The sequence below is a fragment of the Benincasa hispida genome, chromosome 4 (assembly GCF_027475165.1).
Source record: "Benincasa hispida cultivar pf3 chromosome 4, pf3_genome.v1.1, whole genome shotgun sequence".
In the NCBI taxonomy this organism is placed as follows: domain Eukaryota; kingdom Viridiplantae; phylum Streptophyta; class Magnoliopsida; order Cucurbitales; family Cucurbitaceae; genus Benincasa; species Benincasa hispida.
The window spans coordinates 51,826,776-51,898,864 of NC_143481.1; positions in this window are offsets into that span (position 1 = coordinate 51,826,776).

Consider the following 72,089-nt stretch of genomic DNA (forward strand, 5'->3'; position numbering starts at 1 on the left):
TAAAGAATGACACTTCAGATTGAAGATGTTCATCCCTATTGGGGGCAACACAATGAATTGATGATGTTCATCCCTTGTAAGGAGCCAGCACAGTAAATAAAAGGCACACACTTGAAATGTGCTTCGCTTCCTCTTTAAATCAAACTTAGATGCTCCTCCATCTTCAAGTTCAGAGGCTTCATCGATGCTCTTTAATATTCAAGTTTAGAGGCTTCATCGATGCTCTTCCATCTTCAAGTTTAGAGGCTTCATCGATGCTTCATCTTCATGCTCAAGTTTGGAGGTTTTTCAATGCCATCTTCACGCTCAAAGTCACGAAGTCGAGCTCAATGTGAAGATTCATCGATGTTTCATCAAACTCAAGTGCGAAGGATTCGCCAATGCTTCAAGCTTAAATGCGGAGGATTCAACGATTCTTCAAAGCTCAAGTGCAGAGGATTCAACGATTCTTCAAAGCTCAAGTGCAGAGGATTCAACGATTCTTCAAAGCTCAAGTGCAGAGGATTCAACGATTCTTCAAAGCTCAAGTGCAGAGGATTTGCCGATACTTCAAAGCTCAAGTGCAAAGGATTTGCCGATACTTCAAAGCTCAAGTGCAAAGGATTTGCCGATACTTCGTCAAACTCAAATGCGGAGGATTTGTCGATGCTTTGTCAAACTCAAATGTGAAGGTCTCGTCGATGCTTCTCCATCCAAAAGTTCAGAGACTCCATCGAAGTTGTTCCATCTTCAAGTTCAAGATTGGCGTGCATGGCCCCACTTTCATCTTCAAGTTCAAGGTCGGTATGTATGGCTTCGCTCTATCTTCAAGCTCAAGGTTGGTGTGCATGGTTCAGCTTCATCTTCAAGTTCATGGTCAATGTGCATGGCTTGGCTCCATCTTCAATGACTCGGTCTACAAAATCATGACGTAGCCTCACATCATCTCCAAAGTCTGGCGTGCTTCACTTCATCTCCAAAGTCTGGCGTGCTTCACTTCATCTCCAGAGTCTAACGTGGCTTCGCTTCATCTCCAGAGTCTGACGTGGCTTCGCTTCATCTCCAGAGTCTGACGTGGCTTCGCTTCATCTCCAGAGTCTGACGTGGCTTCGCTTCATCTCCAGAGTCTGACGTGGCTTCGCTTCATCTCCAGAGTCTGACGTGGCTTCGCTTCATCTCCAGAGTCTGACGTGGCTTCGCTTCATCTCCAGAGTCTGACGTGGCTTCGCTTCATCTCCAGAGTCTGACGTGGCTTCGCTTCATCTCCAGAGTCTGACGTGGCTTCGCATCTCCAAAGTCTAGCTTGGTTCGCTTCATCTCCAAAGTCTAGCTTGGTTCGAGTCTAGCTTGGTTCGCTTCATCTTCTAGCTTGGTTCGCTTCATCTCCAAAGTCTAGCTTGGTTCGCTTCATCTCCAAAGTCTAGCTTGGTTCGCTTCATCTCCAAAGTCTAGCTTGGTTCGCTTCATCTCAAAGTCTAGCTCCAAAGTCTAGCTTGGTTCGCTTCATCTCCAAAGTCTAGCTTGGTTCGCTTCATCTCCAAAGTCTAGCTTCATCTTGGTTCTTCTCTCCAAAGTCTAGCTTGGTTCGCTTCAAAGTCTAGCTTGGTTCGCTTCATCTCCAAAGTCTATCTTGGTTCGCTTCATCTCCCAAGTCTAGCTTGGTTCGCTTCATCTCCAAAGTCTAGCTTGGTTCGCTTCATCTCCAAAGTCTAGCTTGGTTCGCTTCATCTCCAAAGTCTAGCTTGGTTCGCTTCATCTCCAAAGTCTAGCTTGGTTCGCTTCATCTCCAAAGTCTAGCTTGGTTCGCTTCATCTCCAAAGTCTAGCTTGGTTCGCTTCATCTCCAAAGTCTAGCTTCGTTCGCTTCATCTCCAAAGCCTACCTTCATCTCCAAAGCCTAGACTTCCCTTCATCTCCAAAGCCTACGCAAAGCCTACGACTTCCCTTCATCTCCAAAGCCTACGACTTCCCTTCATCTCCAAAGCCTACGACTTCCCTTCATCTCCAAAGCCTACGACTTCCCTTCATCTCCAAAAGCCTACGACTTCCCATCTCCAAAGCCTAGACTTCCCTTCATCTCCAAAGCTACGACTTCCCTTCATCTCCAAAGCCTACGCGACATCTCCAAAGCCCGACTTCCCTTCATCTCCAAAGCCTACGACTTCCCTTCATCTCCAAAGCCTACGACTTCCCTTCATCTCCAAAGCCTACGACTTCCCTTCATCTCCAAAGCCTACGACTTCCCTTCATCTCCAAAGCCTACGACTTCCCTTCATCTCCAAAGCCTACGACTTCCCTTCATCTCCAAAGCCTACGACTTCCCTTCATCTCCAAAGCCTACGACTTCCCTTCATCTCCAAACTGATGACGCGACTTCACTCCATCTCCAAACTGATGACGCGACTTCACTCCATCTCCAAACTGATGACGCGACTTCACTCCATCTCCAAACTGATGACGTGACTTCACTCCATCTCCAAACTGATGACGTGACTTCACTCCATCTCCAAAGTCATGGTGCGGTTTCGTTTCCTCTCCACAATATTGGTACAACTTGTCCTCTTCTCCAAAATATTGGTGTAACTTCACTTCCTCTCCAAAAATGTTGGTGTGGTTCCACCTTATATGCGAGATGAAGTTTGGTTTGCCTAGTTCCACCTCATATGCGAGGACAACTCTGGTCCATCCGGCTCCACCTCATATGCGAGGACAACTCTGGTCCCTTATCTTCAAATTTTGATCAAGGAGTAACATAATAATGTAGACCTTTTCGGGATCCTCCCTAGGGTGACCGAATGGGAGAGTTGTAAGCCTTTGCGGGGCCCCTCTCGTGACGATCAGGATACACGAACAACGTAAAGCAGACATTTGAATCCTCGACGATCAGGATGCTACAAGGCAGACTTTCCCTAGTGTGATCGAATGGGAGAGTTGTAAGCCTTTGCGAGGCCCCCTCCCATGACGATCAGGATGCACAAGTACGAGAAGCGATAAAATAGTTCCAGGGTATCCCACGGTCATGTATCGAGGAATTGCCTACAAAAAAAATTAAAAAGAAAAAAATAAGAAGAAGAAAAAGAAACAAAACAAAAAAAAAAAAAAGAAAAAGAAAAGAGAAAATAAAAAAAATGTGAAAAAAAGGAAAGAAAAGAGGAAAAGAAGAAAAAAAAAAGAAAAAGAGAAGAAGAAAAAAATGAAAAAAGAATTTAGTAAAAAAATATAAGAATAATATGAAAAAAAATTTTAAAAAAATGCAAAACAAGAAAAAAAAGGTAAAAAAGTGTAAAAAGAAAATTCTGAATAAAAAAAAAAGAAAGGAAATTAAGAAGGAAAAATAATACAAAAATAATACAAAAAATTTTGGTTAAAAGATAAAACCATACCTTTATTAGAAAAAATCCTAAATCTTTCTTTTCTTCTACACATCCACCGCCCCCTAAAATTTCTCTCACTTCCCACTAAATCTCTCTTTAGTATGTCACTAAGCTCATGTCAGGCCCTATCCTTTTTTTAAGCGAATCCACACGAATCCACACCATCACCATCTGCAGCGGGTGGCTTCGATCTCCACGAAGCTAGACAATAATGACGTTGCAAAGAATGGTGGTATAAGAATTTGTAGGAAAAAAATGTTGAAAGTAAAGGAAAACAAGGAAGAAGAAAGAAAGATCAAGAAAAGAAAAAAGGTTTTCGTAAAAGGAAGAAACTAAAAAAGAAAAAAAAAAGAAGACTCTGTTCTCTTCCTCGCTCACACATTATCTTAACACCATGAGGAACAGGCGGTAAAAAATAATCTAATAGAAGCAAAAGCCGATGTTGTCGGTGATCACACATCAAGGCAACATAATGCTCATGGGTTCCAAAGGAGATGATCAACCACAAAATCCTTAAAAAATGTGAGGAAAAAGAAAGGTTGAAAGCATGCTAAAAAAATTAGAAAAGAAAAAAAAAAAAAAACAAGAGAAGATCGGTCACGAGAGAGTAGAAAAAAAAGATTAGTCACGAGAGAGTAAAAAAAAAAGAAAAAAAAAAGAAGATCGATCATGAAAGAGTGCTCTGTTTCCATCGACTTAGCGAAGCAAAACAAGAAGCATAAAAAAAATTGAAGAAATAATAAAAAGGTCTTGAAGAAGTTTTTAGAGATGCAATGGAGGTGATTCACTCAATGTGAATTCTATGAAGTTTCTGAGTTCAATTTATAGATAAATAATCAAAGGTGGTTAAGATTTAAAAGCCAAATTTGGAGAAGAAGTTTAGATTTTAGATTGACTAAACACATAGCATTTGAGGAGATCTAACAAATTTTGGGTTAAATAAATTTTTTTTTTTTTTTTTTTTGGATTTATCCAATTTAACAAAAAGAAAGTGGTTTTATTTTCAGCAAGTTTGAAGGCTCATATTCAACTTCACTAAAAAATAATAATAATAATAATTTAAGTCGGAGTAAGATTCGAATCCATATTTATCCAAATATCAAGTTCAAAGTCCTAGATTATCTAAGATTCAAGTCAAAATTAGTTTAAGATTATAATTCTATCCAAATCAAAATTTGGATTTCAATTTCGTTAAAATTAAAATTTGCGCATATTCCAAATTTTATTTCAATTTCATTTAGGTTCATATCCTTAGTTCCAAATCAAATTGTGGTAAGATTTAAAACTTCTCTCAAATTAAAATTTTGTCATATTCCAAATTTTATTCAAAATCAAATTTTTAATTTTGAGATTAAATTGTGGATAAAATCTCAAATTTGGGCATCTTTCCAATTTTATATCAAATTCATCCAAATTTAGGTTTTCTCATCCCTATTTTCAAATCAAATTGAGGGAAAGATCTAAAATTTATCCCATATTGAAATTTGGTCATATTCCAAATTTTATTTCAAATTCAAATTATTCAACCTTGAGTTTTTATGTTCAATCAAAATAAATTGTGGAAAAAAAAACTGCCTCAATTGGTCTCTTATTAAAATTTGGGCATATCCCAAATTTTTATTTCAAATCAAAATTAATTGAGATTCAATTTCACCCCAAATTCTATTGCAAATTCAAGCCAAGATTTGGGTACCAAAATATTTCATCCCAATGTCAAGACCTTGGCATAATCTAAGTGTTGTCTCAAATCAAAATATAGGCACACTCCAAGTATTCAACAAATCAAAGTTGAAAGAAAGAGAAAGACAAAATAAAAAATTCTACTTCAAATTCACATGAAGAATTAAGTATATTCTAAATCTAAAAAAAAATGATTGTTAGAATTTGGGATATTAAATTAAATTTGCAATTAAAGTGGAATATAAATTCTACTTTAGTTCAAATTAAAGTTTACTTTGGAGCAAGAAAGTCAAGGACTAAAATTCATCTTTTGTTTACTTGGCGAAAGTGTGTTAGACAAACAAAATTTCAAATCAAAATTTTGAGCTAAATTTTCATATTTTGATCATGATAATGCATTAAATTAAAAGAGTCAAAATCATACTTTGATTCCAAATTATTTTTTCGAGATTCACACATCGTAAGACGTGCATAAATCTCGAAAAGGGGCATTTGTTGAAGGAGAAATTTCGGCGAATCACGAGTCGCCACATCATCAATGAAAGCCCGAGTCTATTGGAAAAATTATAAGTTTGATTGGGTCGGTCGCTCGGGCCAACTCAATTCAAACCCGTAGTGAAATTTTGGGCTAAATTAAAGATTAAGCTCAAGCCTAGTATTTCGTCCCAACAACAAATGGGTCCAAGCTCAATTTTAGCTCAAACCCAATTTTGGTACAGTAAAGTAATTAGGCTCAAACCCATGTAAGGCCCATGAGAAACCTCTATAAATAAAGACATTATCTCTTCATTTGGGAGGAGGTTGGAAGAATTGAAGGCAAAAACTCTCTGAAGATCTAAAGTCTGAAGCTCCAAGGATCTGAAGAACATAACTCCTCCAAAGCTTTGAAAATCAGAACACTAAAGTTTTGAAGATCAGAAGACATATCAAAGCTTTGAAGATCAGAAGGCACTAAAGCTCTGAATATCAGAAGGCATATCAAAGTTCTGAAGACCGAAGTCCTTTGAAGATGCAAGCAATCTAACCACGCTTGAAGACTGAAGTCTTTTGAAGATACAACCATTCTCTCAAGACTCCTAAAGCTGCACTCTTAGAAGATAGAAGACCCTTAAAGACTAAAGTCCTTTGGAGATACAAGTATTCTTCCAAGACTTCAACTCCACGATCATCACGCGCTTCGCTTCCTCAAATTAATACACAGTACTAGAGATCGAACCACATCGCATCAAATCAACTTCAACATCAACACCAACTTAAGTTCAACTCCACGAAACAAGTTTCTCCGGAAGCCTTGTGCGAACATTAATCCTCCAAGAGGATCAACAAGCCCAAAGGCCGATCATCCAAGAAAATCAATAAGTTTAAAGACCAATCCTCCAAGAAGATCAATAAACCTAAAAGTTGATCATCCAAGAAGATCATTAAGCCCAAAGACCGATCATCTAAGAAGATCATCAAGCCCAAAGGCCGATCATCCAAGAAGATCAACAAGCCTAAAGGCCGATTACCCAATAAGATCAACAATCCCAAAGGCCGATCACCCAAGAAGATCAACAAGCCCAAAGACCAATCACCCAAGAAGATCAACAAGCCCAAAGGCTGATTATTCAAGAAGATCAACTAGCTCAAAGTTTATAGTTTATTTTGAAAGCATCAAAATACTGTGTATTAGAGATTGTACTCACTTTCCATAAAATTAATACAAATACAAAGTTTAAGTTACATGAAATAAATTTCTCTTGAAATCTCGTGTGAACAGTGTCGACTCTCTTAGCTAATATTATCTCTCAAACGACCAATTTTAAGAAGTCTATTTCATTCATGTCACACGTGAGTTGAATAAAACAACTTATACTTTGGCTCATCAAGGTTTTCGTACAATATCAATTATTTGGTTTGATATTCATTTGTCGAATAGATTGTCATAATTTGTAGCCATTTGAGTTTCTTTTGCTTTTTAATATAAACTTCCATCTTAAAAAAAATAAAAAATAAAAAAAGAAAAAGGAAAAAAAAAAAAAGAAGAAAAACAAGATGAAGAAGAAAAGGTCTTGATTTGATCACCATTAGCTGGATAAATGTTCTTAAATTAGATGTTTTCACTTTTATATGTTTTCTTTCCTAGAAAAAAAAAGGATCGAGAAAGGGAATGAAGTTTGGAGTTTCAAGAATTAGAATAAACTTTTTTGGATAATAAAACTATTTTGATAAAGGGTGGAGTATGGAGAATTAGAATAAAACTTTTTGGATAACAGTAAGAGAAATTATTTTAAATGGTAAAACTGTTGAACATATTTATAAGATGTAGTAAAATTTTAGATCTATCAATAATAGATATTGACAGACACTGATAGACTTCTATCAGTGTCTATCAATATCACTGAGAGACACTAATAGTCAGCATCTATATTTGATAGTTCTAAAATTTTGTTATATTTTGTAAATATTTTGGTTCATTTTTTTATATTTAAAAATAGTCCTAACCATAAACTATTTTAGATATTTAGAAGTGAAAGAGTCATTATATTGATGGGTAAACAAAATAATAGATTAAGTTATAAATTAAATTTGTCAAGATGAACATAGTTTAATTGACATAGTGCTTGTTATCAAAATTGAAGTTAGAGATTAGATTCCCTCATCTCACTTAAAAAAAAAAGTTATAAAATTAAATAATCATGAATATATATATATATATATATATATATATATATATATATATATATTTTTCCTTGTTTGGTTACTATTAAATTTTTGGTTTTTAATTTTTATAGTTTTTTAAAACTAAGCTTACAAACATCTATATTATCTTTTTTTAATGTTTGAAAACTAAACAAAAAAAAATTGAAAAACTTGTTTTTGTTTTTAGACTGAGAATTTAACTCTTTTACTCAAGAAAGATGGAAACTTTGGTAAGAAATTGAAGAAAAATAGGTTTAATTTTTAAAAACAAAAAACAAAAAACAAGATGATTATTAAACGAGACCTTAATTTTTGAATTGATTTTTTTTACTACTTATAATTTATAAAAAGTGACATTAATGTCCAACCATTTGAATTATATGTAAATGTTGGTTGTTATTATTATTAATTATATTACATTAGAAAATTAAACAATTCAATTAGTTGATGCACAAAGCTACTATGTAACTAAACGAAGCTAGACATCATATGAATATGTGGGCAATTTTTTTTTTCTATGTATTTTCTAATTCCAATAATTTTGATGATGGTGGTCGAAATCTCAATCACAATCTTTAAAATAATAATTAGTGTCTTATTTAAGATTGTGTTTAGATTTGACATACATGTTAGTAATTAATTATTATTTATTGGTGAACAAATAGAACATGAATAAATGCTTCCAATGTCATACTAACTTCTTTATGTCACACCAAATTTCGAACTTTCTTTTTTGAGGTAACAAAATTTCGAGTTTGAATTAGATTTTATTATAAATGTGACATGATTTAGAATATTTATGAGATATTTTATAATATGAATTGGACTATAATATAAAATATTAAAATGTAACAAAAGTCCAACCAACCACATGGTGATTACTTAATTGCAAACTTCACAGTGATTCCCAAAATTAAACGCTACTATTAATTAATAGCTTTTTTTAAAAAAAACAAAAATCACGTCATCATACACAATTATTTTACATAAAATTTTTATTCAATTAAATTATAAGTTTTAATATATTAGATGTTGAATTTTTTTTTTTAAAAAAGTAATCAATAGCTTTATGTATATTTGGATTCTAAAGTGAAAAAAAAAGGGAGAAATAAAGAAAGAAAGATAAATTTTAAAATTTTTAATTTTATGTTCCCGATTCCCAATAAACCTCTAAAATTTCAAATTTTTGATTAATTGAACATTGATCAATTTGACATTTTTAATTTTTAATCTGATATCTAATATATTATTTAACACTTAGAATTTTCGGCGACAGGGGTACCCCACGGCCCACCCATGCAGGCAGGTCGACCCCCCATATAGTGCATTCTAAACAATTTTTGGTCGCTTGCATATGTCAAATGACGAGTACATAAAATGGACAATTTGTAGACTTATTAGATATTTTAGGAGGTTTTTTTTTTTTTTTTAGTAAAAGAAAAGAAGATAGTCTAAGAGTTCATAAATCTTTTAGTCAAAAAATTTGAAAGTTAATAACTTTACTAGATGCTTTTTCAAGTTTAAAGATATTTAAGACACAAGTTTTTTGTTTTTTGTTTTTTTTTTTAACGTTAAAACATATATTAAAAAGGGGTTGAAAAATTATACATACGTACCAAATTCCATTAGCATAATTACTTTATATCTATATTGGATAGATAAACCATAGGATCATTCATGCCAAATTGTCAAAGAATATATACATACTAGGTTCCATTGACGAATTGATAATAACTCCAAATTGACTTTGAATTGATAATGGTTCTAAATGGCTAGTCTTCTGCACCCAAAACTCCGAATACCCTAAGTGGGATATTTCTCTAGATGGGATTAAAGAAAGATTGATTGCTTATTGTTTTGGTATGTTGGGGACCATAGCCTAAGGTCGTTTTATATACTAGTTCAATCAGGATTCTCATTAAACCCTAATTAACTAGGAATGAGCTTCTACCAATAAGTCTACACTCAATTAGCAATCTAGGGCCTTAATTAATTAGATCACATAATATAGTCCAATCTAATAAATTAACACAATGTGATAAATTATTAATCCTCATACATAGCCCATACTTTAATTAAACATATTATTATTTAAATATATCTAACAATCTTCTACTTGGGCTATGTCTGTGTGCCTGATATAATTAGATCACATAAACCTTAAGTTCACATAAAAAGGTTATTTCAATAATAGAATTCCCCTTTAGTTCAATCTGGTCCATTGGGTATTAGCACAGAATCAAGGTGGCTTTTGTCACTACCCTCGTAACTAAACCTTCCTTCATCACCAATTCCAATACATTCAATGACATAGATCAAGTATGAATGGATAATATAGAAACTACATACAAAGTGATTTAGATCATGCCTGTTTCCAATTGGTCCAAATTCCTTAATGAGATCATTCTTAAAATTTTATGCTAAACTGCATTTGCAAAACCACATGCATGATAAACAAGTTCAAATAATAAAACTTAAACCATAAACTTTATTCCATATAGAAAATAAACAAATTAAGGTCAAAGAACATCCTTAATAACAAACTCCCACTAAACCATGAAATCAGAATAGTGACTAACACCCATGTGAACAACATGCTCATGAAAAACTTTAGGTGATAAACCTTTTTGTCAATGGATCTACCACCATAGAGTTTGTTTCTATATGTTCTATTGAAATTTAACCATTCTGAACTCTTTCTTTAACAACCAGAAACTTTACATCTACATGCTTTGTCTTTGTATTGCTTCTATTGTTGTTGAAATATATTACTGCTGACTTATTGTCACAAAATAATTTTAGTGGTCTTTCTATGCCAACCATTATCCGTAGCCTAGTGATAAAATATCGCAACCATATTCCATGATTGGTTGCCTCATAACATGCTATAAACTCTGCAACCATGATATAAGAAGTCATAAGTGTTTGTTTAACACTTTTCCAAGATGAAGCTCCTCTAGCCAACATGAAGATATATCCTAAAGTGGATCGCAAAGTGTCTTGGTATCTTGCATAATCCAAATCAGAATACCCAATGATCTCCAAAACTTCTGATCTCTGATAAGTGAGCATATAATCTTTGGTTCTCTGTAAATACCACAAAACCCGTTTGGCTGCTTTCCAATGATCCATCCCCGGGTTGCTCAAATACTGCCTAACACTCCAACTATGAACGCAATATCTGAACGCATACACACTTGAGCGTACATTAGACTTCCAACAACCGATGCATAAGGAACCTTCTACATCTTCTTAGTCTCGAGTGTGGTCTTCAGGCATTGACCTAAATGAAATTTATCACTGTAGTGATCAGGGTATCTCCTGGTGCACAATCTTTTATGCGAAATCTACTCAAAATCTTTTCAATGTAGTACTTTTGTGACAATCTCAAAATATCTTGAGAACGATCTTGTAGTATTTCAATTCTTAGTACAAAATAAGCATCCGCAAGATCATTCATCTTAAAATTTCTTTTGAGAAATCTCTTAGTGTCATGCAATAAACCTACACCATTACTTGCTATGAGTATGTCATAAACATATAACACCAGAAAGATTGATTTACACCCATTGAACTTGTGATATACACAATCTTCCACTATATTCACCTCAAAACCATAGGAGGTTATGGCTTTATGGAATTTTTGATACCACTGACAAGAGGCTTGTTTGAAACCGTAGATAGATTTCTTCAATTTGCATACCATAGACTTTGAATTACCAGACACAAAGTTTTCTTGTTGCACCATATTCGTCTCCTCAATGTCCCAATTGAGAAATGCAGTTTTTACATCCATTTGGTATAACTCTTAATCAAAATGAGCTATCAGTTCCATGATTACCCTTAAAGAGTCTTTCGATGAAACCAGAGAGAAGGTCTCTTTGTAGTCAATGCCTTTCTTTTGAGTAAAACCCTTTGCAATAAGACGAGTCTTATATCCTTCAATGTTTCCATGCGAATCCCTTTTGGTTTTAAATATCTGTTTACAATCTATGAGTTTCACTCCTGATGGCAATTCAACATGTTCACACACGTTCATGGATTTTATTTCCACTTCCATAGCATTTATCTACTTTTGAGAGTTAGAACTTTGTAGAGCTTGTTGGAAGTTGATTGGATCATCTTCCATTATGCTCAGTCATCCTAATGTTCTTGAAGAAATACAATATAATCATCTGGAATTGCACTTCTTTTCTTTCTAGTAGATTTCCTCAGTGACACTTCTTGAAGTTGTTTAGTTTGAATCTTAGGTTCAACAATGGGGACTTCAATGTTTTCTTGATCTATCATTAGTTTAATAGTGATGTCAGGAATTGGAGCTTGAACATCATCTATAACCACATTAGGAAAAGAAACTAATTCCTCTTCAAAAACAACTTTCCTTATGTTATCTTCCCGCCCTAAACTTAACATCCTCAAGGAATCTAGCATTCCCTGTCTCAAATAATGATCTAGAAGTGGGATCATAAAACTTGAAACCCTGAAGGTTCTCAGAATACCCAACAAAATAGCAGCTAATAGTTCTTGAGTCCAATTTTCTGTCATTAGATCTATAAGGCCAAGCTTCAGTTGGACAACCCCATATGTGAAGATGCCTAATACTCGCTTCTTTCGTGTCCACGGTTCGTAAAGAGTTTTAACTATTGCTTTACTAGGTACCCTATTGAGGATATATGCTTTAGTCTTTAGTGCCTCACCCTAGAGAGATTTTGATAAAGAAGAATGGCTAATCATACTTCTTACCATATTCTTTAGTGTTCTAATTCCTCTTTCTACCACACCATTTCTGCTGGGTTTGCCCCACATAGTGTATTGTGGGATGATTCCATATTTCTCTAGGTATTTGGTAAAGGGTCTTGGACATTGTTCACCTGATCCATCATATTTATCGTAGTATTCACCACCACAATCATATTTGACAACCTTAATTTTCTTTCCAAGTTGAAGTTCAACTTCAGCTTTGAAAGATTTGAAAATGTCCAAAGATTGTTACCCATATTTTGGATAGTCGTCTATGAACGTAATAAAATATTGTTGTTCATTCCAAGAAGCTATAGGAAATAGACTACAAATGTCTGTATGTATTAGTTCCAAGATGTCTGAGCATCTGTTGGCACCTAAATTTATCTCGATATCAGATGTCTTTAATTTACCTACGAGATTGGAAAATTCCATAATATACTCCCTTATGTTCCCATTGCCCTTATACCTCATGGAAGTTACAGAAAGTAAAAACACTACTTGCTTCCCCTTTTTCATTTTTAGCAAAATATTTCTTAATTTGAGCTAGAAACTTATTGGCATTTTCACTTTCCGTGATAGAGCCTCGAAAAGACTCTAAAATGGAGTGCCTAATGATCATCAGACACATGCGATTTGACCATTCCCACTTCTCTATATGAGTCGTATTCGACTGTTCTTTAGTAAAAGTAGGTTTATCGGTCCTCAATGTAAGGTCCAAATCCATACACCCGAGAAGTATCTCTAGGCTTTCCTTTCAAATCTTGAAGTTCGATCCATTCAACTTAGGGACTGAACTCATATTTCCAAATATTTGAGTAAGACCAATTGAAACAATAAACAACAAAACATTTGCTCATAATTAAAATATAACAAAATAATTTCAGATATGTGGTGGGCCTCTTTAACAAGATACCTAGCACAACATTGATGTTTAGCCTTTGGACAAAACATGAACTGTAAATGGTACTCTCAACGTAGTAATCAAAGTATTGACAATAAACTCTGTAAAAAAAAAAATAGCCTTTCTTTGGACCGACTATTTTCCACATGAGCAATCCTTATAATTGCTGTATACTTATTGCCACATGCATACCCACAATTTGGCCAAATAATTATCTTTCTTTAGGCCGATAATTATCTGCATAAATTAATGAACATGCACATCTTATATTTCATAATTAAACCAATCTAGATAATAGAGGCTATTTTGGTAACATATTATTTTTGACCAATTCAATTTAAAATATAAGACATAATAACATAATAATATTGTTGTACAAAAATAAAGGAGGAAGAACACCAAATAGACTTTACCAAAATTCACTTAATAATTGCATACACATAATATAATTAAAACAATATAAACATGTCAATATCACCAAAACAATAAAATTGTAGATTTTAATTCACAAACTTATCAATCAAGAACTAAGAAACTTTTTCAAGAATTTCACCAAATTATTAATCAAGAAATCTTAGAAACGCAGACAAGAAATTCAATCAACAATTAATCCAAATAGTTGACAAATTCAATATTATCAAACTATTAAAAAATAAATTTACGAAATTCAATTAGTTTTCTTAAAACCTTAAAAAAAACCATTGAAGTCCAAAATTATCAATCACAATTGAGTTTTAGAAACTCATATTCATCAATAAAGTATTAATATAACTTTTCAGTTAAAAAAAAAACAGCGACAACATTAACTTTTCTATTATTAATCAAATTTAAAATCGAATTCATAAAGTCATCCGTTAAGAATTAAAGAATAAAAAAGAATTGATAATTAAAACTAACAACCGCCGACAAGACTTTAATCGGTAATTGACCGATACCTTTGTCCAACGACAACTTCAGTCGGTCATTGACCAAAATTCTTGATAGGCAAAACTTGTAGCGGTAAAAGATCCAACTCCTTCAATCGGTCTTTAACCTTTACTAGTGGATTTCATCACATTGGTGGACTTTTGTTAAGAATGTTGAACTGAACATCCTCAATTTTGACAATAATAGAACTAAGGTTTCCTTTTTCTTTTTCTTTTTCTTTTTCTTTTTTTTTCTTTTTTTTTTCTTTTTTTTTTTTTTTACTTTAGGAAACTACGTTCAATCAAAATAATCAACAAAATAAATCACTTTAATCCACCACGAGCACATCATTAATAATCCATGTACAAGAACACATATCGCCGACGAAAAAAAATGACTGTAGAGATTTCCAACCTACCGCCGGTGAGATTTACAACGTTGCTATAGTAAGCCGACCATTTTCTTTTTTAAATTCTTTACCGAAACCAAAATTAATCAACAATACCAATGAAAAATGCATAAAACTAACAATCCAACATGAAATTCATGCTCTGATACCACTTGTTAGCATAATTACTTTATATCTATATTAAATAGATAAACCCTACAATCATTCATGTCAAATTGTCAAGAATATATACGTATTAGATTTTATTGACAAATTGGTAATGATTCCAAATTGACTGCGAATTGATAATAGTTCTAAATGGCTATTGTTTTCCTCAACTAAAATTCTGAATGATCTAAGTGGGATCTTTCTCTAGGTGGGATTCAAGAAAGATTGAATGCTTATTGTTTCAGTATATTGGGGACCATAGCCTAAGGTCTCTTTATATACTAGTTCAATTAGATTTCTCATTAAACCCTAATTAACTAGGAATGAGCTTCTACCCATTAAGTCCATACTCAATTAGGAATCTAAGGCCTTAATTAATTAGATCACATAATATGACCCAATCTAATAAAATAACCCAATGTGATAAATTATATCCACATACATAGCCCATACTTTAATTAAACATATTATTATTTAAATATATCTAACAAATTCAAACTAGAAGACGTTTCACAAGTGAGATGCTAAGCAACATAAATACTTTACCTTGGGTAATAGGAGAACGAGACACTCCTCAATCTCACGCAAGCCTTCTAATTTCATTAATTACATTTGAAATCTCTATTAGACTAGTTAACAGGCTGTTTAGTAATGAAACAACTGTTACCAGTGAAAATTAGTTGAATCAAATATAGAATATACACAAGTCAAACACAATGTTGTATTAACACGAATGATATGAATGTAGATCGAATAATAAACAGAGATAGATAGACACAAAGATTGGTTGGTGCAATATCACTTATTATGGAGGGTAGTGTGCCTAATGAAATAAAGAAACTTTACTAATATAAGAGTCAAGCAATTACAATAAAGTACTTATCTGTTAAACTCCTTTTACAGTGACTTATGTACAACCCCTTTCTTAGTATTTAACTTAGACTCCTCCTAAGTTTGAGATCCTCTCTCTTCCTCTATAAAGCTTCTTCAAAGTCTTCTTGTTTGGAATATTTTCAAACAAACTCATATAGGCTCCCCTAACCATGTGATCCTCCTCAATATAAATGAGTTTAGGATCTCCTTAAATATAAAGAAGTTTCAAACTCACTCACTGAAAAATATAGTTGACTAAACATTCTTTAGCCTATTCTTAGTGACTCACGACAACAACCTCATGACAAGGTTCACATAGCTTTCTTTTTCAATAATGCTCCAGCACAAATAAATTCTCATATAAAAAGGGGTTAACCCTAAAAGAGAGAAAAAAAAATCTACTTAATATATATGAGTTGCTTCAAGAACAACTTCAAAACATAAAAGTGAAAGGAATCCAATTCTAGAGGAAGTATGTGATCACCTTACAATTTTAAAAAACGATTTTGTGAGAAACTAAAAGCAGTGAACTCATGGAAATATTCAAAGGATAAACATTGAAAAGCATATGAAAAGTACTTTAGTTGCCTTAAAATTTAGAGCTAGTATTGCTAGTTAATTTGATTTAATGTGGTTGATTGAGTTCAAATTCAGAAAACCGAATCATCAAGAAAAGTCAGGATTATTTGGATGAAAATTGGTACAAATATCTAAAAACAAAGGCTTCAGGACCATCCAATAGAAGGAGAAGTGAAAGAGCAAGTTGGCCAAATCATTAAGGAAGAAAAGCAGGGCAGCATCGCATATAGCGTTGCAACGCTGCCCCCCGATGCTGAAAACTCGAAAGCTAAAGAAAGAATACAGGGCAGCATCGCAATGCTGCTGATAGCATCGCGATGCTACAAACTAAATGAGACTATTACTTATGCCAGCATCGCAATGCTGCGAGGGCGTAGCGACGCTATAGGTGTTGCTTATAAAACATATCTTCTACCATCATTTGAAAGAGAGGCAAATTTGGTGAGATTTGTAGATCTAAATTGAGATAAGCTCTCTAGAGAACGAAGCTATCACTTAGATGAATCCAAAACTCAACCTGTGAAGGTTTAAGAGATTGAGATCCTAGCACAATGACGACCAAAGGAGATCGTGGTGCCTTTATATCTTTCTTCCTTGTTCTCTATGGCAAATTTTGATGTTAGATCTTTACTTTTTGTGAACATGAGAAGCTAAATCTCTCAATTCTAAGGTGTTGTCTTCATTACGGATTCAATTGGTTGGTTATTTGATGTTTGAATCGATTGTCTAATGGTTGAATTTTAATTTCTTTGCATGAATCTATTTGTTTGACTGGCTATTGAGAGAATATATTTTGGGTTGAATTTTCTACTTGAGAAAGAGAGGTTTGGTTGGAAATGAGCAATTAAGTTGTTATTTGATAATGCATGAGAATGATTAGAGGATAATAGTGGTTGAAAATGAAGGAACGATAATGTGACATCGTTGTAACATTGAGGAAGAAATTCAATTTGTTGTAATTATACTAGAATAGGTTGAGTTTGAAAAAGAATACCCTAATCATAGACTTCTAGGCTCATTCCATCTAAATAATTGATCCATATGTTAATAACTTATTTGAATTTCATAACGATGCAAAACTCTAGAAACATTATCTCATTGAATTGGTAGTCTTGTTTTCCTGTTTAATTAAGCTTCACCAACGAACTTATCTTTTCGAATGTCAAAATAAAATTGGCATGAGTTTAACGATATCTAACTAAAAATTCCTCAAACCCAATCCCCGAGGATGATTCCTTAGTTGGAATTTTATAACTTTGATATGTACGTTTGCGGGGTGCTGTCAAGTTTTTAGCGCCATTGGCAGGGATTGACAATATGATTTCTCGTTAACATTGTGAAAATGAAGCTAGTCTTAATTTGGATTGTATTTTATTTTATTTTCATTTTTTGTTTGAAATATTTTGTGTATGCGACAAAATTGTCGATTTGACATTTTGCCTTTGGATCTAGAAATCGAATGGATATTAAGAAGATTTGGGAAGGAATTTGGGGATTGAATTTGCAACAATGGGAGACCAAATTAATGCGAGGACCATTAGGGAATATTTCCAGCTGATTGTTCTTATGTCACAACCTAAAATCGCTGAAACTCTGACTAATGCAAACAAGTTTGAATTAAAGTGTGGTTTGATTAAAATGATGTGAGATGAAGCATTCAGAGGTGCACCAAATGAGGATCTGCATAAACACATTTGTGATTTTAAGAGATTTGGATCTCTAATGACATTATTCATTAAAGATTATTCCCATTTTATTTGCAGATAAGGCAAAAAATCGGTTGGAGTCTCTTGCACTAGGAAGCATAACTAATTGGGAAGAATTGGCTCAAGCTTTCCTCAACAAATTCTTTCCACCTTAAAAAACGAGCAGGTTGAGAATTGAAAATGGCACATTTAGGCAAAGAGATGATGAACAACTGTTCGAGGCTTGGGAGAGATATAAGGAGTTGTTGTGAACGTGTCCCCAACATGGATACACTGATTGGCTTCAAATCCAGTTATTTTGTAATGGTTTAACAAGTATGACAGAATCTATGTTGGACGCTGTAGTTGGTGGTTCAATCTTTTCTAAGACTACCGATGCTGCTTAATCACGGTTGGAGGATATGGCTGCAACAAGTTATAATTGGCCAACAGAATGGTCCACTTTCAGAGTGGAAAGGATTTATGAGCTTGATGAGGTAAATTCGTTAAAAACACAGTTGGCTTCCTTAACTAATGTAATCAATCATTTGTCTACAGGAAACCAACCATTGAATGCGATGATGGCGATGTGTAGTACGAATCCATCATGGGAGATGTTTGACCCTAAGCATGCTAGTTTTGTGCACAGAGCCAATCCATTTCAAGGATCACATTAGTTTTCATAGTTTCCCTGTAAGATGAATCAATCTACCCATTATCATCCCGGTGTGTGTAATCATGAGAACTTTTCGTATGCTAATACCAAAAATATTTTGCAGGCCCCCTAGGTTTTTCTGCTTCTCAATCACATGCTGAGAAGAAACAATCTATGGAGGATCTACTTGGGGAATTTATAAAGGAATCAAGGAGTAGGACAAATTTCTTGGAGAGCATTGTGACGAGTCACGGGAAGACCATCCAGAGTATAGAAGTTGAGCTTAGTTAGATAACTACTGGAATAAATACTTTGCAAAAGTACATTTTCCCTAGTGTACTGAGAAGAACCCCAGGGAGGAATGTAAAGCAATAATTTTGAGAAGTGGGAAGAATGTTGTGAGTCCAATGGTAGATGAGGAAGAAGACCAGGTTACTATAGAACCTGAGATAGATGAAAGAAAAGAAAAAGTTGGAAAAAACACTGGTAGGAAAGAGGGTGATGTGCCTATATCACTTAATTTAGGGAGTAGTTATGATCCTTCACCTACTATTCTTAATAAAATCTCTTATCCCCAATGCTTTAAGAAAAAGAAATTGAATGAGCAATTTTCTAAATTTTTAGAGAATTTAAAAAAATTTCACATTAATATTTTGTTTGTTGATGTTTTCGAACAGATGCCTAATTATGTGAAGTTCATGAAGGACATGTTGTCAAATGAGAAGAAATTTGAAAAATTTGAGATGGTGAGTTTGATAGAGGAGTGTAGTGCCATTTTGTAGAAGAAGCTACCTAAAAAATTGAAGGACCTTAGAAGTTTCATGATCCCTTGTACCATTGAAAATGTAACGGTAAGTAAAGCTCTGTGTGATATAGGAGATCCAATAAATCTAATGTATTATCTGTGTACAGGAAATTGGTTATAAGGGAGGTGCAACTGATAACTATATCACTTTAACTAGCAGATCATTCTCTTAATTACCCTCGAGGTATAATAACAGATGTGTTAGTTAAAGTTAATAAGCTCATTTTCCCAATGGACTTTGTTCTATTGGATATGGAGGAGGACACAGATGTTCGAACCATCTTGGGACAACCATTTTTTATCATAGGTAGGGTCTTGATAGATGTTCAAGAAGGTAAGCTCACATTAGGAGTAAATGATGACGAGGTAAAGTTTAGCATCTTCTAGTCTCTAAAATTTGTTGAGCCTGAGAATTCTTGTCGTAAGATAGATGGAGTGGATCGTGATTTAATGTTATAATAGGGCGTGAAAAATTAGAAGCAAATTTTGATAAGAAACATGCAAAGGAAAATATGGTCAGTCCTGAGATATTTTCCAAAGAAAGTACAATGAATTTTTTTGATTATAAAAGTGATGTTGAGTTAATTGATAAGGAGAAACCGAATTATTTATTTACTGGCGATTGTAATATGACTATTTTTTTTATGTATGAGGGCGAGAATTGTTGATTCCAAGTGCTTCAATGCAAGGAATAGTGAAGCCCCCTTAGAATCCTGTTTAACTTGGGAGCCCTGTCTAGCTGAAGGAGTTAAACTGAGTGCTTCTTGGGAGGCAACCCATGTGTTTTTAGTTTTCCTGCTTTTTTAGGATGGAGAATTATCTCATGTTTTCTTTTATGGTTCCCTAAATTGTGATGATTCCTAAGTACTTTCAAGATACTAGTCCACCATTTAGATTTGTGAATCCCTGCTTATGTCCATGCTTGTATCACTCATCTATTATGTAGTTTGTATTATTTTTCATGCATTGGGGACAATGCATAATTTTAATTTGAAAGTGGGGATTGTACTATGTACTTGGTACTTGTGCTATCTTTTTAACTTATATACATGTTAATTTAAGTTGAATGATTTATGCATGTTAAGTTGTTGATTTTGAAGTTGATTTTTTTTTTTGAAAATTAATTGATTTTGTTAAGGAAGAACAAGAAGGCTGAATAAATAGGGATTTTAGTTTGCATGTTCTAAAAATGACAGTTGATGAGTCACTCTTAATATGTGTCATGCTTTGAAATGAAAACTAGACAATATATTCATAACTTGAGTTCTCTTTGTTCTAAATCCCTCTTTGGATCCTCTGCTTATATTGGGCACGTTTTCACTTTAATTTAGAACTTTTACCTTAAAAAGGAGTTAATTTAAGTCAATTTGATTGTCACCTCGAAAGGCCTCATTGGTTTGAGAGTGCTTTGCATGATGAATAGTAATATTATACCGAGGAAGGAAAAAAAGATTGCATTTGCCTGAAAAATTTTGTGCACAGAAAAAAAGGATGAGCTTAGAAGAACATCATTTTGAAAAAAAAAAATTGAGGAAAAAAAACTTGTATGTGTATGCATAAATGGGGGTAAAAAGAGTTGTCTTTCCTATGATCAGTTAGGATGTTTGGGAATTGACTAGGAATGAGTCCCTATAGTGATTGTGTGAAAGCTAGTCCCCTAGGTAAAAGGATGCAAGTTTACGGATCCTTTTAGAGTGTGTATTGTAGGCGCCTTGGTAGATATATTACTATCTTGAGTGTGTCGATGCTTGATTATTGGTGCATGAGCTAGAGTAGGGGGAGAACTGATGAAACTTAATTAAATCTTAAGTCAGTTAATGAGTTCTGAATTAAAGGAGAGGTCACAACATACCAGAGGATAAAAAAGTTTTGGCTTTAGAAACTATCAATGTTTAGGATGTGTATGAATTTTTCTATGGATAGGTGTTGCATGTATTGAGAAGTTGATGAGGCTAGAGTGGGGGCATGCATATTTAGGATCTTGTTTATTCAGTATCTATGATATTCTTCTTTGCTATCTTTTCCTTTCTTTTTCCTTTGCTTGGGACTAGCAAAATTAAGTTTAGGGTGGTGAAAAGCACCTGAAAAGTACTTTAATTGCCTTAAAATTTAGAGTTATTATTGCTAGTCAATGTGATTTAGTGTAGTTGATTGAGTTAAATTTAAGAAAACTGAAACATCAGGGAAAACCAGGCTTATTTGGACGAAAATTGGTGCAAATTTCTAAAAATAAGGGCTTCAGGACCATCCTAGCAAGGAGAAGTGAAAGAGCAAGTTAGGAAAATCATTAAGGAAGAAAAAAAAGGTAGCGTCGTGCATAACGTTGCAACACTGCTCCGCAACACTGAAGACCTGAGAGGAAAAAAATACAGGGTAGCGTCACAACACTGTTGATATTGTTGCGACGCTATGAACTGAAGGTGGCTATTACTTATACAAGTGTCGCAACGTTGCGGAAGGCGTTACAACGCTATAGTTGCTGCTCATAAAACATATCTTCTATTGTCATTTGAAAGGGAGGTGAATTTGGTGAGATTTGAAGACTTAAATTGAGAAATACCCTTTAGAGAATGAAGCTATCACTGAGATCAATCAGAAACCCAACAATGAAAGTTCAAAAGATCGAGATCATGACATAACGATGGTGAAGGGAGATCGTGTTACCTTTCTATCTGTTTTCCTTGTTCTCTATGGCAATTTTTTGTATTAGATCTTTACTTTTTGTGAACATGAGTAGTTAAATCTATCAATTATAGGGTGTTGTATAGACTCAATTGGTTAGTTATTTGAGATTTGAATCGATTGTCTGATGGTTGAATTTTAATTTCTCCATATGAATCTTTTTGTTTGACTGGCCATTGAACGAATACATTTTGGGCTGAAGTTTTTGCTTGTGAAAGAGAGGTTCCATTGAAGCTAAGCAATTAAATTGTTATTTGATAATGCATGAGAATGATTAGAGGATAATAAGAGCTAAACATGAAGGAACGATAATGCGGCATCGTTTTAATATTGAGGAATAAATTCAATATGTTGTAATTAGGCTAGAATAGGTTAAGCATGAAAAAGAATATCCTAATCATAGACTTCTAGGCTCATTCGATCTAAACAATTGATTCGAATTTTATAGCGAAATAACACACTGGAAACATCATCTCACTGAATTGGTAGTCTTGTTTTCCTGTTTAATTAAGCTTCAACAAGGAACGTCTCTTTTCGAGGGTCCAAATAAAATAGGCTTGAGTTTAACAATAGCTAACTAAAAATTCGTCAAACCCAATCCTTGAGGACTATACCCCAGTTGGAATTTTATAACTTTGATACGTATGCTTGCATTCTGCTATCAAATATACAAAAGAACCTAAGCATTCTTCTAATGAAGAAGAAGGGAAGAAATGAACTCACCCTTGTAGATTCTTTTCTTTCTTCACATTTTCCCCTCTAAAAGTTACGAACAATCTCAAGCTTCTTAATGAATAAGAACACCACCACTAAGGCTACCTTGTTATTCTCTTGGAATAAAAAAAAAGGATTAAATGGAATTCGAAGCGTGTGATTACCCTTGTGGATTCTTTTCCTTTTTCACATTTCCCCTCCAATAGGCACGAACAATCTCGAGCTTCTCAAAGAATAAGAACACCACCTCTAAGGTTATTTTGTTATTTTCTTGGAATAAAAAAAGGGATTGGAAGTGTTAGCTCCAAGACCTTTTAGAGAGAAATTCTTTTTGGAGAAGAGAGATTAGAGAGGAAGGGTGGAGGCTAGGTCATTTTTAATAAAAACAAACCTTTGCCTTAAAAAGGGTTATGATAGCATATTTATAGGGAGAGAGGGTAACCACTTCTCCGAGCTTTTCTACTTTCCTTCTTTTAGCTTATTAATTAATTAACTATTATTTAATTAATTAACATACAAATTACAAATTAAATAACTATATATTAAATCAAATTTGATACAAAGTTAATTAGTTAGTTAGCATACAAATATCACATATTTATATGCATATATGTCTTTATGAATCCAATTTATTAATATTTAAGTCTCATTCAAATACATCTTTCTTATATTGAAGGAACCGTGAGGTCTATTGTGGAATCGCGGATCATTCCCAATTACCAATTCTCACAAAATACAAAATTACAGAGAAAAAATTATGCAATTCAAACTAATTTTACAGCATGCAAATGAAAATAATTAGGGCTAGAAATTACATACCCTTAAAGAACCGATTTTTCATGTATTTCCTCTCCAAATGGTCAGAAAATCTTCATAAACAAACACCCAAAGAACTATAGCAAACCAATTTTGATGCCATCACAAGAGAGCCTCCTATATTCTCTATAAGGGTTGAGAATTAACAGGAGTTGTGGGCTCTGTTAATCTTTTGGGAAAAAGGAGGAAATTTTGAAAGAAAGATTTGCGTAGGACAGTTCTTTTAAGAAAAATCACACCCACTTCTCTCTTCCACAATTGAAAATGAGAAAATAAAGAGGGAGGTCCCAATATTAAATTAAAAAATTAAATAATATATTAAATTATTTGATTTATATATATATATATATATATATATATATATATAATAACTACCTTATCATATATTATATATATAAGTTTATGTTATATCAAATATAACAAATAATCTATAGTTTTTATATTGTATAAAATACAATAACCTATAGTTTTTATATTGTATAAAATACAATAACCTATAGTTTTTAATTCTCTCAATTATTTGTGGTATTTAATATAAATCATATTTATACTAAATTTAATTATATGAATCTAATTCACATAATTAATATTTGAATCATATTTAAATATTTAAATCCTCTCAAAATAAACTTTATATTACAATGTATCAAATACATTATACTAATTATATCACATATAATTCCCTCCCTTTAATTTGAACAATTCAATTAATCAAAAAAGTAATTCTCAATAATTCCAGTTGAGCTACAGAGGGGACCTTATGGACCTGTAGATTGAAGCTCCAATGGTACTTGAATAATTAATTAAACTTCTTTAATTAAATTACTCAACATCCATTAATTGCTGGTCACTCCACTAAAGACCAATAATTACACTCTTTGCACTATAGATATATTTTTCTGTCCATTGGATATAACCAATCAACAACACGATGACCCTTCACAAATTACTCGTAAGTATAGCGTAGGCCAAATTTACTATTTTGCCCCTGTAGTTAAATTTGACTCCTTAAGTACCATGATCCCTTTAATGAACAGTAACTCATAATCCAACTATGACCAAACCCCTATTGGGCTAAGAGAGGGTGTGGTGCCACATTGTTCAAACCCCAAAATCAGCTTTTAAGGGAGTAATTTTTCTACTTACCCCGACATTAGGAAAGGAGCGAATTCCATTTTGTATAGCTATATTCCCAAATCCTTAATCAGACGAATCCCTAAAATGGTAGGCTTATTAAGTTGGCGATTTGGCCACTCTCACCCATACAAATCAAAGGACCACCTTCATAGGCAGGAGTTCACAACCCACTAAAGATTCAGGTCATGTCACTTATGGTCATCCTAGTGAAATGTAAGTCTCTGCTATTAACAACGTTATATAAATGAGACTATTCATTTCGTGGTCCAGTCTTATACAAACCCAATTGTATAGAACACCTCCACTCACATGTCTCCACAGGAATGATCAGGATCAGATCATTTGTAGCACTTTACAACAATTGTAACATCTACAAAGTGGGACGTATTCATAGTGTTACTAGGATAAAATATCCAGCCTTATCCATCTACTATAGACTATTTAGGTTATCACTTAAACATGATCCACATGTATGTCTCTACATACACGTTTAAGCTACATAAGATAACCTTGGATGTTGGTTTATTGGCTTTATGGGTTAATGCTACTAAATTTCGAATAAAAATATCTCATATTTTATTAGATAAATAAATCTTTTGTACATTACAATTACAAACTACAGAAACCACGAGATTTAAAGCATCAACCCTAAAAATCTCTCATTTGTCCTAAAGTTAGTGGGGTGTATATCATAAATTTCACACTAATATAAAAGTACACAAAATAGTAACTTGGGCATAATACACGCCCAATACAAAATCTCCCACTTGCCCTTGACTAGATATGGTATGTCCCATAGACCCATACTCTACAAGTGACCCTCAAACACCTTAATCATGAGGGTCTTTTTAAATGGATCAGCAACATTGTACTCCAAAGCTATTTGTGTGACAATCACGTCCCTTCGATGCACAATCTCCCGAATGAGATGATACTTCCACTCTATGTTTTCCCTCGCTTGTAACTCCTAGGCTCTTGGGAATTAGCCACAACACCACTATTATCACAATAAAGAGTGATGGGCCTAGACATGTCTGGAACCACTTCTAGATCAGTCAGGAACTTCTTGAGCCACACAAATTTCTTAGCAGTTTAACAAGCCGCTACGTACTCAGCCTCCATAGTGGAGTTAGCACTGCACCTTTGCTTGGTGCTCTTCCAGACTACTGCCCCTCCGTTAAGAGTGAACACTGATCCTGATGTGGATTTTTTAGAATCCTTATTAGTCTAGAAATCAGAGTTCATGTATCTTGTAAGGATCAAATCCTTAGAACCACATGCGAGCAGGTAGTCCCCCGTTCTTTGAAGATAGTTGAGGATATTCTTAATAGCGACCCTGTGATCAAATCCTAGATTGGACTGATATCTACTAATTATCTCCATTGCATAACAGATGTTAGGTCTAGTACATAATATTGCATACATCAAGTTACCAACAACTGATGCATAGGGGATCCATCTTATTTCCTCAATCTCTTAAGGTGTGTTAAGACACTGTTTCTTAGATAAAATAACTCCATGCCTGAAAGGGAGCAAACCCCTTTTGGAGCTCTACATCGAAAACATTATAAGCATCTTATCAATGTACGATGCTTGAGAAAGGGCTAGCATTTTGTTCTTTCGATCTCTAAAAATCTGAATGCCCAAAACAAACTACGTTTCTCTCAAATCTTTCATTTGGAATTAGGTTGCAAGCTAATTTTTACTTTTAGTCAGTAAACCTACATCATTCCCAATGAGTAGGTTATCACCTACATACAATACTAGAAAAGCTACTGAACTGTTGATGATTTTCTTGTAAACACAAGACTCATAAACATTCTGATCAAAACTATAAGATTTGATCGCAATATCAAATCTTATATTCCAAGATCAAGAAGCTTGCTTCAATCCATAAATGGACCAATTAAGCTTGCAAACCTTTTGCTTTTGACCTTGGGTTATGAGTCCCTCAGGCTGCTCCATATAAATGGTCTCCTCAAGATTGCCATTCAAAAAAGTAGTCTCAACATCCATTTGCCATATCTCATAGTCATAATATGAGGCAATGGATAGAAGTATCCAGATAGACTTCAACATGGCAATAGGAGAGAAAGTCTCCTCTTAATCGATTCCCTCAACTTGGGTATAATACTTTGCCATAAGTCTAGCCTTGAAGGTTTGCACCTTCCCATCAACGCCCTATTTTCTTTTGTAGATCCACTTGTATCCTATAGGTTTTACCCCATCAGGTTGGTCTACAAGATCCTAAACTGAATTGAAGTACATAGACTCTATTTTGAGGTCCATAGCTTTGATCCATTCATCTTTGTCAATATCCTCCATTACCTTCTTGTAAGATAATGGATCCTCAATATCTCCATCAGCTATGATAGTTAGGGTTTCTATTAAACCCATATAACGAATAGGCAGTTTCATAACCCTCTCGCTACGTCAAGGCTCCCTCAATGCTTGAGGTGGATGTGACCTACTAGATGAACCAACTTAAAAAACTTTTGTTGAGGTGATGGGCTCTTCAACAATTTTTGTTGAAAGTTCAGTAGTTTCATTGGAAAACTCATTCAACATGATCTTACTGCGAGGCTTATGCTCCCTTGTTGAAAGTTCAAATACCAAAATACCTTGAGTTAATTATTTTTTCCTTAAGTACCACTGTCCCTCTAATGAACAATTGATTTAGATCATAATCACTAAATCCATTCCCTCTCAGGCTAATGAGAGGATGAGGACCCTTGTTTAAGATCCAGGATCAGCCCTTAAGGAAATAACCTTTCTACTATCTCTAAAATGGGTAGGAGTGAATTCTATCTTGTAAATTCTATATCCCCAGCCATCTACCCAATCTTATCCTTGAAATGGAAGGCATATTTAGCAGCGACACTGGGCTTACCCTCACCTATGCAGATCAAGGGACAATCAAGAATAAACAGGAGTTCACACTGGGCTTACCCTCACCTATTTAGATCAGGTTATCTAGGTCATCAAGAAGTGAAATTAATGAATGTTAACAGTAAACAGTTTTAATACGTAACAGTGATTATTTCTTGGTATGTCTTACACAATCTCATCGTGTAGAACACCCCCGCTCACATGTCTCTACATGAACGAACTGATCACATCGTTTATGATACTTTATAACATTTGTAACAATCATAAAGCGGGCCGTATTCAATAGTATCTTTAGAAATAGGTACTAAAACTAATCCAAGTACTATAGACAATTTAGGCTATTTTACTCGAACCTGATCTCCACATAAAGTCTAAGTATTCATAACAATAGCCAAAAGTTCGTAGTTTATTGGATTGAGAGTTATTAAACAATCAACAACACCTGTTTGAATAAACTTCATATATGTTTACTGTTTACAAAACTACGAGTTTTAGGACATACAACCCAACAAACTCCCACTTGGACTAAAACTCCTAGTGGGTTACAACAAAGTTGAGTGTTGTGAGAGAAATGTAAATACAATAAACTAGGGCATCTCATACCCACATTTTCTCCCACTTGCCTTATTTATTCTACACATAGTCCTAAAGGCTTTAGGTGACCTTCAAAAATCTTAGCTAGAAGGGCCTTTGTAAACAAATCAGCAATATTGTCCTCATTCTTAACAGTAGTCAAATGTTCATAACCAGAATTGGACTAATACCGATTGACAGTCCCTATTGCAAAGAATATGTCTCATATCCTCAACTTGTTGAGGTGTCTTAGGACATTTTTCCTTTGACAAACGTATTCCATTCCTAAAATGTAAAAGACCTCTTTTGGAATCCTACATCTTAAACCTAGACAACACCTTGTCTATATAAGATGTTTGAGACATGGCTAGCATTTTGTTCTTTCGGTTTCAAACTATTTGAATCCCAAGAACATATTATGCCTCTCCCAAATCTTTCATCTGAAATTGGGTTGCTAGCCAATTTTTAATGTCAGTTAGGTATCCAACATTATTCCTAAAAGTAGGATATCATCTAAATATAAAACTAGAAATGCTACAGTGGAGTTGATGATGTTTTTGTATACACACGGTTGATCATCATTCTATTTAAAGCCATAAGATTTGACCGCAGCATCAAATCTTATATTCCAGGATCTGGATGCCTGTTTCAATCCATAAACAGATATTTTCAGTTTGCATGCCTTTTTCTTCTGACCCTGTTCAATGAACCCTTCTGGTTGGACCATATAAATACTCTCTTCAAGATCTCCATTTAGAAAGGCAGTCTTGACATCCATTTGCCAAATTTCATAATTATAAAAAGTGGCAATGGACAAGAGTATCTTGATTGATTTGATCATAGCAGCAGGTGAGAAGGTTTCTTCATAGTCCACCCCCACAACCTGGATATAACCCTTTGCTACTAACCGGGCTTTATAGGTCTGTAACTTCCCCGTATGGTCTCTTTTACACTTGTAGATCCACTTACGACCGATAGGACATACCTCATCAGGTTTATCTACAAGTTCCTAGACTGAACTAAAGTACATAGACTCTATTTCAAGGTCCATGGCTTTGATCCACTGATCTTGTGTCGGGCAACCCTAGATTTGGAAATGATCTATTTCAAGTATTTCAGTCCATCACATCCACTGATCTATTTCAAGGTCCATTGCTTGTTTATATGTTAATGGATCCTTTAAGCTATCATCAAGTATGTTGACTTCGGTTTCAGTTAAACCTATATAGCGGTCAGGCTGTCGTACAACCCTCCCATTAACTCAAGGCTTTCTCAACTCTTGAGTAGGATGTGATGGACTAGATGTCCTTGATCTATCTACAACTCTTGTTGATGAGCAAGGTTGATCAATAACTTTTGTTGATTCGTCTGTAGCATTATTTGAAATCTCTTTCATTACTAGTTTATTGCGGGATTTAGGATCTTGAATGTGGTCTTTCTCTAGGAATGTGGCATTTGTTGATACAATTACCTTATGATCCTAAGAATCATAAAATTAACCACCTCTTTTTCCTTTAGGGTAACCTACAAATAGGCATAATTTTGAACGGTGTTCAAATTTCTAAGGATTTTGCACCAACACGTGTGTCGGGCAACCCTAGATTTGGAAATGTTGTAAACTAGCTTTACGTCCTATCCATAACTCATAAGGTGTTTTTGAAACACTCTTAGAGGGAACGCTACTCAAAATGTAAGCTGCAGTCTCATAGGCAACCGAGCATAACTCATCATGGATCGAACCATGTCCAAAGAGGTATTGTTTCTCCGTTCTGTAGTCTCAGATACATCGTTCTGCTGAGGCATTCTCGGTGTAGAGAGTTGTGATTGAATCCCATGTTCTATCATATAGTCTTGGAATTTCAAGTCCAAATACTCCCCACCTCGATCTGATCGAAGTGTCTTAATAGATTTACCTAATTGGTTTTCAACCTCGGTCTTAAATTCCTTGAACTTTTCAAGAGCTTCAGACTTAAAATGAATTAGGTAAATGTAACTGTACCTTGAATAATCATTTATAAAGCTAATGAAATATTCATAACCTCCCCATGCTTTAACAGTCATCGGTCCACAGAGGTCCGAATGCACGAGCTCTAAGGTTTCTTTGGTTCGAAGACCTTTTCCAGAAAAAGATCTTTTTCTCATTTTTCCTTCAAGACATGACTCACATGGCGGTAAAGAGATATCTTCTAACTTGTTTAGAAGACCACTTTTAGCCACTCTCTTAATTCTGTTAAGATTAATGTGGCCAAGTCTCAAGTGCCAAAGATAGGTACTCTGAGAAATGCATTGCCTTTTTCTTTGAGTTTCATCTGTTTTAAACATTTTTGTGTTATATATAGCTTCAATTTTATATGATTTTAACTTATATAAGTTACTTTCTAGGTTCGCAAACCAGATTTGTATACCTCTTTTTGTAATGAACGCTTCATTAAGATAAAAATTTATTTTGTACAGATCTTCCAACAAATAGGAAATAGATATCAAATTTCTTTTACAAGAAGGTACATAAAGAACATTTTCTAAACACAGATATCTATTTCCAAAAGTTAACTTAACAACTCCCACTGCTTTAGCTGAGATGCGCTCCCCTGATCCAACCCGGAGAGTAATCTCATCTTTTTCAAGCTGCCTCCAAGAACTAATTTCCTGAGAAGAAAAACAAACATGATTAGTGGCCCTGAATCCAATATCCAAGTTCATTCTCCACTATACATGTTTCAATAACCAGTAAATCTAATTTACCTTGTCTTTCTTTTTAAGCTTTCTTCTCGGCTATATATTTAGGGCAATTTCTTTTCCAATGCCCATTTTCATTGCAGTGGAAACATTTTCCTTTGGCAACTTTCTTTTTGCCTTTCTGTGCAGCTGAAGCCTTCCCCTTCCCAGTTTCCTTCTTTTTCTTTTGAATACCTCTATTCTTGGAGAAAGAAGGGCCAAATTTACTCTCAGAAGTCGATTCTTTCTGGGGTTTCCTCTTTAAGGTGAAAGCAACATTTGGTTCTACCTTTGAACCTTTATTTTTCAATAAAGATTCGTAAATCTTGAGTTCGTTAAGAAGATTCGTCATGTTATACTCAATTTTATTCATCATTGCATTCGTTTTGAATTGAAAAAAGCTCTTCGGAAGAGACTGCATGATGAATCCAACTTTACTCTTCTCGTTCATGATGGCTCCATTCACTTTTGCAACATTAAAGTGACCCATCATGTTCAAAACATGTTCCCTTATGGAGGTTCCTTCCTTCATTCTGCAGTTGTAATCGAAATTAATTGTGTCATGCATGGTAGATGTGGACGGTTTTCCAAACAGGCCTGTAAAGAGTCCATGATCACTCTTGCAGTAGCTAACCTCTCATGTTTCTTAGACAGTACATCAGATATACTAGCTAAAATATAAACCCAAACCTTCTCATTAGCTTTGACCTATCTGTCATATGCATCTCGAACTGTTAGGTTTGCGTTGGGACTAGGGGATGGAGGACACTCCTCCATTAAAACGAATCGAAGATCATCTATTACTAGTACCATGTTAATATTCGATTTCCAAGTTCCATAATTATCGCCGTTAAGTTTTTCAGAAGCTAGCAGTTGTATAATGGATGTCGACATTGCTGAAAAAGTAAACAAATTATTAGAGAAATGATTTAACTCTTTTTAATCCAATTTATTTAGCAAAAATAATGTACCCATTCTCATTATTATTTTGCTACGATACTTCAGAGAGTCAGAATAGCCTCCACCGAAGGGCAATTGACTACTCCTTCACTGAGTCAAGACATTCTTGAGTAAATACTAATACCCGAATAACTCTTATCCTTATAGTACTTAGTTACAGTTTATTTGGTCACTAACACTTAGTAAGTCTTTGTATACCTGCCACTTTCAAAATATAGAGTTAGGAATCAAACAAGCAATCGAAGGAGAAACAATTGTTTGAAAATGGACCTAAGAAAGCCTATCCATTTCTCGAGTTCACGGTGTTTCAAATCCTATGTTACAACCCTCCGAAGGGATAGTCGTCGCTAAACGACTAGGAAAAGGTCGTATAAAGCCAATCAGTAGGCACAACATAGGAATCTCATGGTGTGATCTAATGGAAGAGACCGTAGGATGTGTTGACATACACACTTCACCCACTTACTATGAACTACTTCCTCTATTTACCTTGTTATTGACCCATGCAAACACTTTCCGAATGGAGCTTGCTGCTAATAGCAACTCGAAGCCAAGCATGGATCTCACGGTGTGAACTCTTGGGGACGTGAGAGCTAGAATTAATATATCTCATATACTATTAATCTCGACTGAAGTGTTTTATTTTATAAAAGATTGGGTATCTAATTGGTTATTAACCGACTAATATTTAACAACGTAAGTCTAGGTGATTTTTCCTAGTATAACTCTTATATTGGGATTAACCTATGATAGGTGATACACCAATTTTGTTACCTTATACCACTCATGCATGCTCATAAAACTAGAGTTATTGACTTAGACGCTAGTTTGATCTCCAAGTAGGAGGTGTTCCGTAAATCGTCAACTTAAGTACCCCCAACCTTAGACAAGATCTCCCCGGGTAAGTAAACAACTCTTGTTTTACAAGTAATCGACCTATTCTAACTCTTAAAAAGGCGATTGAATTGCATTTGTTAACCCTAGGTGAGCATGCATCTTATCTTTGTTGTAGATTTTAAAAGTCTAGGTTACTTTATAACAACTATAAAATAAATTATAACATTTATAACCCTAGAACATTCATCTATAACATGCTTCTTTAAACAAACATGCTTTAATATAACACATATATTAAAACCTAGCATGCATACTATACATTATAACACTTATAACATAGAACAAATGCATGCCACATGCTTATCCTATGGTGGGGTTTTTAAAAAAACTATATGGCATACTTTATGCACACATAATCAAACAATATTATACATCACATACATAATAAGTAAACAACCCTAAAGTGGACTGGTTTTGGCACTAAAAGCAAACAAACAATAAAATTATTACATAATTTAGCAAGCAGCTCCCTCGAACCAGCTTCAAACACTTTGAACCAACTCAAACCGGCCAAAAAACCACACGAACCGGCTTGGAAACACCAAAAACCAGGTTAAACTGGTCAAACCGGCTTAACCAGGTAAACTGGGCCGATCCAGACCATTTGGATCGGCTGGTCAACGTGTGCACACGAAGTCAACTCACAGGACACGTGGGTTGATGGGGCGTGAGCCAAATTGGGTCGACAAGGAAGCTGACACCCGCGGAGCTGCTAACGGACCCAGCTGGACGGGTCATGAGCGAATCAGATGTAGGGAGACAGCTGGTGCACACAGAGACTTCCACCAAGCCGGGTCGGATGGCCCTGTGGGTCGGGCCTTCAGTTCTGGATCGGGTCTGGGAGTAACTTCCGAGTCTGTGAGCTTTTCTTCACCAAAAAGAAGTTGTCCTCTTTCCCGAAATCAAACAATTACAGCCTAAAAATGACTCTAATGACTTTAACAAATTTACAGACCCTTTGCCACACATTAAAGCTCATATACATGTGAGCAATTACAAATTTCAACAAGAAATTAAATGAAAACTAATGCCAAAAATATATTCACTTTAGTCAACCAGACATTCATCACATGAATAACACCCACCAAAATGCAATAGAACGTTAAAAACGCATGCACAGCGAAAACGATCAAATCGACAACATTCGAATTTCATAAAAAATAAGAATAAGCATGCAAAGGGTTAGAGAATACAACCTTTGAAGACTCCACCGTAATCTTTCTCTCCTGAACTCGATCGAGACCACCAACGGTAAATCTCACTATTCTCCGGTTGAAGAACACGGGTGTGGGACCGTTATGTTAGTGGAAATAAGGGAATTTCACTATAGAAAGAAGAAGAGTAAAGAGAAAAGAGGTAAAAGATTTTAGGTCAAAAGTTGTGGAAGCACTAGTCTTGCAAAATTCAAAAACAAAGTCTTTTATAGAGAAAACACATGCAAAATCTCAATTTGCATGTCTTCCACCTCAAACTCCATTAGCATGTAATCTCTAGGTGTCAAGCTTGGGAAATGCCACTCTAAAGTCCACTTAGTTAATGGGAAAAGCCATGAATTGGATTTTTCCACTAAATAATTTTTTTAATAAAAAATGAAAAATAATTTTCAAATTTTAGAAAAATATTTAATTAAACAATTTCAATTAAATTAAATAAAAAAATAAATTTAATATCACATATTAAATTGTTTAAGACACCTAGCTTTGATTAATCACATTAATCACGTTTAAAAAAAAAATTGTCATGCTAATGATCAAGTATACTCTAAAAAATAATTAATTAATAAGTTATTATTTAATTGTAAATTATATCTCATATAAAATACAATTCTCCCTTAAGACCGAATTTGAACATTTCAAATTCTCACTTCACCTAGTTCTTCAATTTTTTCCGTATTAAGCTAGCAAGGAGACCCGTTGGACCTACAAATCATGGGCTCCAACGATCCGAGACTAACCGGTCAAACTCTTTAACCTAGTTAATCAACATTCATTAACTAGCAGGACTGTCCACTATAGCTTGTAGTTGCACTCCCCTCACTGTAGATATATTATGTGTCCATTTGATATAACCATCATCAATAAATTGATCCTTCACAGATTATTCGTAACCTCAGCTCGGTCAAATACCAAAATATCACTGAGTTACATCTTTTCTCCTTAAGTACCACTGTCCCTCTAATGAATAATTGATTTAGGATCATAATCACTAAATCCATTCTTTCTCAGGCCAACGAGAGGATGAGACTCCTTGTTCAAGACCCGGGATCAGCCATTAAGGGAACAACCTTTCTACTATCCCTAAAATGGGTAGGAGTGAATTCTATCTTGAAAATTCTATGTGCCCAGCCATCTACCCCGTTTTATCCCTAAAATGGGAGACATATTGCGCAGCGACGCTGGGCTTATCCTCACCCATGCAAATCAAGGGACAATCGCGAATACACAGGAGTTCATAGACAGCTCAGGATTCAGATCAAGTTATCTAGGTCATCAAGAAGTGAAATTAATCAGTGTTGATAGTAAACGGTGTTAATACATAATAGTGATTATTTCGTGCTCGTGGTCTGTCTTACACAATCTCATCATGTAGAACACCCTCACTCACATGTAGATGAACAAACTGATCACATCGTTTATGACACTTTACAACATTTGTAACAATCATAAACCAGACTGTATTCTATAGTATCTCCAGAAATTGGTACCCAACTTAATCCAAGTACTATAGACGGTTTAGGTTATTTTACTCGAACTTGATCAAGTTTATGTCTCCACATAAAGTCCAAGTATTCATAGAAATAGCCAAGGGTTCGTAGTTTATTGGATTTAGAGTTATTAAACAATCAATAACACATGTCTGAATAAACTTCATATATGTTTATTGTTTACAAAACTACGAGTTTTAGGACAGATAACCTAACAGTTTTAGGACATTGTTCCTTAGACAAATGAATTCCATGTCTAAAACGTAACATTCCTTTCTTAGAATTTTGCATTTTATATCTAGACAACATCTTGTCTATATAAGATGCCTGAGATAATGCTAAAGTTTTATTCTTGCAGTTCCAAACTATTTGGATCCCAATAACATACTATGCTTTTCCCAAATCTTTCATTTGGAATTGCGTAGCAAGCTATCTCTTGACGTCAACCATAAATTCTACTTCATTTCTTATGAGTAGAATATCATCAATATATAGTACCAAAAAAGTGACAATACTGTTACTATTAAGGACTTTCTTGTAAACACAAGGTTCGTCAACATTTTGTTCAAAGCCATAAGATTTGTTCGCAATGTCAAATCTTATATTCCAGGATCGAGATGCTTGTTTCAACCCATAAATGGATCGATTAAGTTTGCAAACTTTTTTCTTTTGACCCCGTTCTATAAACCCTGTTGGTTGAGATATATAGATACTATTCTCAAGATAGTCATTAAGAAAGGTTGTTTAGACATCCATTTGCTAGATTTCATAATCATAAAAGGTAGCTATGGACAAGAGTATTCTATAGACTTTACCATGGCAACCGGAGAGAATGTTTCTTCATAGTCTACCCCCTCTCTTTTGGGTAAATCCTTTTGCCACAAGCCTAGCCTTGTAGGTTTGTACCTTACTAGCTTGGTCTCATTTTCTATTGTAGATCCACTTGCAGCCTATGGGTTTTACCGCTTTTGGTTGATTTACAAGATCCCAGACTGAATTGAAGTACATTGACTCTATTTTAAGGTTCATGGCTTTAATCCATTGGTCTTTATCCACATTATCCATTACTTGTTTGACAGTTAATGGATCCTTTAGGCCATTATCTGGTATAATGACTTGAGCTTTAGTTAAACCTATGTACCAGTCAGGCTGTTGCACAACCTCCCACTACGCTGAGGCACTCTAAATTCTTGAGAAGAATATGAAGTACCAGTTTCATCAACAACTCTTGATGATGGACTTGCTCGATCAATAACTCTTGTTGATGCATTTGTCATTTCTCTATTTTCATCTATTACTAGCCTACTACGAGGTTGAGGATTTTTAATGTGGTCTTCCTTTAGGAAAGTTGCATTTGTCAATAAAAATATCTTATCTTCTTGAGGATCATAAAATAAACCACCTTTATCTCTTTAGGGTAATTTAAAAATTAGGCATACCTTTGAACGACATTCCAACTTCTTAGGATTTTTCACCAACACATGTGCTGGGCATCCCCAGATCCTGCAGTGATGTAAACTACCTTGACAACCTCCCCATAACTCGTAAGGTGTTTTAGAAACGCTTTTCGAGGGAACCATGTTAAAAATATATACTACAGTTTGAACTGCATAACCCCAAAAAGAACTTGATAATTGATCATCATAACTCATCATAGAACGAACCATGTCTAACAAGGTTCTATTTCTCCTTTATGCCACACCATTTTGTTGAGGTGTGTCAGGTGCTGTGAGTTGAGACTGAATTCCATGTTTTATCAAATAGTCCTGGAATTTTAAGTCCATGTATCCACCTCCTCGATTTGATTGAAGTGTTTTAAGCCTTTTACCTAATTGGTTCTCAACCCTAGCCTTATATTTCTTGAACTTTTCAAGTGTTTCAGACTTATGATGCACTAGGCAAATATGGCCATACCTTGAATAACCATCAATGAAGCCGATGAAATATTCATATCCTCCTCTAGCTTTGACATTCATTGGACCGCAAAGATCTGAATGTACCAGTTTTAAGAGTTATTTGGCTCTAAAACCTTTTTTAGAAAAAAGATCTTTTATTCATTTTACCTTCAAGACAAGATTCACATGGCGGTAATCAACTGTCTTCTAACTTATTTAGATGACCGTTCTTAACCAATCTCTCAATCCTGTTGAGATTGATGTGACCTCAAATGCAAAAGATAGACATTTGGAGAAGTTTTCCTTTTTCTTATTTTGAGTCCCAGCTGTTTTAAACATCTTTATTTTCAAAATGGCTTTTACCTCAGTTGGTTTTAACAAGTACAAGTTATTTTCTAGTTTTGCAGAACAAATTTTGATATCTTTCGAAGTAATGAATACTTCGTTATTTTAAAAAGAAACTTTGTAATTTTGTTCTAGTAAACATGAGCCAGATATTAAATTCCTTTTCATAGAAGGAATGGAATAAACATTTTCAAGTAAAATGTGCCTATCTTCTATAAATAACTTCATATCTTCCACTGCTTTAGTTGAAACAACCTTCCCCGTCCCTACCTTAAAGGTTACTTCGCCTTTAGTAAATTGTCTCCAGGAACTTGTTTCCTAAGAGAAAATACGAATATGATTACCAAAACCTGAATCTATTATCCAGGTCTTTTTATAGTTTTCCACTAAGCTTGTTTCGATGACAAGTAAATCGTATTTATTCTGTCGTTCGATTTTTGCATTTTCATCTATATAGTTCAAAACATTAGATGAGTTGGGAGATAGATGAATTCCTCTATTAAAACTTGTTTTGAATCATCATTTGCTATTAATTTTGATTTGCATGTTGAAATGTCATTACTGTTAACTAATGCGAAAGCGAGTATTCTAGAAGAATTCGACATGCTGAAATTTTAAACATATTCTTATCAGTGAATTGCAACTAAATCCAAATCAAAATTTAGCAAAAAGTAATAATTTACCCATAATAAATCTTGCAACTATACTAAAGAAAGTCAGAATAAGTGCTACCGAGGGGCAGTGAAATACTCCTTCGCTAAAGCAAGACATTCTTGACTAAATACTATTTCCAGAATAACTTTTATTCATATAGCCATTTATTTACCGTTTTCAGTAAGAAATTACTAATACTTAGTAATTCTATAAGTGTAACCCTTCATTTTTAGACTTTAGATGTCAGCCCTGACAATGCTACTAAATTGGAGAGTTAAAGTTGTGAATGTACCTAAGAAATCGTATCCATTTATGGAGTTTGAGTTGTTCTGAATACTATGTTACAACCCTCCGAGAGGATAGCTATCGTTAAACGACTAGCAAGGGTTGCCTAAAGCTAACCAGCAGGCGAAACATAGAAATCTCACGGTCTAAACCAATAGAAGAGACCATAGGACATGTTGACACATATCCTTCACCCACTTATTATGAATTACTTCCCTCATTCACCTTGATCTTGACCCATACAAATACTTTCCGAATGAAGCAGTCGAGGTATAATCGACACGAAGTGTTGCATGGATCTCACGGAGTGAACTTTCTAGGGACATGAGAGTTGAAATCAATATATCACATATTTGATTTTACAATGAACAACTACCCCTTATTCACCTTGATATTGACTAATGCAAGCACTTTTCGAATGGAGGTCACTCCCAGGATGATACAAAGTGTCGCATAAACCTCACGATGTGAACTCTTTAGAGATGCAAGAATTAAAATTAAAACATCATGTATTTGATTTTACTGTGAACAACTTCCCCCATTCACCTAGATCTGGATTCATGCAAACACTTTCCGAATGGAGCAGTCAAGGTATAATCAATACAAAGCGAAACATGAATCTCGATGTGAACTCTTAGGGATGCGAGAGCTAAAAATAACATATCGTATATGTTATTAATCTCCTACTGAAGAGTTCTAACAACATATCATATATGTTATTAAATTCCCACTGAAGCGTTCTAACAACATGTCATATATGTTATTAAACTCCCAGTGAAGTGTTCTATTTGATTGGGTATATTTATACTAGGTTTATTTCAGCTAATTAAACAACTCTAAGTCTATGTAATTTATCCAAGTATTACACTTATAAATGGATTTTAACCTACGATGTCTAGATGATAAATTGGTTTATTATCTCACACCGCTCACATACACTTGTAAAACCGGTTAACGCTCAATTATTTGGCCATAATGCCCAGGTAGGAGGTGTTCCATAAACCGTCAACTTAAAAACCTCTGGTTGAGTTTGTAACTGTGATTTGAAGATAACGACCTATTTTAACTATTAAAGCAAGTGTTTAACCTACGTGAGCATGCAACTTATTTTTTTATGGATTTTAATGTCTAATTTAATTTGATAACAACTTATAAAAATTAGACATGCTTTGCATCTATAACATTCAACAAAGGTATTCAACATTTAATATAACACTTATATTAAACAAAAGAAACGAGAAACATGCATACTATATATTATAACTCTTTATAACATATATCCAATGCATGTAACATGCTTTCTATGGTGGGATTTTAATTTACATGCCATACAATATGCACATACATGTTTTAATTTAAATATAACATACATCACATGTATAAATATTTAAACAACACTGATATGGTTCAACTTTGGCATCCTAAGCAAGCAATAATAACTAAATTATTGCAAAATAGGTAAAAAAAACTGCTTCAAAACTGTTATGAACCGCACAAACCGACTCGAACCGCTTGAACTGGACCTCCAGACCTTCAAAAGATGTTGAACCAATTGATGGAATGTATAATCATGTAACGAAAGCAATCAGAATCAGTAAGCACTCTAATTACATTTAATTTGAGTTATAAAAGTATGCAAAAACATATTTTACAGAAGAGGGTTTCAAAACCAACATACCTTTGAAGAATTCCTCCCATCCAAGCTGCTCTTCACGAAATTTCAGTTCCAAATCTATAGTGAACCACCAAGAGATCTTCTCTACTATTCTCAGCCTTGAATTTGAGTGATGGAACTCAAGATTGAAGTGAATTCTGAAGAGGAGATGGTGTATGTTTGAGAGAGGAAGAAAAATCTACAAAAATTCACAATTTCCATCAGCTAACCCCTCAATCTCTGAAATTTAGAGGTTGTATTCATCAAAGCCATGCAAAACCTTAAGAATTTGGTCAATGCCACCTCAAATTGAAGTTGCAAGTGGGCTAGGTGTTTGTTTTTGGTTAAACCACATTGAATTTTCCAAAATTGGAAAATTCCACTACCTAATTTCAATTAATTAAATTCAAATTCAAAAACTAATTTTTTGAATTTTGAATAAAATTGAAAATTAAATTTGATTTTCATTAATTTAATAAATTTAATAATTAAATAATAAGTTAATATCAAATATTAAATTAATCAAACACCTAATTTTAAACATGAATCCTATTCATGTAATTAATATTTGAATCAATATTTAAATATTATAAACTCTCAATTTTGTTTAATTTCGAAAAATTAAACGTTAATTATATCGAATATAATTATACAAACCCTAATTTGAAATTGAACAATCCAAATTCAAACCCTAATTTGCAATTTGAACACTTCAAATTGAAACCCAAAATTCAATTTAAACATTTCAAATTAAAATTCAATTTGAACACTCCAAATTAAAATGATTTCAAATTCATCCAATTCATTAATCTAAGGTGTTCATGTTTTATGAGCTAGTAGAGGGACCTTATGGACCTACAGATCATGAGCTCCAATGATTTGAGACTAATTAGCTAAATTGTAACCGAATTAATCAATATTCGTTAACTATCGAGTCAAACCACTATAGCTCAATAGTTGCACTCTCCTCACTGTAGATATATTTTTGTCCACTTGATTTAACCATAATTAGTAAGTTGACCCTTCAAAGGTTGTTCGTAATAACGGCTGGGTCAAATGTTGTTTTATGCCAGAAATTACATCTTGTTCCTTAAGTTCCACTAATCCTGTAGTGAACAATTGGTTTGTGATCTAATCATTAAACCGGATCCCTTTAAGGCCAATGAAAGGGAAGGACCCCTTGTTCAAGACCTGGATTCAACACTTAAAAGAATAACCTTCCTTTTGTTCCTAAATCAAGTAGGCGTGAATTCCATTTTGCACCCCTATGTCCCAGCTATTTACCCGATTATACCCTTGACATGAGAGTCTTATTGAGTCGGCACTGTTGAGCCAACTCTCACCTATTCAAATCTAAGGATAATCCCAAATAAACAGGAGTTCATAGTTAGCTCAGGATTAAGATTGAGTTACCTAGGTCATCTAAGCAAAATAGTAGTCTTAAATAGTAAACAACGTTATAAAGTAAGAGCAACTTCTTTCTTGGTCCAATCTTATGCAAACTTATTGCATAGGACGTCCCCACTCCTCATGTCATTACATGAACGAATCGGGATAACTTCGTTTGTAGCACCTTACAACAAATTGTAACAACTACAGAGTGGGCCACATCCAATAGTGTTACCAGAATAGACATCCAACCTTATTTGTATACTATAGACCGTTTTGGCTATTTACTCAAACTTGATCCATTTTTATGTCTACACATAAAGTTCAAGTATTCATATAATAGCCATGGATCTTAGCTTATTGGATTTAGTCTTTATAAGTGCAATTTACAAATTCAATAACAGCTTTATTGAATAAATGTTGAGTAACATCTTTATGGATAATAGAAAATGTTTAACTTAGGACATAAAACCCTATATATATATATATATATATATATGTATATATATGATGTGATATACCTCATCATATATTATATATTAAAGTATATGTTATATGAAATATAACACATAATGTGTAGTTTTTATATTGTATCAAATACAATATAACCTATAGTTTTTAATTCTCTCATTCATTTGTGGTATTTAGTATAAATTATATTTATACTAAATTTAGTTATATGAATCCAATTCACATAATTAATATTTGAATCATATTCCAATATTTAAATCCTCTAAAAATAAACTTTATATTATAATATATCAAATACATTATATTAATTATATCACGTATAATTAATTTAAGTTAATTATATCATATATAATTAATTTCCTCCATTAATTTGAACAATTCAAATTAATCCAAAAATTAATTCTCAATAATCCCAATTGAACTATAGAGAGGACTTTATGGACCTGTAGATTGAAGCTCCAATCGTACTTGAATAATCAATTGAACTCCTTTAATTAAATTACTCAACATTCATTAACTGTCGGTCACTCCATTAAAGATCGACAACTGCACTCTAAGTACTACAGATATATTTTTGTGTCCATTGGATATAACCAATCAACAGTGTGATGACCCTTCACAAATTTATCATAAGTACAATTTTTACTATTTTGCCCCTATAGTTACATGTAACTCCTTAAGTACCACTGACTCTAATGAATAATAAGTCATAGTCCAACTATGACCAAACTCTTTTTGGGCAAAGAGAGGGTGTGGGGCCACATTCTTCAAGCCCCAAAATCAGTCCTTAAGGGAACAATTTATCTACTTACCTTGACATTAAGGAAGAAGTGAATTCGTCTTGTGTAGTTATGTTCCCATCTCTTCAATTAGATGAATCCCCAAAATGGTAGGCTTATTGAGTCGACGATCTGGCCACTCTCAACCATACAAATTAAAGGACCACCTTCATAGTTCACAATTTACACAAGATTCAGGTCATGTCACCTATGGTCATCTTGGTGAAATGTAAGTCTCTGCTATTAACAACGTCATATAATGAGACTATTCCTTTCGTGGTCCGGTCTTATACAAACCCTTTTGTATAGAGCAATCCCACTCACATGTATTCACATGAATGATTAGGATCAAATCATTTGTCTCACTTTACAACAATTGTAACATCTACAAAGCGGGCCATTTTTGTATTGTTACTAGGATAAGATATCCAGTCTTATCCATCTACTACAGACCATTTGGCTTATCATTTAAAAATGATCCATGTGTATATCTCTATATACATATTTAAGCTACAGAAGATAACCTTGGATGTTTGTTTATTGGTTTTGTGGGTTAATGCTACTAAATTTCAAGTAAAAATATCTCATATGTTATTAAATGAATAAATCGTTTATACATTACAACTACAAACTACATGACTCAAGAAATTTAGGGCATCAACCCCAACAAGAAAATAGTTTGGATTAGATCGTATCTATCAGATTTCACTATACTTTATATTAATCATATTAATATTAAATTCCTTTAATTAATATAAACAATTCAAATCATTCCTTTTTACTATCCTTAGTGAGTTAACAATGGGACCATATGAACCTACAAATTGGAAGGTCCAATGATATGAGATTAATTTAATTAAACTTTTTTAATTAAATCAATCAACATTCATTAACTACCAATCACTCCATTAAAGATTGATAGCTGTACTTTTTGCACAGTAGATGTATTTCCATGTCTATGGATATAACCCCAATCGATAATGAGTCAACCCTTCACAAATTTCTCATAACTACGGCTGGGTCAAAATATCGTCTTACCTTGTAGTTACATCTAACTCCTTAAAGACCATTGATTCCTTTAATGAAAAAACAGTTTATAGTCCAACTATAAAATAACACCTCACAGGCTAGTGAGAGGTTGAGGCCTCATTGTTTAAGTCCCAAAATCAGTTTTTAAGGGAGCAATTTATCTACTTTTTCTATGATTCGGAAGGAGTGAATTTCTTCGTGTACAGATATGTTCCTAGCTCCTTACTCAGACAAATCCCCAAAATGGTAGACTTGTTGAGTCCACTAACATGACTACTCTAATCCATACAGATCAAAGATTTGTGCTCATAAATAGGAGTTTACAACTTACTCAGGATTAAGGTTAAGTCACCTATGGTCATCCTAGTGAAATATTAGTTTCTTCAAGTAAATGTGGTATAAAGAGAAATTAGTCATTTCGCTATCCGATCTTGTATAAACTCTTTATATAGGATACCCCCATTCACATGTCTCCACATGAACAATATGGCTCATATTGTCTGTAACATTCATAACTCATGTAACAATTACACAGTGATCAGTATCTACAGTGTTACTAAGATAAGGCACCCAATCTTATCCATTGACTACAGACCTTTTAGGTTATAACTTGAACATGAACCACTTACATGTCTACTACATACTATACAAATGATATCACATGATCTTGGATCTTAGTTTATTGGATTGAATTAATGCAGTCTGAATGTCAAATAAAATACCTCTTATTTTATTAAATAAATAATTTGTTCTTTTAAAATACAAAATACAAGATATTTGAGATTTAGGATACTAAATCTAACAATCTCCCACTTATCCTGAAGCGAGGGAGATGTGCAGTATCAAATACAATACAATAAACTAAGGCATACAATATACCTGATAAAATCTTCCACTTGCCCTAGATTAAATGACTTATATCACATAGACCTAGACTTTCCAGGCAACCTTAAGAAACTTTAACCGTGAGAGCCTTTGTAAATGGATCAACAACATTGTGCTATGAAGCAATCTTTGTGACGATCACATCTCCTCATTGCACAATCTCCCTAATTAGATGATATTTGTGCTCAATATGTTTTCCTCATTTTTGACTTTGAGACTCCTTTGAATTTGTACACCATTATTATCACAATAAATGGTGATGAGCAAGGTCATGTTTGAAACAATTTCCAAATCCGTCAAAAATTGTCTAAGCTAGATAGCTTCTTCAGCAGCTTTACAAACAAATACATATTCTGCCTCCAGAGTGGAATCCGTAATACATCCTTGGTTAATGCTACGCCATACTATAGATTCATAGGGGATCCGTCTCATTTCCTCAAGTTTTTTAGGGTCTTAGGATATTGTTTCTTAGGAAAAATAATTCCATGCCTAAAAGGTAATAAACCTTTCTTGAAATCTTGCATCGAATACCTGACAAGCATTTTCTCAATATACGATGCTTGAAACAAGGCTAGTGATTTGTTCTTATGATCCCTAATCATTTGGATCCCTAGATCAAATTTTTCTTCACCCAAATCTTCCATTTGGAACTGAACAATTAGCCATTTCTTAATTTTAGTCAAAAAATCTACATCATTCCCAATGAGTAGGATGTCATCCACATACACACTAAGAAAGCTATTAAACTATTAATGATCTTCTTGTAAGCACAAGGCTTATCAACATTTTGATCAAAGCCGTAAGATTTGATCTCAACGTCAGACCTAAAGATGCTTGTTTCGATCCATAAATGGATTGATTTAGCTTGAAAACCTTTTGCTCTTTTCCTTGTTCAATGAATCCTTCCGACTGAGACATGTAGATTATCTCATCAAGATTACCATTCAAAAATTCAGTCTTGACATCCATTTTCCATATTTCATAGTCATAATATCTGGCAATGTACAATAGAATTCAGATAGATTCTAGCATAGCAACAGGCGAGAGAGTTTCCTCATAGTCCATTCCCTTAACCTTGGTATAACCCTTTGCTACTAATCTCGCCTTAAAGGTTTGCACCTTTCCATCTACACCTCTTTTTCTCTTGTAGATCCACTTGCAACTTATAGATTTAACTCCATTAGGTTTACCTACAAGTTGCAAGACAAAATTGAAGTATATAGACTCCATCTCTAGATTAATGGCTTTAATCCACTCATCCTTGTCCACATCACCCATTGCCTGCTTGTAGGTAAATGGATCCTCAATGTCATCATCTTGTATGCCATCATGAGTTTCTGTTAAACCCAAATAGTGAGTAGGTTGCGTTACAATCCTCCCACTACGTCGTGGCTCCCTAAACTCTTGAGTAGGATGTGCTTGACTGGATGAAGCAATATCAACAACTCTTGTTGAAGTGTTTCGTTGTTCAACAACTCTTGTTGAAGTTTCAATAGTTTCTTTGATAAGTCCATGTAATATGATTTTACTTCTTGATCTATGTTCTCTAATGTGGTCTTCCTCTAAGAAAGTTGCATTTTTCTATACAAACACTTTATTCTCTTTTGGATCATAAAAATGACCACCTCTCATTTCTTTGGAGTAGCCTACAAAGAGGCATAATTTTGAATGTGGTTCCAATTTCTTTGAGTTTTCCACAAGCACATGTGTTAAACACCCCTAATTCCTGAGATGCTGTAAACTACTTTATGACCTCTCCACAATTCAAAAGGCATTTAAGAAACACTATTTGATGGAACTTGGTTCAAAATGTATGTTGCAGTCTCCACTTCATAAACCTAGAATGAGATAGGCAGAGAAGCATAAATCATCATGGATCGAATCATATCTAACAGGGTTATATTTTTCCGTTATGATACAACAATTTATTGAGGTGTACCTGGTACTAAGAGTTGAGATGTGTAACCATGTTCTATCATATAGTTTTGGGATCCTATATAGATGTGTAAACTAGTCTATATCAGTGTTTGTTTAATTATTTATGCATTTAATGTATGTTTTAGTTAAATTTAATCTTGTATGTGCATATTGTATGCCATGTAGATTTAAAATCCCACCATAGGAAAGCATGTTTCATGCATTAAAAGTATGTAATAAATAGTTATAATATAGCATGCATGAAATAGGGTTTCATAAGTTTAATATAATTGTTATATTAAAGTTTGGAATGCTTGATGTATGTTATAGCATGTCTACAGTTTTATAAAGAGTTATAAAATGGGTTAGACATTTAAAATTTATAATAAAGATAAGCAGCATGCTCAATTAGGGTTAACAAATAACAACTTGTTTTAATAGTTAAAATAGGTCGTTATCTTGTAAAACTTTGTTTACAAACTCAAATCGGTCTATAATCCTGTCTAAAGCTGGACGTACTTAAGTTGACGGTTTACGGAACACCTGCTACTTGGGGATTATAACCGAATTATTGAGCGTTGTTAACTCGGTTTTATGAGCATGGGTGAGCGGTATAAGGTAATAAAATGGTTTTATCACTTAGACATCGTAGCTTAAAATCCAAATATAATCGTTATACTTGGATAAACCACCTAGACTTAGAATTGTTTTTTAGCCGGAATATACCTAAGTAAAAGAATATACCCAAACAATTAGAATACTTTAGTGGGAGATTAATATATATATGATATATTATTTTTAGCTCTTACGTCCCTAAGAGTTCACACTGTGAGATCCATGCTCGGCTTCATGTCGCTTTTACCGCAACTTCATGTCGCTTTTAACAATTAGAAAAGTGTTTGCATGGGTCAGTAACAATGTGAATAGGGGAAGTTGTTCATAGTAAATGGGTGCAGAAAATATGTCAGCATATCCTATGGTCTCTTCCACTAGTTTGAACCGTGAAATTATATGTTGCGCCTGCTATCGTTTTTAGGTGGCATTAGCTAGTTGTTTTCTACAGCTATCCCCTCAAAGGATTGTAACATAGGATTCAGAACAACTCAAACTTCATAAATGAATACAATTTCTTAGTCTCGTTTTGAACATTGTCTTCCAATTCGGGAGCTTGTTCATACCGTTATATGAAACCTTAAAATGGAGGGTCACACTTACAAGAGGTACTAAGAGTTAGTAAGTTCTTGACCAAAAACGATAACTAAATAACTAATAAAATAAATAGTTATTCTGGAGGTAGTATTTAGTTAAAAATGTCTTGCTTTAGTGAAGGAGTATTTGACTACCCCTTGGTAGCATCTATTATGACTCACTTAAGTATCATTGCAAATAAATAAAGAAATATAGGTACTTTATTACTTTTGCTAAAATTGGATTTAAATGCATTGTTCTGATAGAATTTGTTTATGTTTTAGCATGTCAAACTCGATAATTCAACTCCTAGCTTCCGATAAGTTCAATGGTGATGGTTATTCGAATTGGAAATCAAACATAAATACGATACTAGTTGTTGATGACCTGAGATTCATTTTAATAGAGGAATGTCCTCCTTTTCATAGTTGAAATGCAAATCGAAGTGTTCGGGATGCTTATGATAGGTGGGTCAGGGCTAATGAAAAAGCCAAAGCCTACATTTTAGCAAGCATATCTAATGTTCTTACTAAAAAGCATGATCATTGCTAGAGATATCATGGAGTTGTTACAATGGATGTTTGGATAGCTGTCATCATCAATACGACACAATGCTATAAAATATGTTTATAATTCCCGCATGAAGGAAGGGACCTCTGTTAGAGAACACGTCTTGAACATGATGGTCCACTTTAATATTGTGGAAGCACAGGACACTATCATAGGCGAGAACAGTCAAGTTAGTATGATCATGGAATCTCTTTCGAAGAGCTTCTTATCTTTTCGCATTAACGCTGTAATGAATAAGATTGATTACAATTTGACAACTCTCTTTAATGAATTTCAGACTTATCGATCTTTAATGAAAAATAAAGAAGGGGAAGCAAATGTTACTCAAAAGAAATTTTTGAAGGGATTTACATCGGGTACAAAACCATAAGAAAATAAGTCTAGTCCTTCAAAGAATAAAAGTGTCTAAATGAAGAAGGGAAAAGGGAAAAAGAAGGCTTTTGCTAAAAAGAAAAGGACAAAAGTTGCAAAAGGAAAATATTTCCATTGTACGAAGATGGGCATTGGAAACGTAATTGCCTAAAATATCTTGCAGAAAAGAAAGTTGGGAAGAAAAACCAAGGTAAATCTAATTTACTTATAATAGAAACATGTTTAGTGGAAAGTTCTCATTTGACTTGGATATTTTCACTTTCATTCACGAAACTAGTTCCTGAAGGTAGCTGATAAAAAACGAGATGACTTTCAAGGTGGGAACAGGAGAAGTCATTTCGGCTGAAGCAGTGGGAGATACAAAGTTATTTCTTTTGGAGAATCTTACAGTTTGTTAGAAAATTTATATTATGTACCTAAGATTAGAGGAACTTTATCTCTGTCTCCTGTTTATTAGAACATATGTACAAAGTTACTTTCGATATAAATGAAGTGTTCATTAATTCAAGAGGTGATCAAATATGTTCTGCTAAACTTGAAAATAACTTGTATGTATTAAAACCAACTGAGGCAAAAGCTATTTTTAACATAAAAATGTTTAAAAAAACCAAAACTCAAAATAGCCTAACTCTTATCTTTGGAACTTAAGACTTTGACCCATAAATCTCAATAGGATTGAGAGATTAGTAAATAATGGACCTCTAAATCAGTTATAAGACAAATATTTACCTCCATGTGAATCATGTTCTGAGGGAAAAATGACTAAAAGATCTTTTTCAGCAAAAGGTTTTAGAGCCAAAGAACCTCTAGAACTAATACATTTAGATCTCTATGGTCCAATGAATGTTAAGTGGAAAATCTGAGTATTTCATCAGTTTTATTGATGATTACTCTAGATATGGCTATGTTTACCTAACACATCCTAAGTTCGAAACTCTTGAAAAATTCAAAGAGTATAAGACAGAAGTTGAAAATTTATTAGGTAAAAAGATTAAAACCCTTCGATCAGATCGAGATGGCGAGTATTTGGATTTACAATTCCAGAACTATTTAGTAGAACATGGAATTCAATCCCAACTCACTGCATCTGGTACATCACAACAAAACGGTGTAGCAGAAAGAAGAAATCAAACCTTGTTAGACATGGTTCGTTCAATGATAAGTTATGCCCAGTTACCTCAGTTCTTTTGAGGGTATGCAGTGCAAGCTTCCGTATATGTTTTGAACATGGTTCCCTCAAAAAGTGTTTCAGAAACACAATACAAGCTATGGAGAGGACGGTAAAGATAGTTTATATCACTTCAGAATCTGGGGATGCCTGACACAAATGTTGGTGCAAAATTCTAAGAAATTGGAACGACGTTCAAAAGTATGTCTATTTGTAGGATACCCTAAAGAAACAAAAGGTGGAATATTTTATGATCCTTAAGAAGACAAAGTATTTGTATAAAAAAAATGCTATATTCTTAAAGGAAGACCACATAAGAAATCATCAACCTTGCAGTAAACTAGTATTAAATGAGATGTTCGGAGAATTTACAGATAAATCAACAAAAGTTGTTGATCAAGCTGGTCCTTCAACAAAAGTTGTTAATGAAATTGGCCCATCATATCCTTCTTACGAATTGAGAATGTCTCAACGTAGTGGAAGGGTTACTCAACAGCCTGACTGATATATGGGTTTAACAGAAACTCAGGTCATCATACCTGATGATGGCTTAGAGGATCCATTGACCTTTAAATAGGCAATGGAAGATGTAGATAGAGACCAATGTATAAAAGTCATGGACCTTGAAATGGAGTCTATATACTTCAGTTCTGTTTGGGAACTTGTAGATCAACTAGATGGGTTAAAACCTATTTGTTGCGAGTGGATCTATAAGAGAAAACGATACCAAAATGGTAAGGTACAAACCTATAAAGCCAGACTCGTGGCAAAAGGTTTTACCCAAAGAGAGGGGGTAGACTATGAAGAAACCTTCTCTCATTTGCCATGATTAAATTTATTAGAATATTTTCATCCATTATTGCTTTTTATGATTATGAAATATGGAAAATGGATGTTAAGATAACCTTTTTGAATGTTCATTTTGATGAAAGTATTTATATGTCTCAACCAGAAAGGTTCATTGAACAAGGTCAAGAGCAAAAAGTTTGCAAACTTAAAAAATCCATTTATGGGTTAAAACAAGCATCTCGATCATGAAATATAAAATTTAACACTACGATCAAATCTTATGGCTTTGAATATAATGTTGATGAACCTTGTGTTTACAAGAAGATAGTCAACAAGGTTATCGCTTTCGTGGTACTTTATGTTGATGATATCCTACTCACTGGGAATGAGATAGGTTTCCTTACTGATGGCAAGGGATAGCCAGCATCACAATTTCAAATGAAAGATTTAGGAGATGAACAATATGTTCTTGGAATCTAAATAGTTTGAAATTGCAAGAACAAAACATCGAAATTATCTCAAACATCTTATATTGACAAAGCGTTGTTAAGATATAATATGAGAAATTCCAAAAGAGGTTTGTTGTCTTTTAGACGCAAAATTCATTTGTCTAAGGAACAATGTCCTAAGACACCTCAACAAGCTAAGGGAATGAAAAGAATTTCTTATGCATCAGCAGTTGGGAGTTTGATGTATGCTATGTTGTGCACACGCCTAGACATATGCTTTGTAGTCAGAATAGTCAGTAGGTTTCAGTCCAACCCAGGACATTATCATTGGACTACTGTTAAAAACATCCTTAAGTATATTCGAAGAACGAGGGACTATATGCTCATGTATGGCTCTAAGGATTTAATCCTTATAAGATACACTGATTCTATTTTTTAGATTGATGTAGATTCTAGGAAATCTACTTCGGGATAAGTATTCACTTTAAATAGATGAGCTATAGTACAGAGAAGCATCATGTATTGCTGACTTCACAATGGAAGCTGAATACGTTGCTGCATGTAAAACAACTAAAGAAGCAATATGACTAAAAAAATTCTTGACTGATTTGGAAGTGGTTCCAAATATGCATCTACCAATCACCTTGTATTGTGATAATAGTGGAGTAGTTGCCAACTCAAAGGAACCTAGAAGCCATAAATGCGAAAAACACATCGAGCGAAAGTACCATCTCATCAGGGAGACAGTACACCGAGGAGATGTGATAATCACAAAAATAAGCTCTAAATATAATCTTGCTGATCCATTTACGAAGGCCTTTACGACTAAAGTGTTCGAAGGTCACCTAGTAGGACTAGGACTACGAGCTTCATCGATCCAGGGCAAGTGGGAGAATGTCAAGGGTATTTAGATGCCCTAGTTTATTGTATTCTTTCCTCTCATAGTTAACATTATATATTTGTATATATTTGTAACCCACTATAGTTTTAGACCAAATAGGAGTTTGTTAGGAATGTCCTAAAACTCATAGTTTGTAAACATTAAACATATTCTATTCACAATAAAGGTATTATAGAAACTTCATTCAATAAAAGTGTTATTGAACTGCATTTATTATAAATCCAATAAATAAACTCATGGCTATAACATGAATACTTAAATTTTATGCAGAAACATAAAAGAAGATCAAGTTTTAGTATATAGTAAAAAAGATTTATAAAGTATATGGATGAGGTTGGGCACCTTATCCTCGGGACACTATGGATGCAACTTACTTTGTATTTATTGGAGTATATCAATAAGCAGCAGAAGCAACAAGGATCTTCTAATTCATTAATTTTGGCAGTAACTATAGCATGCTCATATTATAACAAGGGGGTTTCAAGCCATACCTTTGTGACTTCTTGAGATCTTGATTCTCAGCTGCAAACTTCTCCAAATCTTGTTGTAGACCACCTCAAGATATTTCCTACTATTCTCTTGGAACTTTAGATTGACTCGTGGGACTCCAAATAAGCTTGAATGAAGAGAACTTAGAGAAGAACTCACTGCTACAACCCACTTGAAGAACAACTTCTTCAACTCGAATTTTCCTGTAAAACTCTATATTTGCATGCCTCAATTTCACTCCAATCTTCTCAATATATTGTATCTTATCATGCAAAGAAGATGGCTGCATGAGATGCAACTCATGCTTGGAGTTATTCAAGCCAAACTTAGGCGGGTTTTGTGTGAGCTAGTTGAAGGTGATAATGGAAAATCCATAATTCCATTTTGTCGTTTTTCAATTTTTTTTTTAATTTTTCCAAATGATTTCAGAAATCAATTTGATATCAAAAATTGAAAAATTTATTAATTTTAAAAAATTAATTTAATAAACTAATTTTCTAATAAAAATAACAAATAATTATTTAAACAATTTAATTAACTCTAATTAATTTAATATCAAATAGTAAATTAAGTTTACACAAATGCACCTTCATATATTTAAATCATATTTAAATATTAATTCTCCTATTCTATTTAATTCTTAAAATTAAACGTGTAATTATATCTCACATAATTACTAATTCCTTTAATTCAAATTTGAACATATGAAATTAACTTATCATGTTACTCTAAAGCTAATCCATTAACGAGCTAGTAGGGCCTCGCGAGCTTATAGATCATGGGCTCCAACGATCCGAGATTAATTGGCTAAACTCATTACACCGAATTAACCCCCATTCGTTAACTAATGGGTCACTCCGTTAAAGCCCATAGTTGCACTCCCCTCACTGTAGATATATTATGTCTACATGATTTAACCATAATTAGTAAGTCGGCCCTTCACAGGTTATTCGTAATAATGGCTGGGTCAAATGTTTATTTTACAACCGAGATTACGTCTTGTTTCTTAAGTTCCTACTAATCTTCTAATGAACAACTGGTTTGTGATCCAGTTAGTAAACCAAAATTCTCTCAGCCTAGTAAGAGGGTGGGCCCCTTGTTCAAGACTTGGATTCAGTACTTAAGAGAACAACCTTTCTCCTATCCCTAAACCAGGTAGGCGTGAATTCTGTCTAGCACCCTATGTCCTCAGCTATCTATTCGGTCTTACCCCTGAAATGGGAGGCTTATTGAGCCGACGCTTTTGAGCCAACCGTCACATATGCAAATCTAAGGATAATTCCGAATAAACAGGAATTTGTAGTGAGCTCAGGAATAAGATCAAGTTACCTAGGTCATCTAAGTGAAATTTTCAGTCTTATACAGTTAATAGCGTTATAAAGTAAGAGTGACTTATTTCTTGGTCCGATCTTATTCAAACTCATTGCATAGAACACCCTCACTCCTCATGTCAAATACCTGAACGAATCTGGATGACTTTTTTTGTAGTAACTTTACAACAACTTGTAATAGCTACATAGTAGGTCGCTTTCAATAGTGTTACCAGAATAAGGTACCTAACTTTAATCATGTACTATAGATCGTTTTTGCTATTTACTCAAACTTGATCCATCTTTATGTCTCTACATAAAGTTCAAGTATTCATATAATAGCCATGGACCTTAGTTTATTGGATTTAGATTTTTATGTATGCAATTTATAAAATCAATAATAAGTTTATTGACTATACAATATGTTTATCTTTTTACAAACTGTGAGTTTTAGGACATAAAACCCAACAATACTCCCACTTGGACTAAAACTCTATTGGATCAATATATACAAATATATACAAATGTTAAGTTTTCACGTAGAAAACAAAACGTACAAATACAATAAACTAGGGCAGTTCAATACCCATCAATCTCCCACTTGCCCTAGGGATAAATGTCTTGTAGACCTAGTCCTACTAGGTGACCCTCAAACATTTGAGCCGAGAGGACCTTTGTAAATGGATCAGCTAAGTTGTATTGTGAAGCTATCTGCGTGACAATTACGTCTCTTCTGTGTACAATCTCCCTAATGAGATGGTACTTCCGCTCGATATGCTTTCCTCTTTTATGGCTTCGAGATTCCTTTGAATTTGCAACTGCTTCACTGTTGTCACAATAGAGAGTGACAGGCAGGTGCATATTAGGAACTACTTCTAGGTCAGTCAGGAACTTTCTGAGCCATACTACTTCTTTTACAGCTTCACTTGCAGCTACATAATCAACTTCCATTGTGGAGTCAGTAATACAACTCTACTTGATGCTTCTCCACACAACTGTTGTCACACCCTGTCCCAGACTACTCTAAGCCTAGGAAAGGACATGACTACAGTGGTTATCAACTCTTTTGTTGACATTTACTACCTAATAACTCTTGCGAAAATAACTCTGATACCAATGTGCAAACCCATATACAGTGGATGCCTCTTAGGCAAAGTTCATTAAGTTTAAAAAAAACACAACATATTTAGAGTGATTACATTACTAGTTTCACAAGTCTTGATGCCCAACACCTTAGTCCCTATATGAAAACTGTAACATGTGTACAATATTTACAGTAACCACCTAACAGACGGGTTACAATATCTTTGTCCTTTAGTGGCAGAGCTATCTCCTGAGGATTTGACCGCTACCTGGGGGAAAGGAAAACATTTGAAAACGGGGTGAGCTTGCTAGCCTAGTGAGTGACTTAAGAAAGAAAACTGATTCTCATGCAAAAGTCTCAATAAAGAGATTAAACTGAAATATAAATTTCTACAGTAACCTTATACTGCAGTATAAACATTTTCCAAGCATAAAGCATATAAAGCTGTTTTTATCAGAAAACATTAAAACTTTTCCTTAGTTGAGAATAACCCTGTCGTGGTTAAGTCCCAACGTCAACTGCTAGTCAAGAGAGAACCCTTTTGCTCAATCTCTGACTTTAACTACCTACGTGCACGTGGCCATACCGTCATACCTTAGGTACTTTTGCTCAGATACCTTCTCAAAACTTTTCCTTCAGTATCGAGCTGCTTGGATACCTTCTCAAATTTCCTTCGGTATCGAGTTGGTTGGATACCTTCTCAAATGTTCTAAATGTCCTTCAAGTAAAACTAGTCATAAAATGACTTTCTCTTTAAATCATGTAAAGCATGATGCATAGAAAACATGTCTTTAAAGATACTAACGCATGCTTGGTATATTTAAACACACATAAATAGTTTTTCAATAAACTTTCATACATTGCATGCGTTTAAAACATAACTCATGGTTTACTTGGAAATCACTTTGTAAAACTAGCGAGCATGAGAATAATCTTTCTTTAAAACATGGTTTCTTTAAAATATTGTAAATATTTAGTCAAAATTTAGTCAAATATTTAGTCACTCACCTTGGTTGTTTAGGAACCTTTCTCTCCAGAAGCTCCTTGGTTACCTCGAGCTCCCTTTTGAACCCTAAGATCCAGATTCAATTTAAAGCTCAGATTACACATAGTTCTATGGCTTATCTTGATATACTTCCTTATGTAAACATTCTCTACAATGTCTCAAGAAGCTTACCTTAAAATCTTAGCTCAGAAATCCTCGTGGTTTGGCCGGAATCTTCAAATCCTCAAGACTAGCTCAAGCTTACTCGACAGCTTGACCCTTCGGAATTTTCTTCACTTTCCAGCCCGATTCCTTGGAACTTCTTCTTCAGCAGCCCTACCATGAAAACTAGACTCATGGACTTTCAGGTAGCTTTGGAATCACTCCAAACTCACTAGTATGCTGGGAGATATCCTCGTCCCAAATTGATGCTATTTCCAGACTTCACTGTCCAACTGCGTCTCCTTTTGAAGCGTTATGACCGACACATGGTTTGCTACCAACACATGCGTTCTTTCATCAATGCATAGTTTCCTCACAATCAGCTTTCATACACTCTTCTTAATGTTCTTTGAAGAGAATTTTAGTTATGATCTGAAGTCCTTGGCCCTATTTATAGGCCTCCAAAATCTCTCTAAGGCTGACACCTCCTACTTGGCCGCATGTCTAAGTGTCTTTTCCCCACACTATCAACACAACCTTCATACCATCACAATCTAAGGTGTCCTTCTCTTCCTTAATCAACACATAATGCTTAAATTTGCATGTCTTCTTGTGCACCCACCTCATTGGCTTAAGGCCTAAGATTTCTCTTCAACAAGCCATATGTCCGGATGTGACCTTGAATGCGTCCATCCAAACTCATATGCGCCCATCCACCGCAATGCATCCATCTACCGCAAATGTGTTCATATGTGTCCATCTACAACAAATGCTCCATCCAACCTCATTTGCGTCCATCCAATTGTCACAACATACCTATGTTCGGACACCACCAGTTGGCACATGCGTCCATCCAACATCAAAATGCGTTCATTGAATTTTACCTTGTGCATCCAATTGACGCAACTTGGTCACATATGCTAGATGCTCGCAGGCTCATCATTGGCCGCATATTCTTTTCTTTTGCATGGCTTACCTTTGCCCTATGCGCTCAACTAGGATAATGACCAACACTCTTTCAACGCATACTATTAGCCTTGTCCTATGCGCCCACATGCCCTCGGATGTCTAACACATAGCACATTACCAACGCATAACAACATTATGTACTGCAAGCCTTAGCAACGCAAGATGTTTCACCATGCGTCCACCATTGCTTGTCTCATCGCATAGCTCATCGTCTAGTATTGCTGCTGCATAGCACCATCGCATAGCACCGCATAGCACCATTGCATAGCATTGTCGTATAGCACCAGTCTACCGTACAACTCTAAATCATCGTGTAGTGCTGACGCCCATCGTTTAGCGAAGCACGACTATCGTCTAGTACACACGCACAACGCATAACATTATCGCCCATCGCATAACGCTATCATTTAGCGCGACCCTCTACATCGTCTAGCATCACACTTTACCGCACGATCACATACCGCATCGCTTAGCTCCCCGCATTGCTACACGATCGTCCAACGCCCGCTTACATGATCACCTACCTCATCGTGTAGCACTGCTCACTTACTATATGATCGTCTACCTCATCGTGTAGTGCCACTCCTTCGCTACATGATCGTCCAGCGCCCATGCCCGCGCAAACTTGAGGTTGCCGCATGCTTTGCTAACCTCTCACGACATTGGCTGCCACATGCGTTTCTCTTGGCCACACTTTGGCTTCCTTCAATGCCCAAATAACCTCTAAAATGAGCAAGGCCAACACATAGAACAACACTTAGCCAATTTTCTAGCTTCCAACGCATGGGTTACACTCAGCAAATTTTTCAAGCTTTACCCGAGAGTCAAGCTTTCAAATTCACACTTTTCTTCTAATTTTTCACCCTTTTCTCTACAATTACATATTAATTTCCACATCAACCTACTCACCACACTGGTCTCGGTAGGGAACATACTCAAGTAGAGAAATTACATATTAATTTTTCACCCTTTAGAGTGAATACTGACCCCGAAGTTGATTTCCTATAATCAATATTGGTTTGGAAGTCATAATCAGTGTATCCAATAAGGATCATATCCTTGGCACCATACACAAGCTTATAATCTCTCGTTCTCCGAAGATACTTGAGAATGTTCTTAATAGCAACCCAATGATCAAATCTAGGATTGGACTGAAATCTACTGACTATTCCTACAACATAGCATATATGGGGACGAGTACACAACATTGCATACATTAAACTCCCTTTTGCTGATGCATATGGAATTCATTTCATGTTCTCAACCTCTTAATGTATCTTATGATTTTGTTCCTTAGACAGGTGTATTCCATGTCTGAAAGGTAACATTCCTTTTTTGGAATTTTGCATTAGACAACATCATGTCTATATAAGATGCTTGAGATAATGCTAATGTTTTGTTCTTGTGATTCCGAACTATTTGGATCCCAAGAACATACTGTGCTTCTCCCAAATCTTTCATTTCGAATTGCGAAGCCAACTATCTCTTAACGTCAGCTAGAAATTCTACTTCATTCCCTATGAGTAGAATATCATCCACATACAATACTAGAAAAGCGATAGTTTTGTTAATGATTTTCTTGTATACACAGGGTTCGTCAACATTTTGTTCAAAGCCATAAGATTTGATTACAGTGTCAAATCTCATATTCCAGGATCTAGATGCTTGTTTCAACCCATAAATGGATCGATTAAGTTTGCAAACCTTTTGCTCTTGACCCTGTTCAATAAACCCTTCTGGTTGAGACATATAGATACTCTCTTCAAGATAGCCATTCAGAAAGGCTGTCTTAACATCCATTTGCCATATTTCATAATCATAAAATTTAACTATGGACAAGAGTATCCTAATTGACTTTATCATGGCAACCAGAGAGAAAGTTTCTTCATAGTCTACCCCTTCTCTTTAGGTAAACCCTTTTGCCACAAGTCTTGCTTTGTAGGTTTATACCTTAAAAGCTTGGTGTCATTTTCTTTTGTAGATCCATTTGCAACCGATGGGTTTTACCTCTTTAGGTTGATCTACAAGATCCCATATAGAATTGAAATACATAGATTCCATTTCAAAGTCCATGGCTATAATCCATTGGTCTTTATCCACATCATTCATTGCTTGTTTGAAAGACAATGGATCCTCCAAGCCATCATTTGGTATGATGACTTGAGTTTCAATCAAACCCACGTACTGGTCAGGCTGTTGCACAATCCTTCCACTACGACGAGGCATTCTCAACTCTTAAGAAGGATGTGAAATATCAGTTTCATCAACAAGTCTTGTTGATGAACCTACTCTATCAACAACTTTTGTTGATGCATTTGTTGTTTCTCTGGACATTTCCTCTATTACTAGCTTACTGTGAGGTTGATGATTCTTCATGTGGTTTTCCTTTAGGAAGGTTGCATTTGTCGATACAAATACCTTGTCTTCCTGAGGATCGTAAAAGAATCCATCTTTTGTTTCTTTTGGGTAGCCTACAAATAGACATACTTTTGAACGACGTTCCAACATTTTAGGATTTTGCACCAATACATGTGCTGGGCAACCCCAAATCTAAAGTTACGTAAATTTCCTTTACTTCCTCCCAAGAGCTCGTAAGGTGTCTCAAACACTTTTCGTGGGAACTATGTTCAAAATATACACTACGGTTTCAAGTGCATGTCCCCAGAAAGAATTTGGTAACTGAGCATAACTCATCATGGAACGAACCATGTCCAACAAAGTTCTGTTTCTCCTTTCCGCCACACTGTTTTACTGAGGTGTGCTAGGGGTTGTGAGATGAGACTGGATTCCATGTTCTATCAAATAGGTTATAGAATTCTAAGTCCATATACTCACCACTTCGATCTGATCGAAGTGTATTACTCTTTGAACTTTTCAAAAGCTTCAGACTTTTGGTGCATTAGGTAAATATGCCCATATCTAAAAGTCATCAACGAAGTTGATGAAATATTCATACCCTCCTCTAGGTTTAACATTTAGAGGACCACAAAGGTCTGAGTGTATGAGTTTTAAGGATTCTTTGGCTCTAAGACCTTTATTTTCTAATTTTGTAGAACAAATTTGTTTATATCTCTATGTTCAATATGGATTTAACATCAGTCGGTTTTAACATATACAAGCTATTTTCTAATTTTGCAGAACAAATTTGTTTACTTCTTGTATTGATGAACACTTCATCAGTTTCGAAATAAACTTTATAATTTTTTTCTAGAAAATAAGAGATAGATATTAGATTTCTTTTCATAGAAGGAATGTAATAAACATTTTTCAAATAAGTGTACTCATCTCAGTAAATAGAAATCTCCCACTACTTTAGCTGAAACAACCTCCCCTGTCCCTACCTTAAAGATTGTTTTGCCTTTTGTCAACTGTCTCCATGAACTTGTTTCCTGTGAGAAAGTACAAACCTAATAAGCGGCACCTGAATCAATTATCTAGGTTTTATCTTCCACTAAACACGCTTCGATAACAAGTAAATCATATTTATCTTGTTGCTCGAATTTTCCATTCTCATTTATGTTAATCAAAATTTTAGATGAGTCGGGAGATAGAGGACAATCCTCTGTTAAAATTCTATTGAAGATATCGATTGCTAGTAATTGGTTTGTTGATTCGATTTTATCCTTATCTAATTCAAAAGTGAGTATTCTAGAAGAATTCGACATTCTGAAAATTTTAAACATATTCTAATTAGAAAATTGCAAGTAAACCCATAATCAAGTTTTAGCAGAATAAGTAATAATGTACTCATAACCATAATTTATTTGCAACGATACTATTACAAGACATTCTTGACTAAATACTATCTCCAGAATAACTCATATTCCAGTAGTCATTTAGCTACCGCTTTTGGTAAGAAATTACTAATACTTTTATAATTATGTAAGTGTATCCCTCCATTTTCAAAGGTCAGAGGTTGGCTCTAACTATGCTACCGAAATGCAGAGTCGAGGTTGTGAATGGACCTAAGAAATCCTATCCATTTCTAGAGTTTGAGTTGTTCCAAATCCTATGTTACAACCTTCCGTTGGAATAGCCGTCGTTAAATGACTAGGAAGGGCTGCTTAAAGCAAACCAGCATGCGCAACATAGGATATATTGATACATGTCCTTCTGTTGGGAATGTCCTAGAACTTGCAGTTCGTGTTAAACATTCTATTTATCAATAATAATGACTTGTTGATTTTGCATCTTATTATGAAAATCCAATAAACGTATCCTTGGCTATAGTCTGAATATTGTAACTTTATGTACTGACATAAACAGGATCAAGTTGATAGTATATACCCTAAATGGTCTAATAAGTATATGGATGAAACTGGGTATCTCATCCTGGTAACACTATTGGATGCGACCCACTCTATAGTTGTTACAAGAAGTTTTAAAGTGCTACAAATAATTTGATCCACAAATTGTTCATGTTGAGACATGTGAGTGGGGGCATCCTATGCAATGAGTTTACATACAGACTGAACCACGAAAATAGTCACTTTCCTTTATAACGATTGTTTACTATTAAAACTGACTATTTCATTTATCATATAACCTAGGTTAACTCGATCTTAATCCTGAGCTAGCTATGAACTCCAGTTTGTTCGAGATTATTCTTTGATTAACAAACGGTGAGAGTAGTCCAACAACACTGCTCAAGAAGCTTCCCATTTTGGGGATAAGACCGGATGAATAGCTGGGGACATAACCTTGAAAGATGGAATTCACTCCTACCCTATTTAGGGTTAGCAGATAGGTTGTTCTCTTAAGTACTGGTTCTAGGTCTTGAAAAATCGAGGCCCCACCTTCTCATGATAGAGAAAGGATTTGATTCATAGAGGTTATGACTCAAAGTTGTTCATTAGAGGGTCAGTAGGAACTTAAGAAACAAGATGTATTCATAGGGGATTATGAACAACCTGTGAAGGATCGACTTACAGAATATTGTTATTAAGTGGACATAATATATCTATAGTGAGGGGGTTCAACTATGGGCTATAGTGGAGTGTCCCATTAGTTAACGAATGGGGGTTAGAACAGACTAATGAGTTTAGTTGATTATCTCGAATCGTTGGAGCCCATGATCTGTAGGTCCGCGAAGTCCCCCTACTAGCTCGTAAATGGTTAAGCTTTAGAGTAGCTTGAGAAATTAATTTGAAACGTTTAAATTAAATGGAATAGGAGAATATATATTTAAATATGATTTAAATATATGAAGATGATTATTATGCAAAAATTAATTTAATATTTGATATTAAATTAATTAGTATTTTAAATTAGTTTATGAAATTAATTTTAGTAAATTATTTTTCAGTTTTATAAATCAAAATGGTTTTTGAAAAAAAAATTATTTTAAAAGAAAATTGGAAAAATCAGTTTGCACGGTTAAAATGGAAAATGTTGATTTTCCAATATCATCTTCTTCATGCTCACACAAAGCCCATTTGCTTCTCTTCATTAATACTCCAAGCATGAGCTGCAAGCCATGCAATTCTCTTCTTTGCATGTTCATCCTTAGTGGGGAAGATCTTGAGGTGGTTCACGGTGATCTTTGGTGAAGACTGCTGCTATACAATCAAGTTCTTGAAGACTTCTTCAAAGGTACAATCTTAAAACCCTCTTTTTAGAAGAGCATGCTTTAGTTTCTGCCAAAATTAGTGAATTTGAATGCTTATAGATCCTTGATACTTCCGTTGCATGTTATCTAACTCTAACAATTGGTATCAAAGCTTCATATAAGAGTTCAATTCGGTTTAATTTTGGTGTGATGGGTGTTTTTCATGAGATATATGAAACTGGTGCTCTAATATAGTTTTTTGAGTTTTGGCATTTTAATTCTCTTTAATTTCTCAATTAAATTTGTAATTGGCTCTTGTTTTATGAGCTTATATGTGTTAGCAAGAGTCTATAATTTATTTGCAGTCGTTAGTGTTGAAATTAAGATGTAATTAAAGAAACAAGTGAAGAAGGCCGAGCTGCTGTTTTGGTTTTTCATATTTTGCTCAAATTTGTTGTTCGGGTTCAGTTGCTAAGCGATCGTTTAGTTCCAGACATTACACGATGTGAAGAAAAGCTAGACGATCATGTAGCTATGGGAGCCAAGCAATGCGTTTAAATGCTATATTATAACACTATGCGATCGTTTAGCTTTGGCGTGGGAACCAAACGATATGTTGGATTTGCTAAACGATGGCACTACATGATCGTTTAATTACGGCGTGTGCTAAGCGATGTGATGCGATGAAGTGCTACGCAATAGTGCTGAGCGATCATTTAGATGCGCAGCTAAGCGATTATGTGGATGAAGTGCTAAGCGACACAATGATGTTCTATATGATGGAGCTATGCAATCGTTTAGCTGTGACGGATACTAAACGATGACATGAAAGCGCTAGGCGATGGTGTTAAGCGATCGTCTAGTTCTATACGATAGAGCTAAGCGATAGCTAGACGAGACACTAAGCGATCATGTAGTTCTATATGATAGAGCTAAGCGATCATTTAGCTTCGGCAGACACTAAGCGATCGTGTACCTCTTCTCAACATAAGGCGATGAAACTAGACGATTGCCTTTAGCACTACATGATCGGCCTTAGCTAGATTTTGAGATTGGATTGAGAGCAGCCGATTCGACCGATTTTCTCAAGGTCCAATCCGGTTCAGCCTCAAAGGGTTTTGGCTGGTTCGATTTAGACTTTGTTGGTCCAGTTTACACTCATCCAGTCAGGTTCACGATGCTTGGGTTTGGTTTGGAGCGGTTCAAGTGGTTTAAAGACGGTTTTGAAGATGTTTGTAATAGTTAGGAATCTTTTTACTTGTTTATGCCAAAACGAAAACCATATCAGTTAATATTTAATTGTTGATGCATGAGATGTATGTAATAATTAAATAATTCATGTATATGCATACAATATGCCATGTAGATTTAAAACCCCACCGTTGGAAGCATGTTACATGCATTTGAAAGTATGTTATAATTTTTATAATATATAGTATGCATGTTAGGGTTATGTTTAATATAATGGTTATATTAGATAACTTTTTCGAATATTTTGGATGTTAAGCATGTTTAAATTTTGTAAGTTGTTATAAAATTGGTTTTAAATGCATGACAAAGAATAGCTACTCACTTAGGTTAACAACTAGTTTTAAATGTTAAAATATATTGTTACCTTATAAAATACGGTTACAAACTCATATCAGTTCATAAACCTGTCTAAGGCTAGGGTGCTTAAGTTGACGATTTATGGAACACCTCCTACCTGGGATTATGACTGAACGATTGAGAACTGTTAACTGATTTTATGAGCTTGCATGAGCGATGTGAGGTAATAAAATGATTTATCACCTAGAAAGTGTAGGTTAAATCCAATTTAAGAGTTATACTTGGATAAACCACTTAGACTTAGGTTGTATGAAATTAGCCGTCATGCCTAAGTAAATTACCCAAACATTTAGAACATTTCAGTGGGTTATTAACAATATATTTGATATATAGTTATTAGCTCTCACGTCCTTAAGAGTTCACAACGTTAGATCCATGCTCGGCTTCATGTCGATTTTACCTTGACTGCTCTATTTGGAATGTGTTTGCATGGGTCAATAACAAGGTGAATGAGGGAGGTAGTTCATAGTATTTGGCTGAAGGAAATGTTTCAACATTGTCTTACGGTCTCCTCCATTAGTTTGAACTGTGAGATTCCTATGTTGTGCCCGCTGTCATTTTTAGGCGACACTAGCTAGTTGTTTAGCCGCGACGATCCCCTCGGAGGGTTGTAACATAGGATTCGGAACAATCCAAGCTTCAGTAAAATTAATAGGGTCTTATAGTTCCGTCTTGCATATTGTCTACTATTTCGGAGGCATATTCATACCGTCCTATAAGATTTGAAAATGGTAGGTCACACTTACAAGAATTACTAATTTCTAGTAAAGATCTTGACCGAAAGCAATAACCAAAAGAACTATTGGTATATGAGTTATTCTGGATAATAGTATTTGATCAAGAATTGTCTTGCTTCTTTGAAAGAATTCTTGACTGCCCCTTGGTAGCAATTGTTCTAAATCACTTAAGTATCGTTGCAAATAAATAAAGATTTATTGGATACTTTATTAGTTTTGCTAAAAATGGATTTAGTTAAATGTTTCAACAATGTCGAACTCAATCATACAATTGCTTGCTTTTGATAAATTTAATGGAGAGGGTTATTCGAATTGGAAGTCAAACATCAATACGATATTAGTTGTAGACGATCTAAGGATTGTGTTGATGAAGGAGTGTCCTCCAGTTCCCAGTTCAATGGCCACTCGAAATGTTCGGGACGTCTATGGTAGGTGGGTGAGGGTGAATAAGAAATCCCAAGCCTATATCTTGGCGAGTATATCTGATGTACTCAGCAAGAAGAATAAGGTCATGCCCACAGCCCGTGAGATTATGGCATCATTACTGGAGATGTTCGAGCAACCGTCATCCTCTATTAGACATGAAGCCATCAAATATGTTTATGTGACAGGCATGAAAGATGGAACCAACGTAAAAGAACACGTTCTCGACATGATGGTTCATTTTAACATTGCGGAGGCTCACGGGGCAATGATAGACGAAACAAGTCAAGCAAGCATGATACTGGAACCTCTTCTTGAGAGTTATCTGTCGTTCACGAGAAACGTTGTCATGAACAAAATAACTTATAACTTAACGACACTATTGAATGAGTTGCAAACTTATCAATTTATGATGAAACTGAAGGAAAAAGAAATAAATGTTATTTCGAAATCGAAAAAGTTTTATAAGGGGTCAACGTTAGGTACAAAACCCTCTGATGATAAGAAAGCTGGTCCTTCTTCTTTTAAGGATAAAACCGTACAAATGAAGAAGAAAGGAAAAGGGAAAAAGAAAGCCACTGCAAAGAAAAGCAAAAACAAAACTCCCAAAGGAAAATGTTTCCGTTGGGGAGAAGTTGGGCATTGAAAACGAAACTGCTCAAAATATCTAGTTCAAAAGAATGCAGAAAAGGCTAAACAAGGAAATATGATTTACTGGTTGTTGAAACATTTATAGTGGAAAATTCTCACCTTACCTGGATATTGGATTCAGGCGTCGCTAATCATGTTTGTATTTTCCTATAGGAAACTAATTCTGTGAGAAGGCTTTCTGAATTTGAGATGACTTTCAAGGTGGGAACAAGTGAAGTCATTTCGGCTGAAGCAGTGAGAGATATGAAGTTGTTTTCTGGAGATTCTTTTATCTTGCTTAAGAATATGTTCTATGTACCAAAGATGAAAATAAATCTAATCTCCATTTCCTGTCTGTTAGAAAATATGTACAGTGTATCTTTTGAATGTAATGAAGTGTTTGTTTATTCAAGAGGTGTACATATCTGTTTTGCATAACTTGATAGCAACTTATACATATTAAAACCAACCAACCAAAGCAAAAGCCATTTTAAATATAGAGATGTTTAAAACGATTGAGACTCATAATAAAAAGCAAAAAAATTCTCCCAACACCTATATTTGGCACCTGAGGCTTGGTCACATTAATCTCAACAGGATTGAGAGATTGGTAAAAAATGGTCATCTAAATCAGTTAGAAGACAGTTCCCTACCTCTATGTGAATCTTGTCTTGAGAGAAAAATGAAGAAAATATTTTTTCTGACAAAGGTCTTCGTATCAAAGAACCTCTTGAACTTATACATTCAGACTTATGTGGTCTGATGAATGTTAAAGCTCGAGAAGGATATCAGTACTTCATCAGTTTTATTAACGATTACTCTCGATATGGCTATATTTACTTAATCAGTTACAAGTCTGAAACTCTTGAAAAGTTCAAAGAATTTAAAGCTGAGACTGAAAATTTGTCAAGTAAAAGAATTAAAACACTTCGATCTGATCAAAGTGGTGAGTATATGGATTTGCAAGTCCAGAACTATCTAGTAGATCGTGGAATTCAATCCCAACTCACAGCACCTGGAACACCACAAAAAAAGGGTATTGCAGAAAGGAGAAATCGAACTTTGTTGGACATGGTTCGGTCTATGATGAGTTATGCTTAGTTACCTCAGTCTTTTTGGGGGTATGCAATACAAACTGCAGTGTTTATTCTTAACGTTGTTCCATCAAAAAATATTTCAGAATCACTATATGAATTATGGAAAGGACGCAAAATGAGTTTACGTCATTTCTGTATTTGGGGTTGTCCAGCACACGTGTTGGTACAGAATCCTAAAAAATTGGAAACACGTTCAAAATTATGCCTATTTGTAGGATACCCCAAAGAAACAAAAGGAGGATTGTTTTATGATCCCTAAGAAGATAGAGTATTTGTATTGACAAATGCTACGTTCTTGGAAGAGGATCATATTAAAAATCATCTACCTCGCAATAAACTAATATTGCAAGAACTATCTAAAGATACTACAGAAAGATCAACAAGAGTTGTTGATCAAGTTGGTCTATCAACAAACATTTTTGCCCCGTTACGTCCATCCCAAGAGGTTGGGATGCCTCGTCGTAGTGGGAGAGTTATTCAACAACCTGAACGTTACATGGGTTTAACAGAAACTCAAAACATCATACAAGATGATGGTTTAAAGGATATGTTAACCTTTAAGAAGGCAATGGAAGATGTCGACAGGGAACAATGGATAAAATCCATGGACGATGAAATAGAGTCTATTTACTTCAATTCTGTCTGGATACTTATAGATCAACCACATGGTGTTACACCTATAGGCTGTAAGTGGATGTACAAGAGAAAACGAGACCAAACTGGCAAGGTACAAACCTATAAAGCCAGACTCGTGGCAAAGAGTTATACCCAAAGAGAAGGAGTTGATTATGAAGAAACTTTTTCTCCTATTGCCATGATCAAATCAATAAGAATATTTCTTGCCATTGGCACATATTATGACTATGAGATATAGCAAATGGATGTCAAGACAGCTTTTCTGAATGACAATCTTGATGAATCTATTTTTATGTCTCAACCAGAAGGGTTCATCGAAAAAAGACAGGAACTGAAAGTTGCTAAGCTTAATCGATCTATTTATGGGTTGAAACAAGCGTCTAGATCCTGGAATATAAGATTAGACACTGCGAAGAAATCTTATGGCTTTAAACAGAACGTTGATGAACCTTATGTATACAAGAAGATACTCAACAAAACTGTAGCATTCTTAGTTCTATATGTTGATGATATCTTGCTCATTAGGAATGAGACAAGTTTTCTTGCTAATGTAAATAGATGGTTAGCAACATAGTTCCAAATGAAAGAATTGGGTGATGCTTAGTATGTTCTAGGAATATAGATCTTTCAGAACCGAAAGAATAGAACATTGGGACTATCTCCGACATCTTATATTGACAAGATGTTGTCAAGGTATAATATGCAAAATTCCAAGAAAGGTTTATTACCTTTCAGGCATGGGATTCATTTGTCCAATGAACAATATCCTAAGACACATCAAGAAATTAAGGAGATGAACAGAATTCCATATGCATCTTCAGTTGGGAGTTTGATGTACACTACGTTGTGTACATGTCCTGACATATGTTTTGCAATTGGAATCGTCAGTAGGTTCCAATCCAATCTTGGACACGACCATTCGACCATTGTAAAAAGTATCTTCACGTATCTAAGGAGAACGAGGGACTATATGCTTGTGTATGGACCTAAGGATTTGATCCTTACGGGATACATTGATTCTGATTTTCAGACTGATGTAGATTCTAGGAAATCTACCTTAGAATCAGTTTTCACTCTTAACAGAGGAGCTACAGTTTGGAGAATCATCAAGCAAAGTTGTGTAGTTGACTCCACCATGGAAGCAGAATATGTGGCTGCATGCGAAGCTGCTAAGGAAGCAGTATGGCTATGCGAATTCTTGGCTGCGTTCCAAATATGCACCTTCCTATCACACTGTATTGTGACAACAGTGGTGCAGTTGCTAACTCAAATGAAGCCAAAAGTCACAAACATGGAAAACACATTGAAAGAAAGTACCATCTCATCCAGGAGATAGTACACAGAGGAGATGTGATCGTCACCAAGATTACCTTTAAAGATAACCTTGCTGATCCATTCACAAAGGCCCCTCGGCTAAAGTTTTTGAGGGCCACCTAGTTGGACTAGGACTCCGAGTAGTGTAATTTAGGGTAAGTGGGAAAATGTCTATTGTATTATAGATGCCTTAGTATATTGTATTTTCCCATTATGTTTCTTAACATTATATTGTATATATATTTTTCTCACTGGAGTTTTAGTCCAAGTGGGAGATGAAGGAACTCTTAAGTATTTATTTAATAAAAATTAAACCAAGGTAAAGAAAATGTGGGAAACACCGAAGAACATCCATGAGTGCGTTCGGATCTTTCCGATTTTATTGTGAACGAAATAGACATACATTCTAACAGATAGTTATGCAGTTCAACACTAATTAACGACATGATTTGATAAATAAAATACAAAGGATTGAGTTCACATACCAGTTGAAGACTCTCTTCAAACTCAAACTCAACGCAGCGGAAGAACCTTTACGAACTCTATCGCCTAGCAACTCAGTAGGCTATGAAAACACGATCTTCTACACGAACGACAGCAACACAAACAGGCACGAACAAGTAAGAAGCGGGGATGACACCACCAGATGAAGCCCTTGGTATTCTCGGAGTGAGAATCCAAATTGTGGTCTTTGGTGAATTTGGTAAAGGTCGGGGAATAGCTGATCGTGTAGATGATAAGCAAGTGGGAGAGAAAGCTATCGTATAGCGGAGTGCTTATCGTTTAGACAAAGCTAAACGATCATGTAGGTTTTACTAAGCGATCGTCTAGTAATAGCTAAACGGTCGTTTAAAAAATGCGACACGCTAGGTGATCGTTTAGGAAAGCTAAGTGATCGTTTAGAGAAAGGTGTGCGATCATTTAGACATGAGGTGGGCGATCATTTAGACGATGAGACTCTATCATATAGGCTCTCGGGTAAGAGACCGATACTTTTTCACACCGATTGCAATTTTTTCGAACTTTTTGCCAAATGAAACAAATTTTCATTTTATTCTTGGGTTACCATAACCGAACATGGCTTCTCCCACTAACGCACGATTGTGGAGAATATTTCGGCCAATTATCTCATAATTAATCAATTTAATAATAAATGAATATAATCATATTATATTCTTACCCTATAGTTTGATATCACATATCTACTATAGTAATTTCTCCTTTACTTGCTATAAATCCTATTTATATCTAATTTCCTCCAAAAATAATGTATATCATACATTTAGCCAATTATATCATATATAATCGAACTCCCTCTTGTCAATTTGAACATTTTAAACTGACCCAAACACTAATTCTCGACTTCATTCAAGCTATCTAAGGGACCTTATGGATCTGTGGCTCGAGGCTCCAACGGTACATGAATAGCTGACTAAACTCTTTAGCCAGGAGAGCCACCATCCATTAACTGCCAGGCCTTCCACTAAAGACCAATAGCTGAACTCTTCTTACCACAGATATATTTCTGTGTCCATCGGATATAACCAATTATGAGTACGATGACCCTTCACAAATGCTCATAATTACAGTTGAGCCAATTTATCGTTTTGCCTCTGTAGTTACATCTCACTCCTTAAGTACCAATGATTCCTCTAATGAACAATACAACATAGTCCAACTATATGTGAACACCTATTGGGCCAAGAGAAGTTTTGTGGCACCACATCATTCAAGCCCTTGAATCAGCCCTTAAGGGAGCTATCTATCTACTTACCCCTACTTAGGGGAAGGAGTGAATTCCATCTTTTATAGATGAGTTCCCAGCTCCCAAATCAGACGAATTCCCAAAATGGTAGGTTTGAATTGGCAACCTGGACACTCGCACCTATACAAATCAAAGGACCACCCTCAATGGCAGAAGTTCCTACTCATTCAGGATTGAGGTCATGTTACCTATGGTCATCCTAGTGAAGTGAAGTCTCTGTCATGAACTGTGTTATATAACGAGACGTTAACACTTCGTGGTCAGGTCTTATATCAACTCTTTGTATACGCCCCCGCTCGCATGTCCTCTACACGAATGATCAGGATCAGACAATCTATGACAATTCACAAAACTTATGACCATTGCACAAAACGGACCGCATCGTTCCATTACCAGGATAAGGTTTCCCTCCTATATCCATATACGACAGACCATTTTGGTTATCACTCAAGACATGATCCACTTGTATGTCACCACATACATGATTAAGTTACATACAAATAACAAGGGATTTTATGTTTATTGGTTTATGGTAAAGCAAATAAAACATACAATTGGGCAAAATCAAGATGTGTAATAAATATCATATATTATACAACACAAGCATTCCTAAGTTATTTACAAACTATAGGACACGAGATTTAGGGCATCAACCCCATCAATCTCCCACTTGTCCTAAAGCAAAGTGGGGTGTACGTAAAACTAGTATAAAATAATAAACTAGGGCATAAAAGCCCCGTACAAGAAAATCTCCCACTTGCACTAGTCCAACAACGGGCGATCCTGTAGACCCATGCTCTGAAGGTGACCCTTAAACACTGTAGCAGTGAGAGCCTTCGTAAACGGGTCAGAAACATTGTGCTCCAAAGCTATCTTCGTGACGATCAATCCCCTCAATGCACTATCTCGCTGATCAGATGATACTTCCGCTCTATGTGTTTACCATGCCTGTGACTCCTCGACTCCTTGGAGCTTACCACTGCCCGACTATTATCATAATAGAGTGTAATGGGCCTAGACATATCTGGAACAACTTCCAGTTCTATCAAGAACTTCCTGAGCCAAACGGCCTCCTTAGAAGTTTAGCA